Source organism: Arachis hypogaea, chromosome 18, assembly GCF_003086295.3.
Source record: "Arachis hypogaea cultivar Tifrunner chromosome 18, arahy.Tifrunner.gnm2.J5K5, whole genome shotgun sequence".
NCBI lineage: Eukaryota > Viridiplantae > Streptophyta > Magnoliopsida > Fabales > Fabaceae > Arachis > Arachis hypogaea.
The window spans coordinates 11,942,615-12,014,703 of NC_092053.1; the positions used below are offsets into that span (position 1 = coordinate 11,942,615).

The 72,089-nt window shown below is 35.2% G+C and overlaps 1 protein-coding gene and 2 long non-coding RNA genes across 4 annotated transcripts; all 3 read right to left on the reverse strand.

Moving 5' to 3' along the window:
- Positions 1 to 28,961: 28,961 nt before the first annotated feature.
- On the reverse strand, positions 28,962 to 29,835 carry LOC112772201 (glutaredoxin-C9). Its single transcript, XM_025817103.3, has one exon. The coding sequence runs from the start codon at positions 29,659 to 29,661 to the stop codon at positions 29,167 to 29,169; it is 495 nt and encodes a 164-aa protein (XP_025672888.1). The 5' UTR covers positions 29,662 to 29,835; the 3' UTR covers positions 28,962 to 29,166.
- Positions 29,836 to 30,953: 1,118 nt separating this feature from the next.
- Positions 30,954 to 39,435, reverse strand: LOC112773051 (uncharacterized). Its single transcript, XR_003187777.2, has 3 exons — positions 39,145 to 39,435; positions 37,868 to 38,350; positions 30,954 to 31,419 (listed from the first exon to the last, which is right to left on the reverse strand). It is a non-coding gene; the product is annotated as an uncharacterized lncRNA (long non-coding RNA).
- A 3,203-nt stretch (positions 39,436 to 42,638) lies between these two features.
- On the reverse strand, positions 42,639 to 49,098 carry LOC140181535 (uncharacterized). 2 transcript variants are annotated; one of them, XR_011876269.1, is made up of 4 exons: positions 48,924 to 49,098; positions 48,783 to 48,839; positions 48,640 to 48,699; positions 42,639 to 42,806 (listed from the first exon to the last, which is right to left on the reverse strand). It is a non-coding gene; the product is annotated as an uncharacterized lncRNA (long non-coding RNA). The 2 variants fall into 2 exon arrangements; XR_011876268.1 differs by lacking the exon at positions 42,639 to 42,806 and adding an exon at positions 46,199 to 46,727.
- Between the last annotated feature and the right edge of the window lie 22,991 nt (positions 49,099 to 72,089).

Below are 72,089 nucleotides of genomic sequence, written 5' to 3' on the forward strand. Positions count from 1 at the left end.
AAAAATGAGCCCAAAATCCACAAGCCTCATACGGTTATCCACTCCCAGTCTCAGATACTTGAACCCCAAATTTATTTCAATTAATTTCATTGAAACTTCCATCGTAAGCCAAAAGTCTTCTCTTGTCTCTCTTCTCTTTCACTTCGGTTACATCATCCTCAAGGAAGAAAGAAAGAAAAAAAAAGTGCAGTAGCTTTGGGAATTGAAGAACAAAAGGAGTATTTCCAAATCCAAGCAAGAAGAAAAGGACTACAACCAAGAAGCTAGTCTTGGTCAAAACACATAAAAAAGCATCTTTCCTCATTTGTACTACACCAAGGATTCAAGAAGAAATCAACAAAGTCTCAAGCACAAATCAAGCAACCATGGAGAAATCAAAGTCAAAACTAAAAAGCAGAAGATCCATGGTCCAAATCAAAATTTAGAGCCAAAGCAAAGCTCAATGGTCAAGATTAAAGAAGCTTGAAGAAAAAAGATGAGAGAGAATGGATTAGTTGCATGCAATAGATTTGAATTTCTCTCTCCTCACTAACGAAGCCGCTGCAAGCTCTGTGAAAGTGAAAAAGATAGTGTGAATCTTAAACTAAGTCTCAACCTTGGAAATTTCACTCTTCTATAATAAAAGTGAATGTCCAAGGATTGAAGGTAAGAGAGAAAGAACAAATCACAGAGTTTGGTTGTCATAGCTTCCTAAGCTTTTGAGTTCTTCTCCTTCATGGTTTTCATTTAGTATTTCTTTTTTCCTGTTTAATCTGTCTGAGTCTCATTGAAAAAGGCAAATATGGTGAGGTTTGTAAGAAAAAACCAATGAGAGGTAAAAGGCAGTGAGTTAAACTAGGAGAAAAAGCCATAAGATGTCACTGATTTTCTTTGTACATCTTTCTGTTTTGTGTCATGATCCTGTGGGGATTCTCTTGCAAGTTGGGTTAGCACTTTGCTGTTGAAAGCTAGATTGAGGTCTAGTCAAGTTCAGATTGGGTTAGAATTTGGATTTGTCCCAGATAGGATTGGGTAGATACTAGGAAAAACATTGGTATATGTAATGTGTTGAAAAGTTAGTGAAATTCCATCATAATTGTGATGAAGACTGGATGTAGGCTACATTGCACTAAGTAGCTAAATCAAGATACATCTGGGTGTTACTCCTTCTTCTCTACTTCACTTCTGTTTATGTTACTCAGGAGACAAAATGAAAATGTCTCTCAACTTGTTACGAGACAAAAGTAAAAATATCTCCTAAGTTTCTTTGAAAAAGCAAAAGTAATATTTAGCAGACAAAGAAGTTAAGATTCAACCCCCCTTCTCTTAGCCACTAATAACCATCAATTGGTTAGAACCTGGATTAGACTTGTCAAATGGGTTAAGATTGCTAAGAAGAGATGTTGATAGGATGTGTGATGCAGCTTTAAAAAATGGAAATATGATACATTTGTACTTTGAGCACCCTGTTGTAGAGAACCCACCTATCATTAATGAAGTAGAGATTTATGAGGACATTCATGATGAAAAGGTAGAAGTTATAGACGTGGATGATGCTGAGGTTGGGGTCTAGGGTGTTGAAAAGAATTTTACTGCTGAAAATGATGAGATTACTCAAGGACTTGAGACTGATGATGTAGCAGCTGAGGAGGAACAAAATGGTGTCCAAACCGAAAAGCTCCATCCTAATGAGGTCTACACTGATCAAAGACATAGTTCACCACTAAAAGAGCCTAATTTGAATTAACCTCAAGCTCTAAATTCTACTGTACATGAGACAGACAATACAAATGATGCTGCAACTATTGACAAAATCCAGAACGAACAAGGTAGTAACACACCAGCTAGGTGTGGGAGGAAGAGAGGTTGGAAGAAGCATGCAAGGCCCCCACCAAGTGGGATAGCAAGATCTGCAGAGGACAACCAAACCAAAAATGTTAGCCAACAAGTTAATAGGGCACCCGAAGGTAAAAATTCATGGTTAATTATACTTTATGGTCAATTGAGAAGTAGTTAATTCTGAATTATTGATTTTACTTTGATTTTTCAAATTTAGTTTGAGAAACAGTTAATTTTACTTTACTTTGATTTATTGAATTTAGTTTGAGAAGTAGTTAATTCTGATTTATTGATTTCACTTTGATTTCTTGAATTTAGTTTGAGAAGTAGTTAATTTTTATTGGAACATAACTTCAGCTTATGTTCATTAAAAGATGTAATCAATTAATAGTAAGTGTGATAATTATGTTAGTAAATTTATAAGTTGTTGTATATGTATTAGTTGTTTGGTTTTATTGAATCCGTAGGTGACGGGCAAGACAATGTTCAGGTTCAAGAGAATGTTGAGGTTGAAGACACTGTTGATGAAGGGAGGTCAAAACAACCAAGTAGAAGGAAAAATCATGCTCGGCCAAGACCTTCTGGGCAGAAGATAATTACTCCTAGTGACGATCGAGCTTTAATAATAGTATTAGGGATGTTCGCGGTGCGGTTTGGTTCGATTTTTTAGAGAAAAGTCATCCGATCTAATCGTTTAACTTAACTGCGGTTCGGTTTGGTTTGGTTCGGTTTGTTCGGTTTTTTCAATCGATTAAAAAAATGTCATACTATTTCACAAAGCCATAACAAATAAAAGTAAAACTACATCCACAAGAGTAAAAAAGGTCTTAATACAATGAAATTCAACGATAAAAGAAATTATAATACCACAACTAAAATTATTAAAAGTTTAATAGTCTATACAATAAAAGATAAAAATAAATTTTTAGCAAAAGACAATCATGTTTTGGTGTTCTCTCCTGCAAAACTGCAAAACATCTTTAAGCAAATCAACCTGAAATCAAAAGACAAATAATAATAATAATAATAATAATAATAATAATAATAATAATAATAATAATAATAATAATAATAATAATAATAATAATAATAATAATAATAATAATAATAATATAGCACCAGTGATTAACACAGATTGAGGAGATGCTATCTTTTACAATGGTACCTTTGTTAACAAGACAATTAATTTTAATAGTGATAATGCAGATGAAATAGAATGCAGAATAAATTTAAACTAATAATATCTCCTTTTAAATGCACCTTCAAATTTAGTTAGCACATTCAATCAGAAAAGGATTCAAGTGCTCAACATAAAAAATATCAAATTTAAGCAAGCTCATATAAAACTTTCTGTCCTTATATCAAGTTGGATGATTTAAAGTCTGGGTCTAAAGGGATATTTCTGATATAGGCTGCATGAGTTAGAATTAACTTTAGGTAACAAATCTTGCTTTATAATATGCATTTCTTGAATACTTCTGTTTCAATTTTTGTATTTTAATGTTTTAAGCTGAATTTTTTTGCATTATAGTTGAAAGTATAGTGATATACTGCTGATCTTAACGTGTCATAATCTACACTCATAATTAACATGATATATAATAAACAACCAAATAATTAAGGGCATGCACAAATAAAGAATCAAATATCTCATATACACATGTAAATCTTAACATTTACATTGACTTTTTAGCCCTGTATAAAACACACACACTTATGTAAAATGTTTTAAGAACCAGCCTGCAACAACATGACATGACCTAATTCATGGAAAGCTTGCTCATCACCAGGTTAAAAAATAGATATATTATTAGAAAAACTCTAACAATTACTACAATAAAATCTAACAACACATATAACTTGGAGTAGAATGCTATTCTCCACATAATCTATCCACGGTAAACAAATTTAGAAATTCATTAAACAACCAGCAACAATACTAACAAAAGTAATTCATACCGTACAAAATCAAAATCTTGTTCTTATTATTCAAATTTAGCTGACCATACTGATTTCAATCTAACCCAATAAAGATCCAGAAGCTCCAAAACATACTAAATCACTTCAAAAGTAATTCGGTAATTCAACACGCAACAAAACAGCAAAACAAAACACAATAGAGGCAGTTTCAGTAATTCAATAGCACAAAACAAACACCAGAAGCAGTTGAAGCAATTAGAGATGAAGTAATGAACAAGAAACATAACATCAATTCCAGTCAAGTTACATAGCTGACTCGGTGGCTCGGGCTCCATATCTGACTTGAAACAGTGCTCTGTGTCCGCTGGGTGAGTGGGTGGTGCTGGGTCCGACTTGCGAGGATGTTGCTGGGTGTCGGGTTCTCTGTGCTACTGGAGTACTGGGTGCGACTTGCGAGTTGCGAGGGAGGTCCTGGGCATCTAGGCGCTGGGATCTGGCTGTGTGCTGGGCTGCTCTATCCACGAGGAGGTCCTGGGAGCAGTGGAAGGGCGGCGCTGCGAGGAAGGTCGGCAACGCGGCGAGGTAGTGGGAGGAACGGTCCCTCACCGGCGCTGAGAGGTGCAGAGAGCGAGGCTGTTCTGAGACCTAGGGAGAGAGCGGCTAGGTTTTGTTCTTCGTTTGGGGGTGGGGCTTGGGGATTGCTTGGGGTAGGCTAGGTTACGTGCATTTGGGGGTGGGGTGCGCTTGGTTTTTTTAGGATTTTTTAATCTTTCCGGTTCGGTTTGGTTCAGTTGGGGTTTTCAATGTCAGAATCAAAAATCGAACCGAACCGCAACAAAAACAGCAAAACACATTTTTTTCGGTTTTTTCGATTTTTAGTTTGTTCGGTTTTCAATTTTTTCGGCTCGGTTGGTCAGTTTAGTTCAGTCCAGATTGGTTTTGAACACCCCTAAATAGTATTACCTGGTCATGATTCAAATACAGATGGGCATGGTGGGCAGGAAGAACAAGAATTTCAGTACGAGTATGAAGATTACCATAGTCTCCCTAATTCTGACAACGAGAAAGAAGTTCCAGTGTTTCCCAACGCAACCCTAATGCACCATACAATCAAGTAACATTGGAATTGGGGATGGAGTTCACAATAATGGAGGAGTTCAAAATAGCAGTGAGACAAATATAATGTTAAGATGGGTAGGAAAAATTTTTTTTATGGTAGCGCCACTGAGGTGCAGAGTAATTTGCTATCACAATGAATTTCCATGGGAGGTGTATTATGCACAAAGAAATTTTCTAAAGAGTTTTTAAATCAAAACTCTAATTGATGAACATACTTGTCCAAGGAGTAACAAGAGTAGATCAATAATATATAAGTGGGTTGCTTCAGAGTTAGTAAACAAGCTTGAATATGACATAGTGGTTGGGAAGCGAATGATGTATCGGGCCATAGAGAAGGCTAAGGATATCATTGAAGGGACGGAGAAGGAGCAATATTTTAAGCTACGTGCAGATTTGGGGGAGTTACTCAAAGCAAATCCTAGTTCAACATGCTAAATGAGCACACATGCACAACAAGAAGGGTTACCTAAATTTAGGAGACTATACATATACTTGGCAGCTTGGAAGAAGGGATTTAAGGCAGGTTGTAGGCCTTTTATATGTCTTGATGGACCCTTTCTGAAGGGATGTTTTGGGGGGCAATTGTTAACTACGGTGGGCCAAGACGCAAATAATCATTTGTTTCCAACAGCGTACAGAGTAGCTGATGCCGAGACAGGATAATTGAAAATGGTTTTTGGAGAATCTTCATGAAGACCTAGCTGATCATAACGAGTCGGCTAGAATTTCATGTCCGGCCAGCAAAAAGTGATGAATTAAGTAATATTATTATTTTTAATAGTGGTTGATAGTGTCTTTTTTAAATTAATTTTACTGCATCTTAGTTTATTAATGTTTAGTTGTGTTGTTGACCTGGTTCAGGAATTCATGCCAGCCCTAAAACAAGTGATGCCCGATACTCCTCATAGGCTCTGCACAATGCACATGTGGAGAAATTTGACTAAGCGATGGAAGGATAAGGAATGAAAGACACAATATGAAAATTTGCAAGGGCATTAACTAATCAAGAATTCAACAGAGCAATGACAAACATGAGGAGGATCAATCCAGCAGCATGGGATTATTTGAATAAGTTTGAGCAATCATCACGGTCAAGGTTTGGATTCTCTGATCGGTGCAAGGTAGACAACGTCACTAACAACAACTTGAGTCCTTTAACGCAACAATAGTTGGTATGAGAGGTAAAAGTATCCTAACTATGCTAGAAGATATGAGATATTATATCATGAGGGTGATCGCATTGCACAAGGATGATCTTCTCGCATACACAGGAAAGCTAGCTCTTATCCAACTGAGTAGGTTAGAGAATGAGAAAAAAGAAGGTAATTACTAGAAGGCACAATGGGTTAGAGATGATTATCATAATAATTTTGAGGTAAGAGATCTGAAAGTAGAGTTAGTGTCAACATTTATGAGAGAGAACTTGTAGCTGTAGAAAGTGGCAATTAACTGGACTCCCTTGTTGCCATGGAGTTGCTGCAATCCAGAAAAAGAATGAAAGATCAGAAGATTATGTGCATCACTGGCTGCTTATAGAATCCTATAACTGGGAATACCAATTTCACATCAACTCCGTTCCAAGTGAAGAATATTAGAAACAACATGAGGGGTATCCGGTGCTTCCTCCACCATACAAAAGATCCATAGGTAGACTAACTAAGAAATGAAAACGTGATAAGTCCGAGCGTGACAATGGCAACCAGTACAACACAAGGAGGAAGTATGGCCAAACCACTTGCAAGTGGTGCAATAAGGTAATTGTAATATTGTATACATCTTAGCTCATGTATGATTTTTACTAAACCCATGGATATTATTGTCTGTTGTAAATTATACTTGTAGGAAGGTCATAGTTCAAAAACATGTGAGGAGAAAAAGAAAGTCCAAGCTGGAAAGCTAAGCAGTGCATCAAAAGTAGGAGATACCGATTAACAATCAGATAGAGAGTAAGAGATGTTTTAGAAAGAAACTATGGAGACAGCAAAAAAAGAACAACAAACACAGGGTCACCCACACATTCAACTTGAGCAAGAGTTAAGCAAAAAACAAAAAAAGTACTATTTTTCTACACCATATATGTTGGTAAAGATACTCACTTGATCTGATGTTGTTGACTTTGTCCAGCAGCCTCAAAATGTAGAACCAAATGAAAATAATGATAAAATAGCATCATCAAATTCAACAGTTTCACCACCATCACCATCCAAATCTGATAGGACATTAGCTCTTTCAAAAAAAATCTGGCTCAAATGCTCCTACTGCTACAAAGGTTGATGCACCAAGAAATATAAGGAGAGGGACATGTGCTACTAGGACAAAAAATGCTATAGTAAGGCCTGTAGCAACTTTTTTAAGATATGCTCCAACAAGAGAAGATGTGCACATGCATCTATTAGGGCTGGTCCATTGAATGTTGTACTTTCAAGTACAATGGGTGTTGTAGTTAGGCTAAATGCACCATTTAGAACTCCATATGTCAGGCTTAATGTCAATGACCAAGGAGCTATTGATAATTCATAAATCAAAAGGCCATCTGTAGTTTTTCAAGAAACAATGAGTGCAGCAAGCCAAGCCACAACTACAAAGTTCATGAATTTTATGCCAACACTTGAATTTGCTAGGAATCTTGCTTCTAAACCAACATCTTCACAACCATTAAAAAATCAGAAGTCATGACCACTATTATCTTTTTTGTATCTATTTTGAACATATGATGTTTTGGTATTTTTAGGAGTTGCTTTTGTGTTTATCGAAAATTTAGGATGTTTTGGACATGTTGTTCTGGTTGAAAGAAGTATTTAACAAGTAGCAGTTGTTTTTTGATTAAAATATAGAATTGGTTATTGAGGGGTTAAAAACTCTTATAGCATGGATTTGTACATATTTGGTGTAATATTTATTCCGATAGATCAAAATAGTTTATTTTATTGATGTTAATGATATAGAACAAATTATTTTCTTGAATTTGTTAATGATATTATTGAAGAGGTAAATACCAAATTGGTACCTCAAAGATTCTGGCGCTGACAAAATGGTACCTGATTTTTGTTATTAACAAAATAGTCCCTAAAAGATTTTAAAATTTGACAAGTGTGTCCCCGAGCTCACCGGAGCAAATCTCCGGCAAACACAATGCTGACATGGCCATCGTATTTTGGTGACATGGCAAACCACCTCCCAAACCCTAAGCCCTCCCTCCCCAACACAGACTCTCCCTCCATCTCCCTCCCCATCGCAGCCCTCCCCTACCCAATGGAGCCCCCCTCCCCTCCATCCCCATCGCAGCCCCCCCAACACACTCCCCCCTTCCCTTTCTCTCCTATCGCAGCCCCCTTCCCTTTCCCTTTCCCTCTCCATCGCTGCCCTCTTCCCCCTCCCTCCCATCGCAGATCATATAAAGGCACAGATAGAAGCATGCGCAACAGAACACAATATTACAATTCAAATTATAATCTACCAATACCATTTGTATTTCTTTCCAAATGTATTACACTATTCCATCAATTATATTAAAAAAAGAAGAAAAAGAAAAAATCCACCTACAAACCTCCCAAATTTCTTACCAAGATGATCATGTAAAGCACTCTTATCAATCCCTTGGTGATGGTAACTCTTGCGAACAGTAAAAAACGTTCTGCACCAATAATCCCACCAAATTCACAATGACCAACACACCCACAATAACCGTGAAAAACTGCAGAAACGAGTTCTGTATATCAATTGTTATAATAAGCAAAACCAAGAAAATCACGAAGACAAAGTTACAGATGAACATCAAAAGCGTGACCCAGAGGTAAGTGATGAACAAACGCTTGAAGATTTTGGGGATTGCAGAGATGGTGGAGGAAAAGGAGACAACTTTGTTGGTATAGAGAGAAGCGACGGTAAAGACGGCGGCGGCGGTGGAGAGGAGAGAGAAGGTGAAGAGGAAGAAAAGGTAACAGATTTCTGGGATGTTCAGGAATTGTAGCTCCTCTAGTGCTAGATCCATTATTCCTTCTTCTTCTTCTTCTCAGATTCTCGTTCTGTTCTTCTCTGATCTGAGAGAATCGAAAGTTTTGGTTTGTAGTTACTTTGAAAGGATGGAATTTTGAGATATTAGATTGTTGTTCTTTTTATTGCAGAAATGAGATGAGATGAGATGAGATGATATGAGAGGGAAGGAGAGGGAAGGAAGTTGCGATAGGGAGGGAAAAGGAAAGGAAAAGGGGGCTACGATGAGGGAGGGGGAGGGATTAGGGTTTGGAATAATATTTTTAATTACAAATTCCAACTCAAAATAAACTTCTGTTGTTAACAAAAACCGTTGAACACATAAGCATCTTACTCACCGGAGCTATGGTCCGGCAAGCTCGAGGACACGCTTGGCAAATTTTTAAAATATTCAGGTATCATTTTGTCAATAACAATAATCAGGTACCAAAATTTCGGCGTTTGAATCTTTCGGGTACTGATTTGGTCATTACCTCTATTATTGAACATGTTATTTATCTAATTATATTACATTTTATATTAGTGCATTTTCAATAATAATTATACAACATGTTCTCATTCAAGCTTTGGAATTGTATTAATTTCTTCAGGCACATAATATACACTAAAAATTCCAAAACACTGCTAACCATACAACATGTGAATTTGACTCTAAATCTATAATTGCACTATTTCAATTCTTCAACTCTTAAACGAAACTTGGTATACACCATTCACTTTAACAGAGAAAGCAAGTTGATAATTATCTGAATTCCCACCCCAAGGACTATCATCAACAAAAGTATTTCAACTCTCTTCAACTTCTCCTTCGATTCTTTCTTTAGCATATGTAGCATCTTCAACACTAGCTCATCACATTCTAAAGAATCTCTTAATCTTTCCTTGCTTTAGCCTTTGAAATTTTTACCTGCAAGTCCCATGGGCCTGCTATTCCTATAACAATTCTCTCTATCAACGTATTCCTCTTATATTTCATCAACCCGCTGAAAATATTTATAGTGCATATTCTTGTTCTGCTGTGTAACAATAATGAAGAATAATGAGATGAAGAATCATGAAAAAATCCAAAAATGTTACTAAATTACCCAATAATAAATTCATACTCACCTTTCACATAGGCATCGAAAGAACTATCTTCCTACTGAGTTGGTCCTAGTATTCGACTTCAGTGTAACAAGATGAAGAGAGCAGAGGCATGTTCTGTCGTATGACTTGCTACTATATTCATCGCTCCCATCTTCTACCATTGACAATGTCCTTTGATTCATTCTGCCTCTACCCATGGAAGAACCACCCACATCTCTTTGATGAAATTCCAATTTGGAAATTAGGATTCTATATTAGGGTTTTCAATTTTATAAGTTTGGCCATGTCAGCATGTCACTGTCTATGTAAGAAATTTTCGTTTGCCACATCACTCTTTTCTGTTAACCTTGAACAGAGCAGTTAATATTTGTGCATTTTTGTCAAAATTTTAAAATTTTCAAGGTATTTTTGTTGATAATTAAAATTCAGGTATATTTTTGTCAGCGACAAAATAATTTGGGTGCATTTTTTTGGTGGTTTACCCAGTTTTTATTTAAATTATGGTGGAGACTACGTGCAGTTAACTTTTTGTGAAGTTAATAGATGAGAGTTGTCAAATGATAATTTAGTCAACCCTAATAAATTATTTAAGGACTCTAGGTTATTAACTTCACATGAAATTAACTGCACCTAAATTTTCACCTTAAATTATATATTAACTAAGCTTCTAAGTTCTAACTTGATATAGTTGATACAACTGTTTTTCTTTTCCCTGCGTATGTCACGGGTACGACATTCCATCCCATGACTTTAGGCTCCGTTTGGTTAGTGTCTCAAAATTCTGAGATAGAAACAGACAAATATATATATGGACATAGATATAAAGGATGGTTTAATATTAGATTTGTTTGATTGCAAAGACATTAATTAAGAAACACAAATATTATTTGCATAAAAAATTAATTTTGTCCCTCTTCTTTTCTTTTTTTTTTTCTTCTTCTTCGGCAACAAAAAATTATGTAAAGCAAACCAATATTATCTTCCTTCTCCTTGATTAACATAAAGCAATCAATCCAAAAAAAATATCAATAATCAAATCTAATTAAAAATTTAATATTATTTCTCATCAATGCAAGTTTTTATATTTTCTTCTTATAAAAATCAAATTGTATAATCAGTAGTTTTGAACCTCCAATTTTTTTCTTTGTAAAAACCCAAAAATTTAAATCCATATTTTTTTCTTATAAAAATTTGCATAATCAGTAACCTAGAATATCTCAAAATTTTTTTCTTTATAAAAAATAGAAAACTCAGAAACCTAAATTTTATACATCCAATAATTGAGAGAAAAATAGAAAGAGAGATACTGAAGGGAATAGGGGTCATGAGTTTCATCACGATGAGATTCTAATCTTTCTAATTGAAGTCGTCATGTATGAATAGGGAGGAGAAAGAGTTGGTGGCATAGCAGAAAACGAAGAGAAAGTAGTAACAGGAACTTTAAGTTGTTATCAACGTAACAAAGAAGTTATGGTGATAGAAGGAGTGGTATGCTTACAATGTTAAAGAAAAATGTAAAAGAAAATAGTTAATAAAGAAAGTAAAGACCAGGAGAAAAAAGAAGAATTAGGTTAAAATTAAGAAGGTTAATTTTAAAAATATAAAAAGAAGACAGAAAATTCTCATAAAAATTAATGTTTATATATATATATATATATTTTTGTATTTCAACTTTTTCTAAAAACATTAAATATATCTCTATTATATCTATTTGTGTGTAAGCATGTTTTTAAAAATTTATATCTTAATAATCAAACAATAAATATACGGAGGATACTCCCATAAAGACGCTAAAATCTCTTTTTGTAAAGACACTTATGTGTCGCATTATTATTGGACGTATTAATGAACTGATTATTTTTAAATTTCTTAACAAACTAGAATAAAATCGATTTTTTTATAACAATAGCAATAAACCTAATTGTTATCAGATCCGGTCGAACCGACCAATTTACATAACCTACTAGATCATGTTTTTTGTTTTTGTTTTTTTAAGCAAAAATCAGGGATATATTTATCTTTTTATCAAAAAATTTAAATATAATTCGATTTAAATTGTGTAAATCGATTAGATCAAATTGGATCTAATAATTATAATGTAAATAATTGAGTTTATTATTATTGTTATAATAAATCGATTTTGTTTAGGTTTATTAAAGAATAAATTATTAACCAATTTAATAAAAATATTTAATAATTTTTTTTTGAAATCAAACAGCTCAACACAATAGAAGTGGAGCGATCAACCAAGTTACATAAATTAAAAAAAAAACAAAAGGACCTACCAAATATAACAACACAAATCCGACCCCAGGTCATCTCCGGCATAGCCATCAACAACTAAAGGGATCCCCACCGCTCCACTCGTTAGTACTACTCGAAGACATGTTGATGATTTCTTCAACTCCTTTGCTTGTGTGCTGAAAAATTCGTCTATTTCTTTCCAACCATAAGTTCCAGACGATCGCGCAGAAGCACCTCAACCGGTGATTACGCTCTTCCATCCTCCTCGGTTCTTCTGTCCAACTAAGAAAGTGTTCTTTCATCGATCCTGGGTAAGACCACCGTTGGCCAAAAGCTGAAATCCAAGCACTCCACACCTGCCATGCAAATATGCATCCTAGAAACAAGTGATGTACATCCTCCACCCCGTTGTTACAGAGAACACAAGTAACATCTTCATGACTGATGATTCCAAACCGGCTCAACCTGTCCTTTGTATTCACTCTTCCTATCAGAGCAAACCAGACAAACAGCTCCACTCTAGGCGGGACCAGCCCCTTCCAAATAGTCCTGGTGAAGCTGTAACTGGTTACCTCCTCTGGGATCAATTCTTCCTGCATCACCTGCACAAATGAGTTAGTTGTAAAAATACCTCGCCTATCATATTTCCACACCACTATGTCCTCTCTGTTATGAATTAAGTTCACAGGTCTCAAAACCTCGTGTAATGCACTCAGTAGTTCCAACTCCCATTGGAAGAGCTCTCGCCTCCATTGGAAGTTCCAAATCCACTCAAGCCCATCCCAAAAACCACAGTCCCCTATAACGGATCCACACTGGTTTGAAACAGAGAAAAGCCTCGGGAATCGGTTCTTCAGAGATCCACCAAGCACCCATGTATCCTCCCAAAAACGTGTCCGACGCCCATCCCCAACCACCATGGACAGGCCTACAACCATCTTATCCCTTAAATGTTGGTTCAGGATGTGTAACTGGCAAATATCCTTCCATGGTCCTCCTCTAGTAGGCGGTTCTTGAGTCCACAGAGGCTCATTGGGGTTTAAATTATGACAAGAAGCTACGACTTTTTTCCACAAGGGGCAATCTTCCTTTGCAAATCGCCACCACCACTTGAACAGCAGCGCTGTGTTGCGAACCATAGCGTCCCCTACTCCCAGTCCACCTAGTTTCTTCGGCGCCTGCACCACCTCCCACCTTACTAATGCCATACCAGTCCTACCCTCTTCTGAGCTCCACAGGAATCTTCTCTGTAGTGAAATCAATTTCTCAGCCACCGCTTTCGACATCTTGAACAAGCTCAAATAGTATACTGGCAGACTGTTCAACACAGATTTGATAAGTACCAACTTCCCAGATTTGTTCAGCACCTTGGCCTTCCACAAGCTGAGTTTTTCCTCCACCTTGTCTATGATAGGCTTCCATGTCTTCACCAACCTCGGATTAGCTCCTAGAGATATTCCAAGGTATTTAACTGGAAGGGCATCCCCCTTACAACCCAGCAGGTTACACATACGCTCGACCCATTGCTCCTCACAATTAATTGGAATCAGGCTGGACTTATCAAAATTGATACTCAGGCCTGACATCAACTCGAAGAATCGCAGAAGCCTCTTGTAATTCCTTATAGTCTCCTCCTCTGGTGGGCAGAAGAGGATAGTGTCATCAGCAAACTGAAGGTGTGACAAAGGTATACTGTCTCTACCAACCAGCAGCGATGATATACGACCATTCCTCACTGCCTCACCTATCATTCGATGCAGCACATCCACCACTAATACAAACAAAAATGGAGACAGTGGGTCACCTTGTCTCAAACCTCTTTCCATGTTGAAAGGCTTAGATGGCGAGCCATTTATCAGCACCGACATAGACGCAGTGGCTACACACTCCATCACCCATGCTCTCCATTGTAAATCATGTTGCTTGTATGCGAAGTTTGTATTCATAGGTTTTGATGAATGACAAACCAACAAACGACATGAAAGACAAACCAACAAACAACTTGAATGAACAAGCATATTGAAAGATCAACCAACATTCAACGTTGAGGAATGAAGAGTTGAAAGCAACACAACAACAACAAAAAAACTCAAGTCCACAACATTTGAAGACAAGTATAGTGTCTTAGGACTTAGGTAACTTCTTGTTAAGAACCAATTGCTAAATCTCTCAACACACACTCACAAAATGTTTTGATGCACATCTTGCAATTCGATGCTAGCCAAATGGTTTAAAAACTTGTTTTCAAAGGTACAAAAGCATAGGAATTGACTCCAACAAGTTTGAGATCAATCCTAAGTAGTTTGAAGTGATTTTAAGCCATTCGTTAAGGTTTGCATCGATGCACACTCATCTTGCATCGATGCAAAGCATGCAACGACTTGTTGCATCGATGCAAAGATGTTTGCATCGATGCAACCTAGCTGAAAATTCAAATTTCAGCTTCAAAGACACATTTGCATCGATGCAAAGTGTTATGCATCGATGCAAATGATTCAAAAACATAAAAAACGGCTAGTTTTAACAAAACGGCTCCATCCCATTAACTCCCAAACGTTTCTAAGGTTTGGGAAGTCTATAAATAGATGGATTAAAGCCTTATTTCATACATGTGAGTATTTGCAAACTATCTTGTTCATATTCTTTCATTCTACACATTTTTAAAGTGTTATAATACACAATTTGAGAGAGCAATATCAATTGGTTCAATAGTGCTAAACTTGTAATCATACACTCTTCTAGAGAGTACTCATTTCATCTCAACAATTCTTTGAGAATTGTTTTCTTGTAACACTTTGTAAATTGGAGTGTGATCTCCAAGGTTGAGTCAAGAGTTATAAACACTATAGTCGGTGAGGATACCAAAGGAGTATACTAAGTACTCAAGGCAAATCTTAGAGAAGGAATCTCTAAGTGGAGTGGGTTAGTATACGAGTGGTGATCATATACCGTGAGGTGTTAGAAACTAAGGACTCGGATTGTAAAAGGTTTTGCGCGAGCACCTTGAAGCTTGGCAATAGTGGAACTTCTCAATAGCGATTGAGAAAGAAAGTGGACGTAGGACAAGGATTGTGCCGAACCACTCTAAATAGCGTTTGCATCTCTCCAAACTCATCTCTTCAATATTATTGTCTTTTACCTTTGAGCAAATAAATTGTGATCGAAAAGTAGCTTCGTAAGTACTTAAGGAATGGCTTAAGTCCGATTGGTGAAAAGCTTGATCAATTTATTTGAGTTGGTGTCTATTGGAAAGTAAAAGCTCCTTATAAATGCTTAGCAATTGAGTTAAGCTCTTGGAAAAATACTAGTACAATAACACTTTTGTATATTGTCTTTAACTTTCCCAAAAAGATTTATTGTTGTTGCAATACTCAATTCACCCCCCCCTCTTGAGTAATTGTGCATAGGTTCTACAAGTGGCATCAGAGCTTAACCCTTTGAAAGACTTAACCGTTTAAGGGAAAAGATCATGGCAAGCACAAGCTTTAACAACAACAACACTAGTGAAGGTAACTCAACCGCTAGACCTCCTCTTTTTAGCGGAACAAATTACTCTTATTGGAAAAATAAGATGAGAATTTGGATCCGTTCTCAAGATGTGAGAATTTGGAAAGTGATTGAGAATGGAAATCACATTCCAACAAAGCCAACAAGCGCTAAAGAAGGAGAAGTCTCCGTCTTAAAGCAAGTACCGAAAGGAGAAAGTGAATATAATGACGATGATTGGAAGAAAGTGGCAATGAATGATAAAGCCATCAACTTCATTCATTGTGCACTTAACGAGCATGATTATATGAAGATCTCTACATGTGAAACCGCTAAAGAGATTTGGGATAAACTCCAAATCACTTACGAAGGAACCGACCACGTTAAAGAATCAAAGGTATTTATGTTGGTTCATGAATGGGAAAATTTTAAAATGAAAGATGAAGAGAGCATTGAAGAAGCTCTTGAAAGACTCTCCAAGATCTTCAACAACCTAAGCATGCTTGGCACAAAATACAATGATAAACAAATTGTGACCAAGGTGCTTACAAGCCTTACACCAAAATGGAACTCCAAAGTGAACGCCATTGTGGAAGGAAGGCTCTATGATCAACTTACATTTGATCAACTACGAGGTAATCTTCTCACCTATGAGATGACTATGCTAAATAGACAAAAAGGTGAAGAAAGCAAGAAGAAAAGTCTCGCCCTTAAAACAACATCACTACAAGAAGAGAGTGATGATAATGAAGAAGAAGGAGATGAAGAATTTGCACTCTTATTAAAAAGATTCAATAAGTTTGCAATGAAGAAAAACTTCAAGAGCAAAACAAAGGTACCAAAATGCTATGAGTGTGGAGAAGTTGGACACATTAAACCCAATTGTCCAAAACTTCAAAAGGAGGACAAAAACAAGAAATTTAAGAAGAAGGAGAAAGCATACATATCATGGGAGAACGAGGATGAATCCGACTCCGATGACGACGAGGTTGCAAATCTTTGCTTAATGGCAAGCGAAGAAAAGGTTAGTAATGACAACTCCACTTCTTTTAATTTACAAGATGAATATGATGCCTTACTTGAGGTGTACACAAAACTTACCCAAGATTATTCTCTCCTAAAGAAAAAGAATATGGATCTTTTAAAACAAAATGAGATGTTGAAAAATGAGAATATCAATCTTGGAAAAGATAAGTGTAGCACAAGTAGTGATCCATACAAATCTTGTAAAATGCATGAAAATGAAATTACAAATCTTAAGAACACTTTAGCTAAGTTCAATGAATCTTCAAAGAACTTAGATAAAATGTTAAAAAATCAAAAGCATGTTCATAATAAGGAAGGTTTAGGTTTTGAAAAAGGAAAATTTAAAAATACTAAAACTCCTATTAGGCAACCGCAAGCCCAAAAGGCAAGCATGCCTAAAAGGAATGAAGCCTTTAAACATCCTCCTCAACATGCTTCATTTAGAAATTATAATCACAATGCATATAGATCAAAAGATGTTGCATTTAGGAAACAACCTAGGCAACCATTTAGAAACATGCATAGGATGCATAATCCAAATGTCATATGTCATTATTGCAATAAAGTAGGTCATATAGCACCCGTATGCTTTACTAGAATTAAACATATAAACTTTCGTAGTCAAGATACGAGATGGGCACCTTATGGGCATTATGCTCATACTAACCATCAAGGACCCAAATTCACTTGGGTACCTAAATCCCAATTTTAATTGTTTTGTAGGTACGTGTTGGAGCTAAGGATACAAATTGGTATGTTGATAGTGGATGCTCCAAACACATGACCGGCGATGAATCAAAGTTCACCGCAATAGAGCCTACAAACGGAGGAAATGTGATCTATGGAGACAACAACACCGGCAAAGTAATCGGCGTTGGAAAAGTTGGTAAAAATTCTTCTACCTCCATAGATAATGTTATACTTGTCAAAGGTCTTAAACATAATCTCATTAGTGTTAGCCAACTTTGTGACAAAGGAAACTTAGTTACCTTTGACTCAAAATGTTGTTTGATAAAAAGGCAAGACACTAATGAAATTGTGCTAATTGGACACCGTGTTGACAATGTATACATGATTAATATAGATGAAGTTTCCTCAAATGATGTGAAATGCCTTGTTAGTAAAAATGATGAAACTTGGTTATGGCATCGTAGAGTAGCTCATGCTAACATGGACCATCTTAGCAAGTTGGTCTCTAAAGAGTTAGTAATTGGCTTACCAAAGCTACGTTTTGAAAAAGACATCCTTTGCGACGCATGTCAAAAGGGAAAACAAGTAAAGGCCTCTTTTAAATCTAAAAACATTGTTTCGACAACAAGGCCATTACAACTTTTGCACATGGATTTATTTGGTCCTTCCAGGACTATGAGCTTTGGTGGCAATTACTATGCTTTAGTTATTGTTGATGATTACTCTCGATTTACATGGACCTTGTTCCTAGCAAACAAGAGTGATGCATTTCGAGCATTCAAAAGATTAGCCAAAGTTATTCAAAATGAAAAGAATTTGCATATATCATCTATTAGAAGTGATCATGGTGGAGAATTTGAAAACAATCTTTTTGAAACTTTTTGTGAAGAAAATGGCATTGAGCATAATTTTTCCTCTCCTAGAACACCACAACAAAATGGTGTGGTTGAAAGGAAACATCGCCATTTAGAAGAAATGGCGAGAACTATGCTCAATGAGGCTAATATTCCTAAGTACTTTTGGGCGGATGCGGTTAGTACCGCGTGTTATGTTATGAATAGGATTATCATTCGACCTATTCTTAAGAAAACACCGTACGAATTGTACAAAGGAAGAAAGCCAAATATTTCCCACCTTCACGTCTTTGGTTGTAAATGCTTTATTCTAAATAATGGAAAAGATAACTTAGGCAAATTTGATGCTAAGGCTGATGAAGGAATCTTCTTAGGCTACTCTTTAACTAGCAAAGCTTTTAGAGTATATAATAAACGCATCATGACTATGGAAGAAAGTATTCATGTCGCTTTTGATGAAACTAACCATTGTTGTGCTAGAAAAGATTTTGATGAAAATGTAGAAAACTTTGATTCACTAAATTTGAATGGTGAAGACAAAGAAAAAGATTTAAATGAAGCCTCTACAAGCTCAACAAAGGATAGTGTTCAAGTTGAAGAAAATGAACCATCACACGCACAAATAAATGCACTTCCAAAGGACTGGCGTACTTCAAAGGATCATCCTCTAGACAACGTCATTGGTAATGTTTCGAAAGGGGTAACAACTCGATCTACTTTTAGAAATTTATTTACATATAGTGCTTTTGTTTCTCAAATTGAACCATCTACCATTGAGTCCGCAATTGATGATGAACATTGGGCTATGGCAATGCAAGAGGAGCTTAACCAATTCAAACGAAATGACGTTTGGGAATTGGTGCCTAAACCAAGTAATCAAACAATTGTAGGAACAAAATGGGTTTTTAGAAATAAACTCGATGAAAATGGTACAATTGTTAGAAACAAAGCTAGATTGGTAGCTAAAGGTTATAATCAAGAGGAAGGCATTGATTATGACGAAACTTATGCTCCCGTAGCTAGATTAGAAGCTATTAGGATGTTACTTGCTTTTGCATCCTCTTATAACTTCAAACTTTATCAAATGGATGTTAAGAGTGCCTTTCTTAATGGTTTCATTCAAGAAGAAGTATATGTTGAACAACCTCCCGGTTTTGAGGATTATGAAAATCCTAATCATGTTTTTAAACTCAAGAAAGCTCTTTATGGTCTTAAACAAGCTCCAAGAGCTTGGTATGAACGTTTGAGCAAGTTTTTAATAGAAAAGGGTTTTAGAAGAGGGAAGGTTGATACAACTTTATTTATCATGATTGAAAACAAAAATATCCTTTTGGTACAAGTTTACGTCGATGACATAATATTTGGTTCAACTAACGAATCACTTTGCAAGTTTTTCTCAAACCTCATGCAAAGTGAATTTGAAATGTCCATGATGGGCGAACTCAACTTCTTCCTTGGTCTTCAAATCAAACAAGGAAAAGAAGGAACTTTCGTTAGCCAAACCAAATATTGCAAGGAATTGCTCAAAAGATTTGGAATGGACAATGCTAAGGCAATGGACACACCAATGAGCACTACTTGCTACCTTGACAAAGATGAACAAGGTAAAAACATAGATGTAAAGAAGTATAGAGGCATGATAGGATCATTACTTTATCTAACGGCAAGTAGGCCAGATATCATATTTAGTGTATGCATGTGTGCGAGATACCAAGCTAATCCTAAGGAATCTCACTTAAGTGCGGTGAAAAGGATTATGAAGTATCTCATAGGAACATTAAATGTTGGATTGTGGTATCCGAAAGGATCCACTTGTGATTTGATTGGTTATTCCGATTCCGATTTTGCCGGTTGCAAATTGGATAGGAAAAGCACTAGCGGCACTTGTCACTTGCTAGGAAACTCTCTTGTTTCATGGCATAGTAAGAAACAAGTAAGTGTCGCCTTGTCTACCGCCGAAGCCGAGTATGTAGCCGCCGGTAGTTGTTGCGCCCAAATTTTATGGATGAAACAACAACTTGTGGACTATGGACTCATGCTTGATCACATTCCTATCAAATGTGATAATACTAGTGCAATAAATTTAACCAAGAATCCGGTTCAACATTCAAGAACCAAGCATATTGAGATTAGACATCACTTCATAAGAGACCATGTTGAAAAGGGTGATGTGGTTATTGAATTTGTCGAAACTAGTAAACAACTAGCGGACATCTTCACTAAACCTTTATGTAAAGAAAGTTTTTTTAACATCCGAAATGAACTTGGTATCTTGGATTCTAATCTAATATGATTTGTTTGAATTCATTGTATTTATATTGCTATTTTATCTCTTACTAACTTAAGCATTGGAGATATCCAATTAGCCATTGTTTTGTAGGTTTATGAGTTGATCTTGAGGTAGATTGAAAAATTTGAAGATTATAAACAATGGAGGATCAACAAATTGAAGTTTATAATGGTTTAATTGATATTTCCTTCATAATTTGTTTAATGATTAATGCTTGTATGCTTATTTGGTGAATAACTCAAAATAGGATTGGTACCCCTATTTTAAGTTAATGTGCATGCTTTAATATATTTCACTTATTTAGGGGGAATTATGCATGCTTGTTTTATATATAAAAAGAGGATATCAAATTCTTTTTGAAAGGGGGAATATCTCATCCTTGAGATTAATAGAGAAATTGAACTTAAAAAAAAAAATTCATTGTTTTATGCATGCTTCTATGACACATTTCAAACTCCTTTCTTTTTGATAATGTCAAAAGGGGGAAGAGAAGTTTGAGGATATTTGAAATTTTGAACTCTTAAAAAAGAGAAGTTTGAGGATATTTGAAATTTTGAACTCTTGAAAAAGAAGAAGTTTGAGGATTTGAAAAGAAGAAATAAGTTTGCGAAACAATGATTTCAAAAAGACTTCCGCTAAGCAAAAACTTTGATATCTAAACCGTTTTCTTTGATAAACGCCCTTTAAGGGAACAAATGCACATATTTAGGGGAAACTCCTGCAAAAAATTTTTGTGAAGTCTTCTCCAAAGCTTTCTATAAAACAAAGTGCATTATTGTTGCTTTCAAAATCATTTATAAATGCATATCCTCAAAATTGGTTTGTCATTATCAAAAAGGGGGAAATTGTAAATCATGTTGCTTGTATGCGAAGTTTGTATTCATAGGTTTTGATGAATGACAAACCAACAAACGACATGAAAGACAAACCAACAAACAACTTGAATGAACAAGCATATTGAAAGATCAACCAACATTCAACGTTGAGGAATGAAGAGTTGAAAGCAACACAACAACAACAAAAAAACTCAAGTCCACAACATTTGAAGACAAGTATAGTGTCTTAGGACTTAGGTAACTTCTTGTTAAGAACCAATTGCTAAATCTCTCAACACACACTCACAAAATGTTTTGATGCACATCTTGCAATTCGATGCTAGCCAAATGGTTTAAAAACTTGTTTTCAAAGGTACAAAAGCATAGGAATTGACTCCAACAAGTTTGAGATCAATCCTAAGTAGTTTGAAGTGATTTTAAGCCATTCTTTAAGGTTTGCATCGATGCACACTCATCTTGCATCGATGCAAAGCATGCAACGACTTGTTGCATCGATGCAAAGATGTTTGCATCGATGCAACCTAGCTGAAAATTCAAATTTCAGCTTCAAAGACACATTTGCATCGATGCAAAGTGTTATGCATCGATGCAAATGATTCAAAAACATAAAAAACGGCTAGTTTTAACAAAACGGCTCCATCCCATTAACTCCCAAACGTTTCTAAGGTTTGGGAAGTCTATAAATAGATGGATTAAAGCCTTATTTCATACATGTGAGTATTTGCAAACTATCTTGTTCATATTCTTTCATTCTACACATTTTTAAAGTGTTATAATACACAATTTGAGAGAGCAATATCAATTGGTTCAATAGTGCTAAACTTGTAATCATACACTCTTCTAGAGAGTACTCATTTCATCTCAACAATTCTTTGAGAATTGTTTTCTTGTAACACTTTGTAAATTGGAGTGTGATCTCCAAGGTTGAGTCAAGAGTTATAAACACTATAGTCGGTGAGGATACCAAAGGAGTATACTAAGTACTCAAGGCAAATCTTAGAGAAGGAATCTCTAAGTGGAGTGGGTTAGTATACGAGTGGTGATCATATACCGTGAGGTGTTAGAAACTAAGGACTCGGATTGTAAAAGGTTTTGCGCGAGCACCTTGAAGCTTGGCAATAGTGGAACTTCTCAATAGCGATTGAGAAAGAAAGTGGACGTAGGACAAGGATTGTGCCGAACCACTCTAAATAGCGTTTGCATCTCTCCAAACTCATCTCTTCAATATTATTGTCTTTTACCTTTGAGCAAATAAATTGTGATCGAAAAGTAGCTTCGTAAGTACTTAAGGAATGGCTTAAGTCCGATTGGTGAAAAGCTTGATCAATTTATTTGAGTTGGTGTCTATTGGAAAGTAAAAGCTCCTTATAAATGCTTAGCAATTGAGTTAAGCTCTTGGAAAAATACTAGTACAATAACACTTTTGTATATTGTCTTTAACTTTCCCAAAAAGATTTATTGTTGTTGCAATACTCAATTCACCCCCCCCTCTTGAGTAATTGTGCATAGGTTCTACATCCATTTATGCCCAAATCCCATTTTCTGTAGCACAGTGTTCACAAAGCTCCACTTAACTCTGTCATAAGCCTTTTGGAAGTCAAGCTTAATTAGTGCAGCCTCCTTTTTCCTCAGTTTGAGCCAACTAACTGTTTCACACGCAATAAGCGCCCCGTCGTGAATTTTCCTTCCCTGTACAAACGCACTCTGGGTCTCTCCTACTAATGCTGGCATCACTGATCTCATCCTCCTAACTAGCACCTTCGAAATAACCTTATACACACACCCCACCATACTGATAGGTCGCAAATCTTTAATCTCCTTTGCACCCATGAACTTAGGTGCTAGCGCCACCCAAGTGATATTGGCATCCGCCGGTAACCTGGCCGTCTGGAAAAACCCCATCACTGCCGCCGTGAATTCAGAGCCAATCTCATCCCAGCATCTCTTGATGAAGTTCATGTTGTATCCGTCACACCCTGGCGCCTTGGAGGACTCACAGTCCCACACGGCCTCTCTGATCTCTTCGCCCGACGGTATCACTACTAGAGCCATAGCATCCTCCTCACCTATTTGAACCACCAGACCATCTCTGAACCCCATAGTAGGAGAGTCTTCCTGATGATATAGATCCTTATAAAACTGTCTGATAGCAACCTTTATTCTAGCCTGATTCCGAACCAGCCTGCCGTTGATAACCAGACTATCAATCCTATTGTTCCGCCTTCTTGCTGAAGCTATATTGTGGAAGTATCTTGTATTCCTGTCCATTTCATTCATGTGCCGAGATCGCGACATCTGCTTCCAGTGTACTTCTTTTCTCACATACCATCGCTCACAGCACTTAACCAACGCCTTTCTCCTAGCCTCCAGTGTTCCATCATATACTCCATTGCTAACCATATCATCAATCTTCTTGATCTCTTCCTCAAACTTTGTAATCTTCTTATCCATGTCACCAAAATTTGCCTTATGCCAGCTTCTCAGTGGTTCTGTCAGCGCCTTCAATTTATCTGTGAACTGTAGCTCTCCTAACCCTCTCCACTCCTCCTTCACCATCCTGAGAAAGCCTTCATGTGTAAACCATGAATCAAGACTCCGGAACGGCCTGGGTCCTCCACTATTAGCGGGCAATGATCTGACAGACCCCTTGGTCCACCTCGCAAATGTGCATCTGGAAACTCTTCTAACCACTCCAAGCTAACCAGGACTCTATCTATACGACTGCAAGAATGCCCGCGAAACCATGTAAACTTTCGATCGGTGAGCGGCAAATCCACTAAGTTCATGTCCTGAATCCAAGACTTAAAATCTTCCGCAGACCTTGTCAACCCGGTGTTGCCTCTCCGTTCCTCTATATGTACTATTTCATTAAAGTCTCCCATAAAACAGCACGGAACCTGACATACCCCGCTATATAGCTCAGCTCTTCCCATACCTGAACCTTCTCATCTCTATCATGTGCACCATAGACCAAGACAAACGCACAGTTGAAACTAGTTTTTAATATCACTCCTTCAACACACAACCACCTCTCTCCCTTATAACAGTTATTCAATTTGAACATCTCCTCATCCCAAATTAGCAATAGTCCACCAGACGCCCCTTCAGACCCTACATATTCCCAACCTGGACTACCTTGTCCCCATATTCTTGCAACGTCAAATTTCGTCACTATCTGCCTTTTAGTTTCAATCAACCCTAGCATTTGTAACCTATGTTTATTTCTTAGGTCCTTTACCATCCTCAACTTTCCATCTCCCCTTAACCCCCGAACATTCCATGAACTGAAAATCATTTTAAAATTGTTTTACACACCTGCTTTGCATGTTTGGGTCTGCACCGTCTCATTTTCGCTTTCTGCTTTGCCACCTTTTTTTTACGAGCTATTTCTTCGTTCTGCGCTTGTAGAATGGCCATGATGTCGTCTTCTTCATCATATAATATCGCTCCTGATTCGCGTGCCAGCTCCCAGGTCTTTCTATTTTCTACTAACTGCTCCTCCACATCAGTGTGTTGGTTGTCACTTTCTTCCGCATCAGTCCCCTTCCCCTCTTGGCCCGCTTCAGTTTCTGCAAAGGCTTCCTCAATCTGCCTGCCGGGCACCCTACCGGTTCGCGCACAGCACTTATGTGGCTTTTTTTCACTCCCGGTTTCACACCCTGGCCTGGCGCTATGTCTCCCGTGCCTCCCCTCAGCGTAATCAGCCAGCGTCGCTCCTCCCTGCCTGCAGCTCTCTCGAATTTTGTCGCATTGGTCTTCCTTTGCTGTCGGAAAATCTGGGATGCCACACCGACACCGGTCAACCGCCGCCGATGAGCCATCTTCCCCACCACCAACTCCACTTCCCGCGTCATCGTCAGCGTCAGTCCCAGGGCTTTGGAGTCGGACCGGTCCACCACGTAGCATCTGCCCCACCTGGTTCCCGCCGAGACGCCCCCTTCCGTGACCGTCCTCGTTGGTCGTCGCCTGCCTTCGATCGACCGGTGGGTCTCCATGGGCGCCGCAGCCTTCTCCCGTGCAGATCAGATCTGGAGGAATGCGACCCACATCCCCCAAAGGAGACCGACCCGCACCAGATTCCCTGGACCACTGACCCGCAGCTGCTTTCTCGTGGGCTTGGAGTCCTGGGCCCAGCTTTTCCTGCCTGCCCCCATGTTGTGTTAGGGCCCAAGTTTTTTCCACAAGTGAATTTTTTGGTGTTACATTTGTGGGCTCCCTTTCCAGCCCAATTAGGTCATCAGTCATTGTTTTTTCAGAATCCTCATCATATAGCATAACGGCTCCACCCCCCAAATCTTGCATACCATAATTATCCTTAGTTAATGCCAGATACGTTCCGATTTCCCCGAGATTATGCTGCACATAGTCATTATCCCATTCATTCAAAATTGTTTCTGTAATTACAATTCTGCCCTTGTCTTCTTCCTCATTCCGTGGTACCATCAACAACCGATCTTCATCCCGTATCTCTTCATGCAATGACCCTACATCAGAATTCTGCATGATATCTACGTCGACACTCCTGCTTTTGCTATCAGAATTCCTTTGCATACTTGTGTTTTCATCCTCAGATTTTTCGGTACACATTAAATCACACGCCTCATGTCCAGCCTCCTTCACCAGGACGTCAAAGCCTCCCATACCCACTGTGACGTGGACCCTTTCTTGGATGGCATCCATTACGCTCGTGTCAACCTGAACACGACCCACAGTGAAAGAGCTACATATTTCCGTTTCTTTGGCACATCTAACGACTTCTCCCCATAGGCCTCCTATCGTTCTAAAAGTGTTAACTGACCAAGCGTGCAGCGGAACCCCAAAGCATTCCAGCCACACTCTTCGAGTTTCACTATGTTCCGACTCCTCCCAGCGCCACACTCTATGGAATAACTGTAGGAGGCTATTCATGTTAAAATTGTAAGCATCGTCAGCGTTCCGTGTACTGTCAAAAGTCAAAAGTGCTTTGTATGCGCCCATCTCCTGCACCTGAACAACATTAGGCACATTCTTGGCGATCATTTCCTTTAAAGAGGCAAAGTTAATGGCTTTGGTCGTGCCTCCGACAATGCTCCTCTGCAACCATTCCAGATTCTTCGTTGCCACTGCTACTTTCACTTCCTTTGTCCGACCCCTTCCATACGGATCTTTGTCACTTTTCTGTTCCCGCGCCTCATTTTCAGGAGCCTCAGGATCAGTCTCAGTAACTTTTCTACGCGGCTGCCATGTAACGTTTTGTCGTTTGTCCCCCTCCACACGTCCATTACTTATTGTTACTGTTCCCGACATTCTTCGGTATTTTGCCTGCTCCACAAACAAAACCTTCCCTCTCAGTCTCTGATGATTCATTTCCGCAACAGCCTTCAAAGCCCCTCCTTTCTTTGTGTATCGCACGAACGCAATCATATATACTTTTCCACCTTTTTGTTTTCGTGATAAATATATATCATTGATTCGTCCCGTCCAGTTGAACAATTGGAATAATTCCCTCTTGGATATGTCCTGCGGTAGATTACTCACGAAGATGGAGAATGATTCATTCTCCAGCCGCCGATACTCTTCTCGATTCCAAACCCTTGGATCCTTGCAACGTTCCCTATGCCTACCCCTCTCTGTGTTTTCTAACCCTAAAAATATTTAATAATATCATAATACATATAAACATCTTAAAAAAAATAGACATTTGTAATGTTTTTATCGAAATGGACTCCTAAATATATATTAGTGTATTTATGTCTCTAATAGATATAGACCTGAAACAAACACCGACTTAGGGCCATTTCTATACAAATACAATTAATACGCTCATATAAAAATTCTATGAAATGTGGAAGGATCAAAATTATTTATTATAACTTAAAAAAAAAAAAGAAATTATTTCTTATAAAGGACGAATACGGAAGAAAGTTGTTGTTTATTAGTATCTGACAACTATGCCTTGGTTTTCCATTGTCGGCGACGCACATAGTTAAGTAAAATCTGGCACGCAACGCAACGGTACGCGCCACCAAGTTCATGAGTTCGTTGTACCCTAATTATCAGTGTTTTACTGATTTTTTTTTGTTTTCATTTTTTGTCTAATGTCTATTGTCTTAAAGTAAAATGTGGTGTATCTTTGTTTGGAACAGTCATTAATCCCTACAAAACTCCTAAAATATTAAAGTTATAGTTTTTTTTTTTTACATCAGATATATATCAAAATTGAATAAAAAATAAATAAGTGAAACAAGAATTTTAAGACAAGAATATATAAGTAAAATGTAAAATATAAAATTAATTAAAATGATACTGAAATAATGATGGTAGCTAGAAGGAATAACATTATTGAGAAAACCAACTTATATATTATTTAAAGTGTGATTTGGTAAAATTTTTTAATGAAATATTTGTGTAAATTCTTTATTTTACATTTGGTAAATTAAAAAAGTATGTTTAAAATGAGTACAATAATTTTATGCGTATTAGATATGCTATATTTATATAAACCATTAGATTTTATTAAATAAAAATCAGAGACTAATATAAAAAAAGCACATTGATAGATTCTAATAAATACAAAATATTTTAGTATATGAATAAATATCTTTTAATATACAATACTTTAAATGATAATATAATTTTTTTATTTTTAAATAAATAAATATAAAACCTATTAATACAAAAATATAAGTATTTTTTATTTATTAAATTAATTATTATACAATAAAATTTTTATAATATTAAAAAATTATATTAAAATGATATTTTAAATTTCAATATAAAACTATAAAATAATTAAATTTTATTTTATATTATTTGACAAATAATTAAATTATTATCTTCAAAAATTGTTAATTACTATCTACTTTTGTTAAAAATATTATTATATAATACAATTTGTTCTCAAATATTTGTGAAATTTAATTTTTTCTTTCATTTAATTTATGGACATATATATATATATATATATATATATATATATATATATATATATATATATATATATATATATATAACTAATTAATAAGCATTTATCTTTTTTTTTATTTATTAGAAATATAATTATTTATATATCTTTTTTTATCAATTAAAATTTTTTAAAAAAGTAATTTCATAACATGATATCAAAACTTTTATAATTAAAAAATATAAAATTTGATTTTGTTAAACAAAAAAAATTAGCATAAGAGAAATTAAAAAATATATATACAAAAAATACAAACAAACTAAAAAAAAATATTCATTTGAGATAACTTATAGAAATATAATTATACAATTATTTGTGGCTCCTCTTACTAATTTAAATTTTTAGAAATAATAATTTCATAATATGATCAATTTAAATTGTGTTAATTATCAATTTAGTATTTAAGAGATCCAAGCATTGAACAAAAAACCTTGCAAATTAAATATATTATTGACAAAAAATTTTTTTGATTAATTTTAAAATTTGTCAAAAGTGATGTTAAGTTTAAATCTTTTGGATACCAATTTTATTGTTAACAGATCATTTTATCAAAACATAATCGAAGAATAATGTTAGTGTCTCTCTGAAATCTGATTCTATAACCGTGGATAATACGGTAGCAAATAGCTAGCAATGGGTAAGCTATTTAACGCAGCTTTTATATCATAGAATTTTTCTTCTTTTTTTTCTTTTGTTAAATGACAACAATATATACATGGGAGTTAATTTACGTTATCAAAATAAGCAAATTGAAAGCTTCACGTTGTGATGATTTCAATCAATTACAGTTTGCAAAATAAAAGTAGCGAAATAAATTAAGCAGCAGCGAAAAAAATACTAAGAATGATGAGGCCATAATGATCATAGCCATAGGGCCCCAGCTTGTTTGAGAATGGGAACCAATTCACCAGAAATATGAGTGGCCATGATACGATCCAACCCTCCGAACAACTTTCCACCTATAAACACAGCTGGAAACTGAACCTTGTTGTTATCGCCGTCGCCAACACCACCGCCGATTGCTTCGAGTTCTCTTGCCACGCCTTCTTCGTCTTTCTCTTCCACCTCGTAAACCGCCGGGTTGACGCCGAGCCCCAAAAGCAAGCGCTTCACCACATGGCTCATGCAGCATCCCCGCCTCCCGAATACTATCACCGCATTTTCTGACACCATGTCATGAACCATCTTCTCGGAATCTTTACTAGCGAGATCTTTTTTGGGAGAGAAGAGAAAAGAGAGGGTATTATTTTTGTTATTATTGTCGTTGTTGTTATCAATGGGTTGGGAATGGATGATATTTAATGGCTGTGGGGTGAAGTGGGTAGTCCATGACCTGTATGGAATTGCTTGATGCATGACGAAATTGATAATATGGGCTTTAAATTTGGATGATGAGTACACAAATTAAATGTGATGAGAAGAAGCAAGCAGATATGAATGTGTATGTATGTGGTTATGAAGTGGGTAGGTTTTGGTTATGGTTATGGTTTTATGGTACTTATATGGCTATGCTTTATGGAATTGAATAATTTGGTTACAAGGGTATATATATATGAGGTATTGTAAAGGGTGATGATGAACATGATTTTGAAAGGGTCATGGTTCACTATTACGTCAACGGCCAAATTAGGCATAAATTATTTATTTTAATATTAATTAACGCGGTGGTATTTGGTCATATACTTCATACTTGTTGTGGCTGACGTTTTAGATTGTGTCACTCGCTCGCTTCCCACAGCTTTGCATTTTCTGTACGAATTGATTTGGACGGCGCCCAACTTGTTTTTCTACTCTTTATTTTTTATTTAATAATTTAATTTTAATATATTATTAATGTGTAAAATAATTTTATATGTATATTTAATTATATAATATTATATCAATAAAAATAATTTTTTTATATTAATTATATAAATAATCATAAAAATAGATATAATTATATAATTATATAAAATATTCTATATTATAAATATATTAAAATTAAATTTTTATAAAAAATATTAATTATCATTTAATTTTTAATTTTTAGTCAATTTTTTTAAAGATTAATTATTATATAATTAATTTAAATATTTATTTTTATGTATCAATTGTTTAAAAAAATTTATTTTTTATTTTTTATTTTTTTTAAAATTAAATAAAAATAATATTTAAAAAATATTTAATTACACTGATTTTTTATTTAATACAACAAAAGTGGATAAAAATACAAGCTTTTTTAAATTATTTTTCCAATTCTACGATTCTATCCATTTGCTGCCCAATCTTAGAGGGCCAAACCAAACAGATATTTGTCTACGTCATTTTCTTATTTACGATGCACATGGTGGAGTTACACTTCCCCACATATATTCTAGTTTTTTTTTTTTTTTTTTTTCTATAGCATTTATATGCATGCTTTGTGGTGTACAATCAACGAACGTTTGCTCTTCTGCTAATCTTTTTGGCGTTCTAGAACTAGCATTTTCAATATCAAAATTTGCTGAAATAAAACGTGGTGTAATTTTCGGGTAAGATTTTATAAATTCATAGTGGATATATCAACAATAAAAGATTGATTTGAAATTGAAAAGTACCTTGAAATATATTTTTGAATAATATAATAAAGTTCATATTTGATATATTGATAAAAGTTATAATATTGATGAGAAGTAAATCTTAATTTTTTATTTTAAGAAGGAAATCGTTTTCAAATTGAAAAGTAGAGACAGACAATAGATAACTCCTATGCTACATTGCTATCTAACAATTTTTTGTGATGCATATAATTTTGGCACTTTAACTAACAAATCTAACTTTGTTGGTGAATTAAAAGGAAGAGTACAAAATTGTGTTCATAAGAGAGCCATAACCCCAACGGCAATAACATTAGTGAGGTGCAGTGCAAGTGACACACGCCGAAGCGTTGACGGAGGAGCAACATATGACGTCATCCTATGTCAGATACGATGCCGCCACGTGGCAAGATAAAACCGCATGTAATTCGTGACGTCAGCCGTTTGGATGTTGGAACCAACCAACTAGGGCGCTGTCATGTTGTGCCACGTAAGCAGTCAAGCTTTCCGAGTGATTTCCGTCATGGCTGCGTTGGAATTTGGAGCACACTAGTCCCACCTAATAGGCGGTAAATTCAGTTATAATTATCAATGGGATTTTTCTAGAGAATTAATTTGGGATATAATCAATTATAATTAATTAATTAAAAAAATGTTAATAAAATAAATAAATGAAATAATTGTTCACTATTTTTATTTTTTAAAATTTTAAAATTAAAAACAAAAAAAATTAATTAAGTTAATTTATGCTATAATTAATTCTTTTAATTTTTTTTATCAAAACCATTAATCATTTAAATAATATTATATTATTGAACTATTGGTTCAACTATTAATTTATTTATGGAAACATATGTTTTAAATATAGTTTTATAATTATTAATAATGTAATTGTCGTGAAAAACAATTTAAATTCAGTTAAAACATTATATGTATAATTATTAAAAATATTGAAGATAAAGTGTCCGATTAAAAATATTGAGCATTCATATTCTTCCAAGATTAGATATCATCACCAATCGAATTCGGTTCCTTTCGTTACGAAAGCAAATACGCTGTACATACCCCATTAAAGTAATCAAGGTTCAAAGAGTAGTTATTTTCCTTTCTTACTCTGGACTAGGTTAAACCTATAAGATATAAAATGCATAACATGAAGTCCATATGGCGTATAGTATAATATAACATGATTATCAAATTAAAATTTAATACGTCAAGCATGACATGGTGTAACTATATCTAATTGCCGATATTATACTAACACTGTCAGCTTAAAAAACAAGAAGAGAACAAGTGAAATTTCGTTTTCTATATGAGGTATGAGATGATGAGTATGCAATGAACGAAACAAAACAAAAAGCGGCATCTAGTTTTATAATTGTATAGTTTTGCTGATCATATTCCTATTTGAACCGATTATGTATCAGCTAAAATTATCATGTAGCATGTGGGTGGAACCCATCGTCGGTAGAGAAGTGTTCTTAATTGGTGACAATGACATGGAAAGCTTATTCTCAATCCTCAACGTTTATTCCATGAATCTATGGTTATAAAAAATTACAATGACATATTCAATTTTATTGATCATTATTTATATTAGATTTTATCAAAATTGAACATGAATATGCAATCATTCCAAGTCTTATAATTAGTAGAACTATTATCTCAAAAAGTAATCATAACTAAAATGATTTGGGGGAAAAAATAAAAAAATTATAATAGCTCTTGTTTATATAGATTTAGAAATCTGTATTGCTTAAATTTTAACTCATTTACTCTTTAAATCCAATAATGTGTTTTGTTAAAAATTATCCAAATAAAAGTTGGATTTAACTAGTATATATCTCTAATTAAGCGCAAATATTAAGATGATTAATTGAAAACGTTTTTATAGAAAATGTGTGAAAAGTGAGCTCAAAGAAGTGTTTCTTTGTATGTTCTCATAGACTTGAGAGAGAGATGAACAAAAAAAGAAGAAAAAATTTGGTAAAGGTGATTTTCATTGAATGAATGAACTTCAAGAAATTTACAAGCTATAATATCTATTTGTATAATGTACAATTATTAGAAATAACTAATTACAACTGTGATTCTATAATTACAAATTTACCCTCTAATAATATTAAGTTTGTTACAATCAGAGAATTAACTATGAATGTGCAATTAATAACTAATAGCAATAAATAATAGAATTAATTATGTTATATCCTTCCGCAAGTTAGGAATGAAAAAGAATGAAAAAAGATCAATGATGACTAGTCATGTGATATCCTTCCATAATCTAAGAATGCCATGAACATTTGTCAGTCCCAACTTGAGATAGAATTTGGAGAAAGATTCAAGGGGCAATGGTTTAGTGAGAACATTCGCAAGTTGTTCTTCACTCTTAATGGGCAATAATCTGGTCAGTCTCATTTGAACTTTTTTTTCGTATAATATGACAATCAACTTCAATGTGCTTAGTCCTTTTATGAAAGATAGGATTAGCAGTCAAGTGAAGGGCAGATTGATTATCACAGTAGAGATTTATAGATTTTGTAAGAGGCAATTTTAATTCAGTGAATAAATTAAATATAACCATTGGGCTTCACAAGTTGCAGAAGCAAGAGCTCTATATTCAACTTCAGTGGACGATTTTGCTACCGTTGCTTATTTCTTACTCTTTCATGAGATGAGTGCTGATCCATAGAAAAAATAATATCCAGAGACTAATCTTCTGGAATCACTGCAAGACGCCCAATCAGAGTTGGTGAATCCAACCACATTGTTGTCTGAATGAGAAGGAAATAGGAGACTAGTTGCTGGACAGCCCTTGAGATACTTCAAAATTCTGATGGCAGCACTCATATGATTCTTCCTGGGCTGATCAAGGTACTGACTTAATTTTTTCTCAATAAAACAAATATCTAGTCTTGTGTTGGTTAGGTATAAAAGCCTTCAAATTAATTTTCTGTATTCAACATAATCAGCTAAATCATCAGCATTGTCTTTGCACAGTTGGTAGTATAGTCCATAAAAGTTGAGCTTGGTTTACAATCAATCAATCCGTGATCTTTCAACATGTCTAACACATATTTTTTTTGGTAAATAACAATCCCTTTAGAAGATCTAGCTACCTTCATACCAAGGAAATACTTTAAATCTCCCAAATTCTTGATTTTGAACTTGCTATCAAGAATGTGCTTGATCTTATTGATTTCTGCCAACTTGTCCCCTGTCAAGACTAGATCATCTACATATACCAAGATGATGGCAATACCATCATTGTTATACTTTGTAAATAGAGAGTGATCAAGTCTTGATTGAGTGAAACCTGCCTCATGAAGAACTGAACTCAGTTTGGTGTGCCATTGCCAACTAGCTTGTTTTAAGTCATACAATGATTTCTTTAGTTTGCAAACCAAGCCGTTACCATTTACCTCAAGACCGGGGGACAATGTCATGTACATTTTCTCATCTAAATCTCCATGTAAGAAGGCTGTGTTTACATCAAGTTGTTTGAAAAATCAGTCTTTTGCAGCAGCAAGTGATAGAACCACCCTTAATGTAGTCATCTTGACAACTGGACTAAATGTGTCAAGATAATCTACTCCGACAACTTGGGTGAATTCTTTGGCAACAAGCCTGACCTTGTGCCTTTCAATTGTGCCATCAAAATAAAATTTGTTGCGGAACCCGTTTACAACCAATTCGAAACTTTCCTGCTGGCAAATAAGTGAGTTCCAAAGTTTGGTTCTGCTTAAGTGCATCTAGCTCAGCTTTAATAGCACTTCTCCAGCACTGTTGAGTTACAGTATCCATGTAGTGTTTTGGCTCAAGTGTATTTGTGATGTCTAGAGAGAGGTGTTTAAAACTGTCACTCAAATTAAAAAGAGGCACATGTAATGGATATCTGGGATGAGTAACTAGAGCAGCAACTAAGTTTATGCAATGATAATCTGCTAAATATGCAGGTGCATGCCTGATTCGAGTGGATCTTCTAAGGAATGGGTTAGAAATTTTTACTGTGACATTAGCATTATCTTGAGTGTTTGAGAAAGATGCAGATGAAGATGTATGATAATTATCATTATTTTGAGTGTTTGAGGAAGATGCAGATGGAGATGCATGAGTGATATCATGAGATGAAATGCTAAAGTCAGAATTATTTATTTCAAGTCCTAATTATAGAGGATTTTCAGGTGGATCTATGCTATCAGTTCTAAAATGTATATAATTCTCAACAGGAGGTGCAGATATATGAGTGATATGTTGATAATTTGGTGATGAATGATTGCTGTAATTAAACAAATTTCTAGATTTATGAGAATTTTTTTGTGTGATTTGAGTTCTTGTCAATGAAAGGGAAATGATTTTCATAGAAAATAACATTTCTTGAAAGAAATATTTTTCTCGATGGAAATTCTAATAAAAGATAGCCTTTAGTTCTTGCTTGATAACCCAGAAAACAGCATTTCGAAGTTATAGCATCTAGTTTAGTTCTTTTTGAAGTTAGAGTACTTGCATAGGCAAGACAACCAAAGATTTTCAGATGTGAAATATCAGGTAATTTTGAATGAAGAACTTCATATAGAGAAGAATTTTTGAGAATAACACTAGAAAAACGGTTGATGAGGTGTACTGCATACTTAACAGCATAGCTCCAAGAACACTTTGGAATGTTTAAATAAAACATAATGCTGCGGTTAATTTATAATATGTGTTAATGTTTTCGTTCTATAATTTCATTTTGTTGAGGTGTCTTAACACGAGGTTTGATGTTCAATTCCATTAGAATTGTAAAAAGAAAGCATCTTAAATTCTGGTCCATTATCTGATCTGATAGCCTTAACAGATTTTTCAAATTGGGTTTTAACCAATTAAACGAAAGATTTAATCAAGTTTGATGTTTCAGCCTTATGTTTCATTAGAAAAATTCATGTGAATCTACTTTTATCATCAACAACCATTAAAAAATATTTATGGCCATTAGTAGATGGAGTTCCCAAAGGCCCCCAAATATCCATATGAAGCAAATCAAAACAATTGGTTGCCTTACTAGAATATAAAGGAAATGGAAGCTTCTTTTGTTTGCCAAAATGACAAGTATCACAAGGGATTTTATTAAAATTCAAATCATAATCTGTAAGATTGTATTTTTGTTTTATTACAGCAAGCCTATCCTCTGGTATATGACCTAATCTAGTATGCTAAATGTGCGTAAAATCTGTGCTATTAATGAATAGTGTATCTCACACAAGTTAATCCAACCTACAGCATAAGTGTTACAATGTTTCCATTGTCTAAACAGAGGATCAGATTCAAGTGAATTTTTAATCATTCTATCAACAAAGTCAAATTTGTTTTTAGATTGTAGAGCTAAAGTCAATGTTCTACACCAGTCACCATAATTTGAGCCATTGATAACTATAGGAGTTATAGGAATACTAGGATTTTCAGACGGATGAATGAAGTAAGTACTTGTCTGATCAATGCTTGGGTTTGAGGTTCCATTGTTGCGTCCAAGCTGAGCTGAGATTTGGTTGAGAAGAGCAACTACGCTACTAGAAATTAGTATTTTTCGAACGAATTTTGAGACGAATTTGAGATAAATTTCAAATAAATTAGAGACAAAATTTTTTTTCCAAAAAAAATTGAGACAAATTTTTTTCGTCCCAAAAATCCTTGTTGCTAATTTACATTTTGTTTGAAATTTCGTCTAAAATTTTTTTCAGACAATTTTGTGACGAATTTCGAATAAGCATTTATTTGCTAGATTTCTAAATATTATGATGTATTTTAGACGAATTTTAGATAGATTAGCCAACATAAAGACAATGTATTTCAAACAAATTTCAAACAAAAAATATACTTCATTTCAGACAAATTTCTAACGATTTTAGTCAAATATAACAGATTTTTTCGAACAAATTTTAGACAAATCAAATATTTTTTCGATTAAATTTTAGACAAATTTAATTTAATATAATTTACATATTTCAAAAAAATCTCATACAAATTAAAAAATTATTTTTCGCACAAAATTTTTACAAATTTTATTTAATATTTCAAACAATTTTCATACAAAATAATTTGCTATTTAATATATAAATATTTTAAAAAATAAATTGTATACAATTTGCTTTCTATATTAAGACCATTATAATAAATAAATTTTTCATATTACATCATTCAAATTATAAACATATAATAAAATCATAAAAAAATTAATTACAATAAAAGACTTAAAAAATTATTGTTAAAATACTTTTATCCATAAATGTAATCAAACTAAAATAAGAAAAAAATAATTAAACTAAAACAAAGAAAGTCCTTAAAAAGGTCACAAATTATGAATAAATTAAAGAGGAGTGTTAGGGGGCAGCAGATTTTGTGAATTGTAGCCATCAATAGTGTATTTATGGTGTAAGATTTCATCTAATGGTGGAGAATCACTCATTTTCCTTTTGCTGGCTAAGTGCTAGCCAGATTTTAATAAATCTGCTGGCCCCCTAGACTTTCCCTAAATTAAAATGTATTAACTAATTCACCTAAAAATTTCTTAATCTAAATAAGAAAAAACATATATTTCAGATATCAATCACTCATGTTATCGTTCTCATCGTCACTAAAGCCTGTCCCAAGCTCATCTTCCACAGGAACAAACAAGATTGAAAGAAGTGGGAAAGTCAATTTTTCATATAAAGCATGAGTGTCTTTTCAACAGAACTAATTCTTTTCTATTGAACTTTTAGCTTACCTCTTTGATCTTTTGACGTTTACTCAGCATCATTCAACTTAACTTTTTACTCTTTATTAATCATTTCTTTTTCTTTTGCCTTTTTTTTCCACATGTGAAGTTCTTGCTCAACATTTAGATCGTCTTTTTGGATGTCTCTAAACAATCTTTGGAATTTATTTTTAAAAAAAATCTAAATCAAAAGAACTTAAATCAAAAACAACTTTTTATGAAAAAAGCACAGCTCATAATAAGAATAAATACTAAAATTAAATTATTTTTATCTTACCATTTTGCGTGCATGTTCACTCATAGATATAGAACCTCTAGTGTGTATGGAACTTTCATTCTGCGTGCATATTCACCCAAAAAATTAAACTACAATTTGATTTAAAATCTTATTATTTCAAATCATCTATTGATTACATGAAAATTAAGCATTCAGAAAATATAATGCTAGCTAATGATAAAAATTTGTAATCCGTGATAGTACAGATTTCATAGATTATACTAATTTATACACATATATTCATGTATATATATAAGTCTTATTGTATACATACTTTTAGAAGAAATGAAAGTGGTCCATTTTTAAAATCTGTAAGGTAAAAAATGATATGTATATATGCATGGTTTAACATTATTGACTACCAGAGCTTAATTTCTCAACAAAATTACAATAAATGATGAATAATTGCAATATAGTAAAAATATATCAATGCTTGATCTAGCAGATATATCTAACTATGCTGAAGAAACTGCAAAGCATATCCTGCAATTGTTAAAATAAATTAACAAAATAAATATTCATAAAATAGAATTATACGAAGATAGTGTATGTCTTGAAAAAAGAAACAAAGCAAACAAATGCATAAATTGATTATTTAAACATAGTACCTTATGATTCATTATTGCGAAATGTCAAACCACATTAACAGCACAAAATACAAACTAAAGTTGCAACTTACATGGCTATGAAAAACAACTCTAGAAAGAATACAAGAGTTAGTTGCCTGAATTAGTTTTCTAACTGCCAAACAGAGTCCATCTACTATAGCATGAAGAAGCTTATTGCATAAATTATTTTCTTAAATATATTAAAGATATTTAAGGCATTTTTTCTTGACTATTCAGTTAGGGATCAAGCCATAACCAAAATAACATTCTGTCACTAAAGCTAAGGTTCATGAGCATTATACTCCTAACCTATTCCAAATTCAGCAAAATTCCTTGAACCATAACAAATCATTAAAGAACCCAAACAGTTCCAGTCATTCGTTCCAAAATCAAATTGAACAATCAGGTAAAAGAAGACAAATGCTCAATCGGATTTAAATTGCTTTAAACAACAACTACAAAGTTTGAAATTAAATCTAGCAAGCGGAAACAACAGCAGCCACACACGAATTCTACTTGAAAAGCCAAAGCTTATTCAATCACGCCATTTTGTTTTTGGAACTTAGAGTTAAACTATAAAATTCAAGAATCTAACACAATGTTCAAGAATTCGAAATACGATGCATAGAGAGCAAGAACATTCGGTGGGGAGAGAGAGAGAGAGAGAACTTAGCGTAATTGCAGAGCTCTTTGAGGAGGAGATAGCAGAGAACGATGAAGTCTGAACCAACGAACCTGCGAGCGCAAAGCACGAGAGAGGGTGGAGGTCGCCTGAGTTGCGAGGTCGGAGACTGGCTAGAGTGCGACCCAGAAGATCGATGGCAGCCACAGGTAGGAGAGCAGTGTGAGTGAGTGAGGGCCGGCTCTCTGTGAACTGTGAGGCAGGGCATTTTTGAGGAGGAGATAAAAACTGAAACCAAAAAGGCGGTTTTGAAATTGAATTTGGCTTTTAAAATTTGGCTTTTTAGCACCTAGTAAAGATTTGGTTTTGAAACAACTACATATAAAATTTTAAAATTAAACTATATCTAATTTTTATTAATAAATTAAAAAAATAAAATTATAATATTGGTACCTAAAAAATAAGTTTTAGGATATTAATATCTAAAAAATAAATATTTAATAAAATCAAATCTAAAATTTAATTTTAAATTATTTAAATTAAGTTGTATTTTTAAATCTTTATTATATAATAATTTTAAAAAATAAATATTTAATAAAATCAAATTTAATATTAATGTTAGCTAAATATATTTATAATTGTTTAAACAAACATTTTATATATATATATAAAAGCATAAACGTTCTTTTTGGTGATATATGTGATAGGTTTCAATTAAGCTATAAGATCACAAGTAAAATTTTTTCCAAATTCTTCAAGGTATTTATATAATTTTTACATGTGTGACGCAATCATTTAATCAATAAATAAATTAGTATATGAAGTTATACTAACATATATATAAAATCTTACTATATGGATTGCAATAGATTTTTCTTTTGAACAAACAAAAATCACATTATTATTCACATTGTTTAACTGCTAATTTTGTTTTTCTGTCCAGCTTATTCATTAAGATCCACTTGCTAACGAAAGAATAGATAAAGTAATATTAAGAGACACAATTTTGTTTAAATAAAGTAGAATAGAAATAAAAAAACAAAACGAGTGAATTTTTGCAGATAAATTGTCTATAAACAAATTAATTAAAAACAATTAGAATAAAGACTTGTTTTTTTTGGGAATAATGTTAGATTAAATTTATGAGATGCATATGATAGAGTTATGAACAACCGATTCTTCAATTAAATCATAGACAAATTTAAAATATAAACAATATTTTTATACTAAATATTATAATTTCTCAATAAACATATGAAACCCGTTTGAAAATTGATGGACTTTCATACAAAATTTATAAATGATGTTATTTTTGTCCTAAATTTGTGGAAAAATTTTTTGGCTACTTCAAAAGGTTAGCTATAGTAAAAATATTTAAGACTAATTATAGACAAATTTGAGATAGAATTAACATTTTTCAAAATGCGTCCCAAATCCGTCTGAAGTTATTGTGCATATTCAGATGGAATACGAACAAATTATAGTTTTTGTCTAAAATGTGTTGCTAAATCTGTATGAAAATTTTGGCGCCATAAGAAAAAATTGGCGCCAAAATTTGGGACAAATTTTAGGCAAATTTAGAACAGAACCTCTCCTAAAAGTTGTTCAACATTTGTCTTAAATTTGTCCGAAATTAAAAAGTCATTCAGACGGAATAAATTCCGTCTGAAATTTTTGTCTGAAAAAGTCCTATTTCTAGTATATATATATATATATATATATATATATATATATATATATATATATATATATATATATATATATATATATATATATATATATATATATATATATATATATATACAGATTCGGCACTAAAAGCGCCTGGGTTCATTCTCGATTCTGAGTTGTTAGCATCCATGTTTCAGGATTCGCAGTGAGAGCCAATCTACGAGCGACCCAATAAAATTTAAAAATCACGTCCTCGATCTTCGATCTTCGAACACTCTCGTCACACACCACCTTGATCCACGCTCACCGCACCATGTGAAAAGTGAGCTCAGAGAGGTGTTTCTTCATGTGGCCTCATAGAACTGAGAGAAAGATGAACAAGAGAAGAAGAAGGAATTTGGTAAAGGTGATTTTCATTGAATGAATGAACCTCAAGAAATTTACAAGGTATAGTACCTATTTGTACAATGTACAATTATTTTTGTTCTCACTTATAACAAACTCTATCAGAAATAACCAACTACAGTTGTGATCCTATAATTACAAATCTACCCTCTAACAATATCAAGTTTATTACAATCAAAATTAACTGTGAATGTTCAATTAATAACTAATAGCAATTAATAGTAGAATTAGTTATGTGATAAAATGTTAAAAGTTTACGATTTCAATTTTTGTATTTATTAAAAAATATAAATTTTTATTAATAGTGTTTATGATGTTACTTGAAACTAAGGTGAAAATGGACCTGGACATGAGGTCCAAATGCTATTGGATGAGAGTTCTTATTTATTTTTCAGGACAATAATAGGAATATTTGCAAGAAATTTTGACGTCTAAGTTAGCAAGAGTTTAAACAGATTTTATAGAGTATTTAAGTATTTACAGAGTTGTAGATGTGACTATTCTTTCTTTGGAGATGACTTTAAATGATTATAGATGGTTATTCCCTTATAGAGTAGAAAATTACTCCTATATGTTGGGTTGGTTATCATCTTAATGATGATAACCGGAATAATAGGGAAAACATTTGGCTTGCTTCCCAAGTCAAGTCGAATACGAATTATAGAGACCATATCTAAACTAGTCCGACCCATGTGGAGAGGCTACATGGATTGAGTTCGACATTATTAGGCCGACTTTGTACGACCCAATTTCAAAGGTAGCTTGTCTTGTTAGTGAAAGTCTAATAATATTGAACCCAATTCATGTGGTCTCTTCCATATTATGGAGCGGATTGACTTTATGTGCTTAATTTTAAAAGTTGTTTGTCTGCTAGTAAAAACGTGAACTGGACTTATGTTTAACAAGCTAAGTTCAAGTATGAACTGACCGTAATATTAATAAAAATACTTGTCAACTAAATCAATTTGAGTTGATCGAGTGATTAATTCATTTGTATGTTTAAATAAATGTTAGAGTTTAAATTTTGTTTTGTACATACAACAATTTATTAGCTAAGTTTAGTTTTTTAGATAAAATTTAAATTCATAGTAAATTAATCTTTGATCTGTTAAATTAAAAAATATCTTGAGTAAAAAAAAAACTTGTTAACTAAAATCCATTAAAATTTAATACAGTATAACAATTCCTTTGAGTCTTTACTTTTTCTGGGGAGACTAATAAATAACTAAATTTATTCCATTGTTGCAGAGTGAAAAGGATAATATCAAGAGTAGGGGTGTAATCAGTTCGGTTTGGTTCGGTTTTGAACCGAAAACCAACCGAACCGACCTGTTTGGTTGTGAAGTAATAGCAACCATTTGGTTTGCTGCTTTCTGGACAACCAAACCGAACCAAACGCGGTTTAGTTCGGTCGGTTTTTTCAATTTTTTAAAACCTAAACATCAGAATTTCAATCACCATAAAATGAAGTTTAAAATCCTCGATAAACTAAAATAACAAGAGTATATCACATTCAAATTCAATACAATTTCAACTTGTCCCAACGGTTAAACATAAAAACTTGTACCACGGACTTAACATTTTCACCTCCAACTTCAGGCGTCGGTTCATTGGGCTGTTCATTGCTTGTTGACTGCATATATATAAACATAACAATGAACAAAAAATACAGCAATTTATTGAAAAATTAGCATTCAAACTCAACAACAGCACCAAAAATAGTTTCCAACAACAAAATCAGCATTCAAACTTGTTCAAAAATATTATTTCCAGCATTTAACAACAACAAATTGTGAAGCATACTATAAGTTTATGAAACAACAACAAATTAATCCAACAACATACTAAATTTATCCAGCAAATTAATCCAACAAATTAATCCAGCAACACACTAAATTAATCCAATATAAATAAATTCAGCAGCAAGAATATCTAATAACTTGCAATAAATTGTGAAAAAACCAAAGATCAGGGAGACAAAACCAGTCTTGAAGATTAATCAAAGAGAAAATGCAATTATGATTCAAGTGGCCGGACAGTGGCTAAAGTAGGAAAAAACCTTTGTAAGCGCCAAATTTTTTTATTTTGGTTATATGAGTTAATATTCGAAATTGGAATCTTAATTGATATAATATAAAGAACTAAAAATTTAATAAATTAAATCAAGTGGATTTATAATTAAAATTGTGATAAGAAGTATATATATACAAAGAGGCAAGTGAAGTCAAGTCAAGTCAACGATGATATATATTGGTAGCTAGCTTCTTCAATTTGTTGTTGTTACTTCGTTGATTCCTCTTCTCATTATCAGAGCTTTTAATGAAAATATGGACAAATAAGAATGGTAGTTGAAAACTTTAAATCTAAAACATATATAGTATCGTATGGTTGTGATTGTGTGGATCATATCGGTCATACAAACAGCAACAGCAACAAATTTTCGATCATCCCAGCAACAAGAACATCTAATACGTAATAACTTGCAACAAATTGTGAAAAAACCAAGTTATAAACCTCAAAAGACGACATTGTGAGTTGCAGGAGAAGGCTCGGACCAAGGGTTTGCTCGCCAACGAAGAGGAACTACTCGGCGACGGAGACTGCTGCTCGGCGATGGGGACTGCTGCTCGACGACGGGGAAGAACGGCTCAGACGAAGATCGACGACGGCGAGACGATGGCGTGAAGACAGCGGCGCTCTCAGCTCTCTGCAATGCCTGTGATGGAGATCGACGACGTCCTTCACGGCGACTAGACGACGACGCTCTCAGCTCTCTGGCTCTCTTGTTCTCTCAAGCTCTCATTCTCTTAGAGTCTCAGGTATAGAGGAGAAAGATGGAAGTCAGTTTACTGATGCATTGTTTTGTGGGGTCGTGGCTGTGTTGAGTAAAGTTAGGGATTGGGAGGTTTGCATATTAGGTTAAAAGGTAAACTTGTAAAAACAAGCATTTCTTAACCAATATTTCGGTTCGGTTTTTATTGAGCCAACCAAAAATCGAACCGAACCGATAAGTTTAATTCGATAAAACCAAAAAAATCGATTTTCTCGATTTTTTATTCGATTGTTATCAATTTCGGTTCGGTTTTACAGTAAATTTCGGTCTGATTTGGTAACTTACACCCCAAATCAAGAGTATCCTTCAGATAAGAAATTACTCTAAAATTATCGATAGTAAATATGCTGGTGCATGCGTTAACGGGAGACAATATTATAGTCCCTGAAAAATGCATTAGAAAAAGTCCAAAAGATATGTGAATGAATAATTAATGAAAAATGATAAGAAATTATTATAATTTATTATTTTTTATTAATATTTTATTATTAATTAATTTTTTAGTTTAATCATTTAAAAATATATTTTATTTTATATTTTTAAATATTAATAATTAACTAATAAAAAAATAATAAATTTTGATAATTTTTTAATATTTTTCGTAATTAATATCATATCACTATTGTGCATGAAGAGCTATGTGAACTAAAACCACGGATGAGGAGCCACGGAGTCCGCGAAATTGCCGATGGTATTCAGAAGAAGAATCCTAAACAATTATTATAACTTACCATCCATGCTCCATACAATTATTTCATGGGCTAAGCTTGCAGCTTAAAATAGCCGCCATACAGTTATTGAAAAAATGACAAGGAAATTCGAATGACGGCACATACCACATATTGTAAACAGTGGCCTTTTTTCGCATTTAATTTTTCGCCAAAACGACGACGCTTGCAAATTTCATAGCCAATAAAAATACACAAATTACTATATTTTCAGGAATCAAACGTAAAATGGTGAGTTTTAGCATGCGCCTGTCCAGTTCAGGCGCTCACGATGCCAATAATTTTTTGTCGTGTTGGAGGTTTGATTATTTGCCATGTATATATCCAATTGACGTTGATGGAAAAGGACGTGTTGTTTTTTACCTGCACAAAATTAGAACCGGTTTATAATATTTGCAAAGGTTATCATTGTGTCTTAGGTGAGAACATAATATATGTGTTTGTGGGAGGTCAGTATTAAATATTTGCTTTCATTTGGTTTGGGTCATGAATACACAGTGTAGTAATTGGGCTGTGTTTGTTTTTAAATTTGTAAAGGTGTGATATTGATTTTTGTGTATAATTATAAAATGGTGATAGTATATGTTGATTTTGGACTTGTCCCAAGAAAAACGTTGACTTTGAAAAAAAATACTAACTTAATTTAAATCAATCCAAAACTCAAGAAATAAGTGTGCCTATAAATTGTTAGTTTTGAAAAAAAATAATTGTTACAAGTTATGAAGTTAATTTATAGAATTTAACGTTATAGTTAGTAATTGAAGTATGTTTATGAAATGGAAATTATTGTTTATAATATTGGAATGAATTATTGATTAGGTGGCTATAAAATAAAAAAAAAGGAAAAGTTGACACATTGACAATTATTTTTACATTTTATTTGTCTAAAATCTAGTTTATTATATATATATATATATATATATATATATTATATACATTAATTTTGGATCAATTAATTTATTTAACTTAAATAAATAAGATAGTATTACCTTATTAAGAATTGTCCTCACAAAAAGATATTTAAATAATCGGTATGTTAGTCGTTTCCATATAGAATACACAATTATACCATATAAAGTAGAATGATTTACTTCAATGTATAATGTAAAACCCCATATAATGTATACTATACAACTCCATTAAAAAATTCAAACAGAACAACTGCTTAAATTAGCTATTGATCATCACCATTAGCTAATGAACTGCTTACCTTTGTTTATGTAACGACCCAATTTTCAATATGTCTAGATCATACCGGAAACTGAGCACTACCAATTTATCTTCCTAATTATTATCTATTATTTATCATATGAGCCTGATTCGTTGTTAAAAGCGTAGTTAATTTGCGAGGTGTATTTCTTTTTTTGAAAACGTTTGGATTAATAGACGGAATCACTCATAATCAATTCACAAGTAATAACAGATAAAACAGTTATAAACAACCACACATAAATACATCACGAGTAGCTAGCAACATTCAGTTATCCAGCCTTTATTAGACTATAGATTTTTAGTTAGAACACCCCTAGATATAGCTAGATAATAATTATATACATATCCATACATACAACATCCCAGGTCCTGACCTGTTCAAGAGGTCTCTAAGCTGGCACCTAGGCTAGCCTAGATTCTATACTCACCTAGTCCCTCTAAACTACTACAGCGAGGGAAAGTACGTTCTAAGTCTTCACAACTCAAGTCAGGTGGAACGTCATCAAAAGATATAACATCATCTGCTACTCCTCTGCACGATCAGACTTTTCCACAGGACGTCTCTCTGGTACCTCATGAAGTAACCACACAACAGGAATCTCGTACACAGGATTTAGGTTAAAGTGCGCATACGAACGGGGTGCAGACGTTGGCTGGTCTCACAATATATACATATAAACAGAGAATGATATTCACCCTAGACTCAGAAGACTATCTAGAGCAGAATCCTCTTCTTGCGAACGGTCATCAACGAACTATGGTAAGGTACTCTTACTTCCATCTGAAGGGGGAAGGGAGAGAGAAGGGGGTAAGAACTGGGGAGTTCTTAGTAGGGTCGGGGTTATTAGTTACGTTCATTTATTTGGGGTCGATTTGTAGACGAATAACATAATATAGCGAAACAGTAAATAGAAGATAAAGATAGAAAGAGAAAGTAGAGACAACAGAAAGCAGAACACAAACAAAAGAATACAAGAAAATAAAACACTGAAATAGCATACAAGCAGACAAACATAAAGAAGTAGATCACACACAGAAAGGAATGCAACAGAGAATGATGCGCAGACAAGAATGATTCATGTCTAGCCCTAGCGCAGGCCATGAGCTCATGTGTCGGTTGGCTGCCTGCAATCCCGACATTTATCCGGTCACAAGTGATCCCGATTTCCCGGATACGATTTTCCGTTCCTAAATAAATGCGCATATAATAATAGCCGCTCATTTGAGATAGCCTCTGCTTACTGCAGGAAAATATATATATACTCTACTCTGCTCTGGAGAAGCGGAAAATGGCTGTAGGTAACTTAGTTTCCCTACAGAGGCTCTGGGTTGCATCAAGCAACTAATATATATATGAATATAGCTCTGGGTTGCATCAAGCAACTAATATATATATATATATATATATATATATATATATATATATATATATATATATATATATATATATATATATATATATATATATATATATATATATATATATATCTTTATTATATTATTCTTCTCTTTATATCTCTTTACTCTGTTCTGGTTTCTCTTTTCTCTGTATTTCTTTACTCTGTTTTAATTACTCTATTCTCTGTATCTCTTTTCTCTTCTCTGATTACTCTTTTCATCTGTATCTATATTATTCTTTTTCTCTTTATCTCTTTACTTTACTCTGGTTACTCTGTTTTCTGTGTTTCTCTACTCTGCTCTGATTTCTCTGCTTAACGTATGTATTTAAAGCTTATGTAAATTTCGTTATGAATAGTTAGCCTGTCCCAAGTATAGGTTCATTAAGTCTATACTGAAACAGTTTAACTTTTCATATTATACCTAACCCTAGTCGCAACTCAAGTACTAACTAAGTTGCCCTAGTTCGTTCACTAGTCTCTGTCTGTTTTTCTGTCGTTAAAATTTTACGGACTTTTTTTTTGTTTTTATCTTTTCTTAAACTTTTTATCTTTTATTTATCTTTGCCTCACTAACATGTTATTAGCACTCCCTAAGTGTTTTATGAAGGTAATTATGAGATTCTGCACTTAAAGTTGTCTTTCTAAAGCTTTTACAGAAAACTGCCTTTTCCGCATTATTTTATTATTTTTATTAAAATATTATTTTTAATTAAATATTATTATTTATTATTTTATCATTAAATTTTCGAAAATTACCTTATCTTTACCTTTAACCTTTAAAATTCACTTTTTACCACCCGTAACTTTTAATATTTCTACTTTAATCACCCTAACTTTCAGAAATTACCAAATAACCCCTCAAACACCAAAATATTTAATTCCTTGGCCTTTCTAAGATCTAAAAGGTTATCTTCAATGTTCTTCACCACACTCAAAGTGTTCTTCATGTTCTTCATATATTCTTCAAATTCTTTCTCTGTTTTTACCCGTTTTTCAGTCTTTTCAACAACCGATTTTTACCAAAATTCAAAATAAATTCCCAGACACTAAAACCCCATCTTTTCTACATAATTTTAACACAAATTAAACCCCAATTTAGGGCCTAGGGTTTCGTTTTCCAGCAGCCACAAGAACACACATTCATAGCTTGAATTTCATCAAATTTCATCAAATTTTCACCAAAATTTCAACAAGAATTACTCATACAAACAATCAATTTCAAGCACAGCCAAACCATATAATAATCACACAACTCAAACACAATCAATCAAGATTAAATTTGTCAAACCCTACCTTGATTTGCTGCTCCAAATCCAGTTACTCTTTGAAGTGTTCTTAAAGCACTTTTTCCTCCTAAAACACATCAAGAACAACTTTAAAACTCTAAACCATCAACTAAACGAACTTCAGAAGCATCTTAGGAAGGTTATCCTCACCTTAAAGGTGCAGGAAATCAAAGATCTTTGGCCCACAAGTCAAGCTAAGCAAGAGATCTAAGGAAGAACATCAAGAAAACACTTGTTTAAGCATGTTTCCTTGAAAACCGAATTGAAAGGGGAAAGGAACAGCCATCTCACCTTATTTCCATCCTTGATAAGTTACATGGTTATGTAGAGGAAGAAGAGAGGATCATTTTGGTGAAAACGGAATTTTGATTTGAGTTTTAGTTCAGAAGAAATCAAGCTTTGAAGATTAAATGTTCATGAAAGTTTCTCTCTTTTCTCTCTTGTTATTTTCGGCCAAAATGATGAAATGAAACAGCCTTGGAGGTCTTGGGGGGTGTAAGGTGAGTTGTGATTGGTTGGCTTGGAGGTGGATTAAAATAATATTAAAATATCTCTGGTGTACAACTACTAAAACTAGGTGTAACGGAACACTCGTAAAAACATCTCTAAAAATTATTTTCTGAGCTACTAGCATAAATGACACTAGTAACATATTTATTATGAGAATATAACATGTATAATGAGGACTTAGCATTGCTAAATTCATCAGAGAGTGCTGGTGCTAAGCTGCACCAGTAAACTGTAAATCTGGTTAAACCGATTTTCTATTTTTAACAAAAACAGACCAGGTAACCTTATAATATCATTCAAGAATTTTCTAATACTAATATAATGATAATATTATACTATTATCTCTCTCCTCTCATGAATCGAGTCCGGTTCGTCAAACAGAGACTATTTACGAAAATCAGAATCAAAACTGGCAACCGATACGGTTCAAAAACTAGGTTCTTCGCGATTGCATTATCGAGCTTGCCTCAGAGAAGGTTCTAGCTTAAGGATGACATAATGATAATAAGCATGAGATGCTTGATGATATAACAGAGGTGTTCCCTTTACTGATCTTTCGGAGAAATCCGTACTTTCAGAAAAGATCTCATGTACTCGAAAATCAGGGTTGTTACATTCTACCCTCCTAAAAGAAAATTTTGCCCTCAAAATTTCAGTTACCTAGGAATAGATGCGGGTAATTAGCTTTCATCTTATCTTCCAGTTCCCAAGTGTGCTCTTCTTCTCCTCTTGGTTCCCAAGCTACTTTGACTAAGCGAACAACTTTGCCTCTTAGCTGCTTATCACTTCTTTCTATTATCTGAACTGGTGATACTTGATATGTCAAATCATTTCGTAACTGTACTGTCTCTAGTTGTAAAACGTGACTCTTATCGGGAATATATTTCTTAAGTTGCGAGACATGAAGAACATCATGAAGGTTTGATAAATAAGGAGGAAGGACTATTTGATAAGCTACTAGATCGACTCTTTTAAGTATTTGGAAAGGTCCTATATATCGAGGGTTAAGCTTTTTAGTCTTAAGGGCTCTACCTATTCCAGTAATCGAAGTTACTTCTAGAAAGACACGGTTTACGTCACTAAACTCTAAGGGTCTACGTCTATTATTGGCATAGCTCTTTTAACAGCTTTGTGCTGTCTGGATCTTCTAACAAATCTCCTTTATCTTCTCAGTAGTTTCTTACACTAAGTTTGGACCTAAGACACTAGCTTCTCCATCGTCATTCCAACACAATGGTGTCCGACATCTTCTTTCGTAGAGAGCTTCATATGGTGCCATCCCGTTACTTTATTGGCAACTGTTGTTGTAGACAAATTCGACCAACAACAAATACTTATCCCAGCTGCTTTGGTTGTCTATCATACATGATCGTAACATGTCTTCTAATGTGTGGATTGTCTGCTCTGTTTGTCCGTCTATCTGAGGATGGTATGCTATACTCGTATGCAATTCTGTTTCCAACGCTTTCTGAAAAGCTCCCCAGAATCTGGAAGTAAACATCGGATCTCTATCTGAAACAATTAACGAAGGTATCCCGTGCAATCGTACGATTTCTTGAATATATATCCGTGCTAGCCTTTCTAAAGTATAGTCAACTCGAATCGAAAAGAAGCACGCCGACTTTGGCAACCTGTCCACAATCACCCAAATGGCATTACGTCCTGTTGAGGTTCTTGGCAATCTCGTGATAAAATTCATAGTGGTCTGCTCCCATTTCCATTGTGGTATTTCTAAGGGTTGCAGGGTTCCTGACAGCTTCAGATGTTCCACCTTCACCTTCTGGCAGGTTAAACATTTTGAGACATAATCAGCTACTTCTTTCTTTAAGCCCGACCACCAGAACATTTGTTTCAAATCTCGATACATCTTTGTCACTCCAGGATGCATAGAAAGTCTACTTTGGTGAGCTTCAGCAAGAATCTTTTGTTGCAATTCTCCAGAGTTAGGTACACAAATTCTGTTCTTGTACCTCTATAGGCCACTACGATCCTATCTCACAGCTTCTTCAGCTCTGCAAGCAATGGTGACATCCAGTGTGGTGCTATGGAAATCTGTCTGGTTCCAGGTACTAGATCAATGTTGAATTTTATCTCTCGCTGAGGAGGAAACTCAGGTATGTCGTCCAAGAAAACATCAGGAAATTCCTTCACCATTCGGATTCGTTCTAAGCTTAATTCACTATCATTCGAGCTAGCCGCTAACAGAACGTACCCCTCACAATCACTTCCGCCTAAGGTAACTCTTACAGAATTCAGATATAAGGTGTGGGATAGAAATGGTTTAGTACATAAACTATCAGATGGAATAACAACAGTTCTTTTAAAATAATCAAGGAAAACATGATACTTAGATAACCAATTTAATCCTAAAATAACTTCTAAACCACATAGAGGCAAACAGATTAGATCGTGTATAAAAGTTCTGTTCCTAATAGCGAATGGTACTTGCAGGCATACTAAACTGGTCAAAGCATTTTGGGATGCAGATGTATGGACAATCAAGTAAAAATTCAATTTAAAGAAATATAATCCTAACTCGTGAGCAATAGTTAGAGAAATAAAGAATGCGATGCACCTGAATCATACAGTACAGTTAGAAATCGATTCTTGACATAACACTGACCTTGAATGAGGGCATCCGATTGCACAACATCGTCAATAGTGATAGCAAACACTCGTCCTTGTTGTTGGGTTCTAACTGGATTTCGAGTAAATCCCTTCGGACAATCCTTGGCAATGTGTCCAAGTTCTCCACAAGTATAGCAGTTAGGTGATCCAAACTGGCAAGACCTGTTACTATACTCTTTTCTGCATTGCTTACATGCAGGGTTTATGTAAGCCTGACGGGCTCATTTACCATTGCCTTGCCTTACTTTACCTTGAGCGATAAATCCAAACTTTATAGTATTTCCAGCGGACTCATCTACCATTCTTTTTCGACAGTCTCTTGCCCGATGTCCTTCCTTATTACAGTAGTAACATAAACCTATTCTGAACCGGCAAAGCCTACTACCATGATGCTTTCCACAAGTTGGGCATACTACACCAGTTTGAGCTTGGTGAGGTTGACTCTCATGTCCTTGTTTAATGTCACGGTTATTGTCACTACCATTATTGCGAGTTAGAAGGCTGACATCTCGGTGGTTTCCATTCCAACGCTGGAATTGACCAATGGCTTTAAAGTTGCGACCCTTATGGGCTAAATTTTGAACAAAATCTCTTTGTGAATCCTCCCTACGACTTGCTCGAGCTATCGCCACCTTCTTTGAACATTCTTCCACTAGTTTACTTTTATTCACTAGTTCAGCAAAATTTTGTATCTCTAGCGAAACAACAGAATTCATCAGTTTTTCTTGGAGTCCTCCTTCAAACTTTAAACACTTCCATTCCTCAAAGTCTTCTGGGTTTCCTTGACAAATCTTGGAGAAATGGCACAAGTCATCGAACTTACGGGCATACTCAGCAATAGTCATATCCCCTTGTTTCAACTGCATAAGCTCTATCTCCTTAGCATCTCGTGCTGCTCCCGGAAAATACTTTTTATAAAATTCGTCCCTAAAGATATCCTAAGGAATGTCATTTTCATTCTGTTGTAGCAGTCGCTGTATCCCCTGCCACCAGTACTCAGCTTCTCCCTCGAGCATATAAGTAGCAAACTCCATGTGTTGTCCTTCCGGAACATGCTGCGCTCTCAGTGATCGTTCAATACCTCGAAACCAGTTATCAGCGTCAGTCGCAACAAGTGTACCCTTGAACTTAGGCGGATTAACCTTCAGAAAGGTCGCAAGGGTCATAGGTCTTTCAGGATGCCCTAAGTTGTTCTCATCATTCCCATTATCTTCTCCGTATTCATTCTCGTTCCTATTTCTCACTCCGAGACGTTCAATAGCCCTAGTCGCTGCTACAGCAGCTTCACGCTCTACTTCAGCCACGTTGTTCATGGTAGCCATAAACGTTTCCTGTTCCCTCTCGTAGTTAACATTAGGAATTCCTTCCCGTACGCCTCGTTTCCGTGAACCCATTGTAGTCCTGTTCACACCAAACAATCATTGTTAAGGTGATCAGTCTTAACACTTCAAGTCAAGTGTGAACATTCCCAAAATGAAAACACAGAAACAAGCATGCAACATATATCACTGGGATATCCTATACGCATGAGACACACAACAGAGTATGCAATGAAGCATAGTCAGTCCATTCCCCAGGCTCTACTGGGAACGAACTGCTCTGATACCAAATTGTAACGACCCAATTTTCAATATGTCTAGATCATATCGAAAACTGAGCGCTACCAATTTGTCTTCCTAATTATTATCTATTATTTATCATATGAGCCTGATTCGTTGTTAAAAAAGCATAGTTAATTTGCGAGGTGTATTTCTTTTTTTTGAAAACGTTTGGATTAATAGAAAGAATCACTCATAATCAATTCACAAGTAATAACAGATAAAACAGTTATAAACAACCACACATAAATACATCACGAGTAACTAGCAACATTCAGTTATCCAGCCTTTATTAGAGTATAAACCTTTAGTTAGAACACCCCTAGATATAGCTAGATAATAATTATATACATATATATATATACATACAACATCCCAGGTCCTGACCTGTTCAAGAGGTCTCTAAGCTGGCACTTAGGCTAGCCTAGATTCTATACTCACCTAGTCCCTCTAAACTACTACAGCGAGGGAAAGTACGTTCTAAGTCTTCACAACTCAAGTCAGGTGGAACGCCATCAAAAGATAGAACATCATCTGCTACTCCTCTGCACGATCAGACTTTTCCACAGGACGTCTCTCTGGTACCTCATGAAGTAACCACACAACAAAAATCTCATACACAGGATTTAGGTTAAAGTGCGCATACAAGCGGGGTGCAGACGTTGGCTGGTCTCACAGTATATACATATAAACAGAGAATGATATTCACCCTAGACTCAGAAGACTATCTAGAGCAGAATCATCTTCTTGCGAACGGTCATCAGCGAACTATGGTAAGGTACTCTTACTTCCATCTGAAGGGGGAAGGGAGAGAGAAGGGGTAAGAACTGGGGAGTTCTTAGTAGGGCTGGGGTTATTAGTTACGTTCATTTATTTGGGGTCGATTAGTAGACGAATAACATAATATAGCGAAACAGTAAACAGAAGATAAAGATAGAAAGAGAAAGTAGAGACAACAAAAAGCAGAACACAAACAAAAGAATACAAGAAAATAAAACACAGAAATAACATACAAGCAGACAAACATAAAGAAGTAGATCACACACAGAAAAGAATGCAACAGAGAATGATGCGCAGACAAGAATGATGCATGTCTAGCCCTAGCGCAGGCCATGAGCTCATGTGTCGGTTGGCTGCCCGCAATCCCGACATTTATCCAGTCACGAGTAATCCCGATTTCCCGGATATGATTTTCCGTTCCTAAATAAATGCGCATATAATAATAGCCGCTCATTTGAGACAGCCTCTGCTTACTGTAGGAATATATATATATATATACTCTGCTCTGCTCTGGGGAAGCGAAAAATTGCTGTAGGTAACTTAGTTTCCCTATTTAAATATACATTTAAATGAAATATGCATTAAATATTCTAAACTAAATATTAAATATAATAATATATAAATAAGATTATTTAGTAAGATAAATATAGTAAGATAAATATGAAATATAAAAATAGATACCGATAGAAAATTCTGTTATATCAATCATTTCAACGATCAACTTCTCCCATAATGATATCCATATCCTTTTACCCCGATTTCCATATTTATTCACCGAAATCCCATATAACCCATATATATCTGACAAGTAGCACTATATGTCAACCCAAGATGTATCTTCCTCTCCAGGACTTCGAAAGGAAACTTTTGGAACACCAATAGGCATAAAATGGAAAACAAAAATGAAGTAATATATGTAACTTTGATGTGGAAACGTAAAGGTTTATTGTAGGAATTCCATTCAAATATTCCATTCAAAATATTTTTTCTTCTTATAAAATACATTAAATGTTTGTTGTCTACATCAGTCCATCCAATAAAACTGAAAATTTAGAATAATATTCTATATATCTATTATATAAATAGATTAGGCTATAGTAATAGTCAATCCAAAAATTCCTATCCCGAGCACACGCAATGGAGCCGTAGGCAGTCAATCAATAAACGTCGACTATAACCCCTAGCCTTCCAAGCTAGCGATGCGGGTTCATTTTGCAAGTTCGTTATTACGTGTAGTTCCTACAAAGGATCGGACTAATGATGTATAATTAAGCAACTAATATATATTGAATATAGCTCTGGGTTGCATCAAGCAACTAATATATATAAATATAGCTCTGGGTTGCATCAAGCAACTAATATATATATAAATATAGCTCTGGGTTGCATCAAGTAACTAATATATATATATATCTTTATTATATTATTCTTCTCTTTATATCTCTTTACTCTGTTCTGGTTTCTCTTTTCTATGTATCTCTTTTCTCTTCTCTGATTACTCTTTTCATCTGTATCTATATTACTCTTTTTCTCTTTATCTCTTTACTTTACTCTGGTTACTCTGTTTTCTGTGTTTCTCTACTCTGCTCTGATTTCTCTGCTTAACGTATGTATTTAAAGCTTATGTAAATTTCGGTATGAATAGTTAGCCTGTCCCAAGTATAGGTTCATTAAGTCTATACTGAAACAGTTTAACTTTTCATATTATACCTAACTCTAGTCGCAACTCAAGTACTAACCAAGTTGCCCTAGTTCGTTCACTAGTCTCTGTCTGTTTTTCTGTCGTTAAAATTTTACGGACTTTGTTTTTGGTTTTTATCTTTTCTTTAACTTTTTATCTTTTATTTATCTTTGCCTCACTAACATGTTATTACCACCCCCTAAGTGTTTTATGAAGGTAATTATGAGATTCTGCACTTAAAGTTGTCTTTCTAAAACTTTTTCAGAAAACTGCCTTTTCCGCATTATTTTATTATTATTTATTATTTTATCATTAAATTTTTGAAAATTACCTTATCTTTACCTTTAGCCTTTAAAATTCACTTTTTACCACCCGTAACTTTTAATATTTCTACTTTAACCACCCTAACTTTCAGAAATTACCAAATAACCCCTCAAACACCAAAATATTTACTTTCTTGCCCTTTCTAAGATCTAAAAGGTGTTCTTCAATGTTCTTCACCACACTCAAAGTGTTCTTCATGTTCTTCATATATTCTTCAAATTCTTTCTCTATTTTTACCCGTTTTTCAGTCTTTTCAGCAACCGATTTTTACCAAAATTCAAAATAAATTCTCAGCCACTAAAACCCCATATTTTCTATATGATTTTAACACAAATTGAACCCCAATTTAGAGCCTAGGGTTTCGTTTTCCAGCAGCCACAAGAACACACATTCATAGCTTGAATTTCATCAAATTTCATCAAATTTTCACCAAAATTTCAACAAGAATTACTCACACAAACAATCAATTTAGAGCACAGACAAACCATATAATAATCACACAACTCAAACACAATCAATCAAGATTAAATTCGTCAAACCCTACCTTGATTTGCTGCTCCAAATCCGGTTACTCTTTGAAGTGTTCTTAAAGCACTTTTTCCTCCTAAAACACATCAAGAACAACTTTAAAACTCTAAACCATCAACTAAACGAACTTCAGAAGCATCTTAGGAAGGTTATCATCACCTTAAACGTGCAGGAAATCAAAGATCTTTGGCCCACAAGTCAAGCTAAGCAAGAGATCTAAGGAAGAACATCAAGAAAACACTTGTTTAAGCATGTTTCCTTGAAAACCGAATTGAAAGGGGAAAGGAACAGCCATCTCACCTTATTTCCATCCTTGATAAGTTACATGGTTATGTAGAAGAAGAAGAGAGGATCATTTTGGTGAAATCGGAGTTTTGATTTGAGTTTTAGTTCAGAAGAAATCAAGCTTTGAAGATTAAATGTTCATGAAAGTTTCTCTCTTTTCTCTCTTGTTATTTTCGGCCAAAATGATGAAATGAAACAGCCTTGGAGGTCTTGGGGGTGTAAGGTGAGTTGTGATTGGTCGGCTTGGAGGTGGATTAAAATAATATTAAAATATCTCTGGTATACAACTACTAAAACTAGGTGTATCGGAACACTCGTAAAAACATCTCTAAAAATTATTTTCTAAGCTACTAGCATAAATGACACTAGTAACATATTTATTATGAGAATAGAACATGTATAATAAGGCCTTAGCATTGCTAAATTCATCAGAGAGTGCTGGTGCTAAGCTGCACCAGTAAACCGTAAACCCGGTTAAACCGATTTTCTGTTTTTAACAAAAACAGACCAGGTAACCTTATAATATCATTCAAGCATTTTCTAATACTAATATAATGATAATATTATACTATTATCTCTCTCCTCTCATGAATCGAGTCCGGTTCGTCAAACAGAGACTATTTACGAAAATCAGAATCAAAACTGCCAACCGATACGGTTCAAAAACTAGGTTCTTCGCGATTGCATTATCGAGCTTGCCTCAGAGGAGGTTCTAGCTTAAGGATGACATAATGATAATGAGCATTGAGATGCTTGATGATATAACAGAGGTGTTCCCTTTACTGATCTTCCGGAGAAATCTGTACTTTCAGAAAAGATCTCATGTACTCGAAAATCAGAGTTGTTACAGTTTAGCTCATACTTTTCTTTTTAATTTTCATTTTCAACTCAAACATAAACTAATTACCAAAACAAAAATTACTAATATCTAATAACAATTCATAACAAGTCAAAGGTAAAATGATTTAATTTGTACAAATAAAAAATATTTTTAGTTATTAAACAAAAAAAATTTCTGCATAATAATTTATAATTATTAGCTCAAATAAAATATTTCTAATTTTTTTATAAGAAAATGGATACTAACTTTTCGAACAGTTTTGCTTGCAAAATGAAAATTGCATTTCAAAATAAAAGAATTTTAGAGTTTTTTCATGCTTCATTTACAGAAAGAGCAACTTTTCTCAAACTTTTTTTTATATTAAATTTTTTTAGACTTTTAATTCATAAGATGGAATTCATCCTTTCATGAATGTGGATTTTTTAATCTAAGTTTTAAGTTTTTTTTTTCATAATTTAACAAGCATTGAAGCAAAGTTTTGACCCATTCTTTTATAGGTGTTATTTACTTGTCTGGATTTTTTATAGGCCTATTAACATAAAAAAAAAAAAGAAATAAATAAAAATATATTAAGCATTGAAGACTACTATATAATATGTCTTCTTAACTAGGGTTAAAATGAAATTTTGAAAAAAACCTACTAACAAAGCAGCAACTTGTGTCAGAGAGAATAGGCTAATATTGCGCCTCATTGTGATAGGCATTTCCTAAAACTCACCAAAATCGAACAGGTTGGTGATCAAACACTGAAACCAGAGTAGATAACTGAAACGGGGAAATGTGAATCTGAAGACCAAGTAGAAATGAAAAGTAATGTCCGCCCGTCATCAAAAAAAGAAAGCGTGCTAATAATCAGGGACGGATCCAAGCACAATGAGGGGGGGCACTTGTCCCTACGGTGTTTTTAATTTTTGTTTTAAAAAATATTGTTATATATAATATTCCTCCATTTTAAATTTTAAATGACACAACTACAAATAAAATAAATTTAATTAGCTAAAGTTTTAAATTTATTTTTTTATTTTTTTATCATTTTAACTATTATTTAATCTAATCAAATTTAATTATTGTACCGTCACTTCTTTATTCTCTTAAACCCTCTTTTTATTTTTATATTTTCAAACCTGCTTTTTTTATTCATTGTCTAATGGTCATCTTCTCTTCATCAAAAAATAAATTTTAAATTCTCCAATTTTTTTATATAGCTCTCCATGACTCTATGTATCTTTCAATCTTATTATTTCTCTTTTTGATATTTTCAATTGCAATTTTTAATTCAAACAATTATAGTTTAGGTATTAATCTAATATTTTATTTTTTTCGTGACTTTATATATTTTATTTTATTCTCGATTTATTCATCCTTATTACTTATTTTTTTATCTTTTGTTCTATTATATGTATCTATGTTGCATTTATAAAATGAACTGATTAATTTACTAATTTAGAATATATTTTTTATTTTTAAAAATAATAAAAAAAATATTTTAATTACAATATATAATTAAACAGATACATAAAATCTTTTATCTAACATTATATCAAAATTAAATTAAAAAATATATAACAAATTTAATTATTTTAAAAAAAAAAATTGTAAGTTATATTTTTATTATTTTATATAAACATATTTTTTATATAAAGATTTAATTTTTTTAGTATTTATATATAATTCTAATTTCAAATTATAAATACTAATGTATCATTAGGCGCTAATATGCCAGTAAATTCAGTCTTTTATTATTAAATGTGTATAAAAAGACTAGTTAGGATAATAAGTTATCTATAATTTAATTAAAATATTTTAATTTTAAATTTTAGAAATAAAAAAAATATTTTTTTATAAATTATATGTAATGAATAGTATTTTAAGAATAAAAGTGTTCACTAACTCTTTTTAATTTTTATATCTCCATATAATTAATAATATTTTAACAAAACTTATTTAATATATATATTTTTGTCCCCACTCCTAAAATTTCCTGAGTCCGTCACTAGTGCTAATCATAATATTTATTTGGAAATCCAGCGATTTTAGTGGGAAACAAACACAGAATGAGAAAAAAAATCGAATTGTAGTCGTCAAGCTCTTTGCTGAAAAAGTTATAAATTTAACGATAATAATTTTTATTTTTTATTTTACTAATATTTTTGTTTTACATGCCTTTTTCAACAAATTTTTTTTAGTCAAGTGAATTGGACCGCCTCTAATCTTAGACATTACACCCATATATCACATATCTATACAACACACTCACACATACTGCATGAATATACATTATAAATTCTTAAATAATATCCAATCTTAGTTAAAACTTGAACCCAATACAACTTGCAAGAAGTATACAGATATCTGTGTTAGGCCTATGCTACTTTCAACAATCTTGAAGAGGAGGATGGAAACTAAAAAGAATGGTTTGTGGGTGTTTTTATTTATAGTTGATTCACTTGATTGTCTGGGAGGGATATGATATACCATTTGAACCAAGCCTTCAACTACGATTTTTTTTTTTTTTTTTTTTAACACACTCACACTATACACTCACTCACACAACAGAATTTCTGGGCCTATTGTTTTGCAGGCCGTAACAGGCTCACAGTCCAATGAAAAGTTCAGGAAGATATTTATATACCTTTTGTATATGGCCCAGTTAAAAACCTTTTGTAAGATTCATGAGCAAAAGAAAAAAAAACCATTGGTAAAGCGAAATGTTGTCATGTATTCTATTTTAGTGTGATGATCGGTGCAATTATATGGAATCAACGTATTTTTGAAATTTTTAAATAAAAAATATTAGGATATAACTAAAATATATTGGATAAAAATATACATATTTTATTAATATTTAAATAATAAAAAAATTATTCCTATGTTAAAGCAGTATCACAAAATATAATAATCATTCAACATATTAATTAATATTATAACATAAAATTTAGAGCACACGATAAATTTATAAACATATAATAAAATAATAGATTAAACTTACTGCATACAATATGTTACGATGGGTAATCGGAGATTAGTGAGCTGGACTTGTTGGTTGGTTGGCCCAATTGTCAGAGGATGGTAGTTTCCGAGCAGGTTCACACGCTGGAGGCCCCTTCCGAATTGTGTATGTGAACGAATGGGAGTGGTACCTACAAAGACACTCCGATGCCTAAGTCAGCAAGGGTGTAAGCAGGTCTAGAGAGTATTGGGACTTAGAGATACCTGAGAGGTGTCAGTATATTTATAGTGGGGAGCCAATAACCACCGTTGGAATAGTTCCACCTTCTAAGATGAGTAACCGTCCCTTTATCTTAGGGAGGTTAAGATATGACTCCTGAAAGTGGGTTGAGAGATTTTAGGGGCAGTTATTTTAGTATTATCTGCCAGCTAATCCTCGTTCCCGACTTCCTTAGAGCAAGTCGTGGTAGGAACCGACTCCTAAGGGGAAAGTCGGTGTAAAGTGAGGGCCAATTCCTTGGTTTGGACATTTCTTTTAAACCTGGGCCTTATCGTTGGGCCAGGGTATGAATAGTGCCCCTACTCGAGCCCAATCTCTTTCAGGAGTTGGGTTCGAGTATTCTAACTCGGGATTGTAACCGACCTGCAGAGGAACCGACGTGATTTTCGGAACCGACGTGATTTTTGAATTTCTCCACAGTCGCGTCTAATCAAGCGTCGCGTCCGTTTAGGAGTTCGCGTATCCACACGTGGGGATCAGTTGCATTGGTAACGGTTCACCCATTAATGACTACCTCCGTTTTTACCATTATGCCCCTAGCGTGTTTATAAATACTTTCCCTCTCTTTCGTTGTTTCGTTTATGAAAACTTCATATTCGCATACTCTTGTTCTGGAGAAAGCTTCGTTCTCGTCTTTGGTCGACTGTTGCTGTTCCTATTGCTTCAGAAGTAAAGGTTAGTTCTTCTTTTCTCCTCTTTTACAAATGCTTTCATTTGCATGTTTTTGTTTTGGAGGAGTGTTGACAGTAGTTTTAGCAATTCTGCTGGTTTTGGAAACTTCTGCTTCAGACCCTCAGAGATTTCATTTTGATTTCTTTCCTTTTTTCTTTGTAGGATTCGTTGCCCCCTTTCCTTAAAAAAGATGTCTACCTTAGAGTCTCTTTCATCATGGGTTGACGGTACGGATCTTGGGGAAGAACCTTGGGTGGATACTGACTATATCACCGATCTCCGCATACGTCATAGGCTTTGTACTTCTGATGAGGATGAGCCGAAATATGAACTGGTTGCCCCGGGTCCGGAAGACCGGGTTTGTTTTGGGAGGACTTCTGAGGCAGCCCCTCATTTTTTCTATATGTATGAGAGCCTGATTACCCGTTTAAGCGTTTTTCTTCCTTTTTCCGACTTTGAGATAGCCGTTTTATGTCATTGCCGTGTTGCTCCTACCCAACTTTACCCTAATTCTTGGGGTTTTCTGAAAATTTATCAATTTATCAGCCATGCATTAGACTTTCCGACTTCCTTGAAGATTTTCTTTTTCCTCTTCCATATGACTAAGCCCTTCAGTGGGCAAAATAACAAACAGCAGTTGGTGTCTTTTCGGGCTATACAAGGCCAGAGAATTTTTACTCTTTTTGACGAATCCTTCCATGATTTTAAAAACTTCTTTTTTAAAGTGCAATCTGTAGAGGGTCACCACCCCTTTTTCCTGGACCAAGATTTTTCTCCTCGCTTTCCCCTGTACTGGCTAGAGGCCTTTCCTTGTGAAAATATAGTTTGGATGATTTGGATGAGGTAGAGGCGGCCATTGTGGGGTTCCTCCGAGAAGTATGGGGGAGAGCCCCTTACCTGGATACAAAAAGGTTCCTCCAAGGGTCTCCGACCTTTGTCCAGGCTCAACTAGGTAGCTTTTTTATTTGTTTCTCATATTTTTCGACCTGATGGTCATCAGGGTTGTTTTCTCGGACTTGTTTTACTGACTTTGGCTTCCTAATTGCTTTTACAGAGATGGTGAAGAAGAATTTCAGGAAATCTTATCAGAGAGTTCAGGAGGCCAAGGCGAGGTCTCGCGCCAGAGTCGGCGGCGCCAGGGCAGCTGGTCCTTCTCTTCCTTCCCCTCCCCCCTTCTCACAACTTGGGGACCCCACCCAACCTATTGTCATCTCTTCCTCAGCCTCTTCTCTGCCGTCCCCTCCTCCCCGATCTTCCCCTGAGCCAGAAAAGAAGAAGCACAAGACTTTAGAGTCTAGCTCTTCTTTTCAAGGTGAGGCCAAGGTGGATGCGCCTCAGTTTGTTCGGAAGCATATCTATCCTCATACTCGTATAAGTATGGATGATGCTTCTGTTAATATTATGGCTCCGGAGAGTATCAGGGCGGCAAGGGTGTGCACGAAGTTTCTGGATATTTTTGAGAAGACTCCCTTTAGCTCTTTGGGTTCATCCCTGAGGGTTGAAGAGTTTGAGGGGAGGATTCTCTTTTATCAAGAGGGGGAGAATATGCTGAGGGAGGAGGTCGCCAATTGAAGGAAGAGAGGGATGGCCAGGGAGAGGAAGTTGCAGGCCCAGTGTTCCATGGCGGAGGGCCTGAAGGAGAAGGCGCAGCAAAGTTATACGAGTTTGTTCGAGGACCTCGTGGAGGTGAGGAAGAATTTGATGAGATCTCGGGATGCCTATGCGGAGTTGGAGGACTCCATTGCTGATGGGGCTGAAGAAGCGTGGAGGATTTTCAAAGAACAGGTCGGGGTCCTTGCTCCCGACCTGGATCTCTCTCCTTTGGACCCGGATAAGATTGTGGTCGACGGGGCTATCGTTTCTCCTCCCCGACCTATTTTCGAGTCCAAGCTGAAGACTCAGGGGCAGAGGGTAATGGAGTCCCCTTCCCGGCCAAAAGATGTCCCAAGTTCTCCAAAGGCTCCCGGAACTCCCACTCTGTCCCCCATGGATATGGCTCCGACCTCTCTTCCTGGTTCTGATGGCGCTCCGACTACTCTCCCTGACTCTGGTGGTGCTCCGACTACTCTTCCCGGCTCTGGTGGTGACATCCTTCCTAACTAAAAGTTTATTATGGCTATATGGGGGTCCGGCCTGTGGGCCCCCGTTTTTAAACATTTTTTTTCTTTTTATGTTTGTGATGACATTTTGCTGGCCTTTTATGGCCGTAAACAAAATACCCCTTTTTTTTGGATAAGGGTTTATGTTATCTCTCTTTGTTGGTTGTGCGCATGCCTTTCTGTTTTAGGTTTTGAAAAATCCTTTTTTGATCCTTCCTTTTAAAAGAAACCTTTTTCTTGGCTGACTGTCCTTTTCTCGAAGACTTGGGACAGCCTTTGCCTTGGTGTTTTCAATAGGTTTTCTCATCTCTTTTTGGTATTCCTTATACCCAATTTTTGATTTATTGAGTTCTTATGACTTAGGTTATTTTTGCGATGCATTTCTTTGTTTCTCGATTTTTCCGACTTGTAAGTCAGATGATTTCCGAGTTTATCACAATCTACTTTTATAACCTCTTTACACCGACTTGTACCTCGTCATTTTATCCTGACGACCATCTAGGTCGGTTAATGGGATTTTCACGCTTTGTCAAGCTTAAGTCAGCGCGTTTCGTAGAAAGAAAGAAAAGCGAGAAGGAATTTATAAGAGATATTGTAAAAAGATCTTTATTTATTTGCAAAGGTACTTTACTGCTACTAAGGGTTTTTGACTATTTATGGCCCCTTAGCCTCTACTGTGATGCCTCGTTAAAAATCTCCCTTCAGGAAAAACCCTTTTCTTTTGGAAAAAAACCGTGAAGTTGGAAAAAGAGTACATCAGGGAGTAAAGTTCATTTTTAACTGTAGTATCTTTTCATATTACAAGCATGCAACGACCTAGGTAGCTCGGTGCCGTTCAAGTCGGTTACTTTATAATAACCATTTCCTAGGACTTCACTAATTTTGTATGGTCCCCTCCAATTAGCAGCGAGCTTTCCCTCCCCAGATTTATTGACTCCAATGTCGTTCCTGATTAAGATTAAGTCATTTGGGGCGAAGCTCCTTCGAATGACTTTTTGTTGTACTTGGTAGTCATCCTTTGCTTTAATGCTGCTTCTCTTATCTGGGCTTGTTCTCGGATTCCAGGGAGTAGTTCAAGTTCTTCTCTGTGCCCTCGTATGCTCCCGATCTCATCGTAGAGGATTACCCTTGGACTTTGCTCATTAATTTCTACTGGTATCATGGCTTCCACGCCATAGGCAAGTCGGAAGGGTGTTTCCCCTGTGGCAGAATGGGGTGTTGTCCGATAGGCCCATAATACTTGGGGGAGCTCTTCAGCCCAAGCTCTCTTTGCATCTTGTAATCTTTTCTTCAATCCTGCCAGTATGACTTTATTCGCTGTCTCGCCTTGTCCATTTGCTTGTGAATATTCTACCGAGGTGAATTGGTGTTTAATCTTCATACTGGCTACCCGGCTTTTGAAGGTTGATTCAGTGAACTGAATTCCATTATCTGTGGTGATGGAGTGAGGTACTCCCTGGTGATGATATTTTTGTAGAGGAACCTCCAACTTCTTTGTGCGGTGATGGTGGCTAAGGGTTCTGCTTCTATCCACTTTTTGAAGTAGTCTATTCCCACTATTAAGTATTTTACTTGTCTTGGGGCTTGGGAAAAAGGTCCTAATAGGTCTATTCCCCATTTTGCAAAAGGCCATGGAGAAGTTATACTGATGAGCTCTTCGGGGGGAGCCACGTGGAAATTTGCGTGCATTTGGCATGGATGGCACTTCTTCACAAATTATGTGGCATCCTTCTGCAAGGTCGGCCAGTAGAACCCAGCTCGGATTACCTTTTTGGCTAGTGACCTGGCTCCGAGATGGTTTCCGCAGATCCCATTATGAACCTCCTCTAGCACTTCAGCGGTCCTTGAGGTCGGAATGCACTTCAGCAATGGTGTTGATATTCCTCTTTTATAGAGGATATTTTTCACCAGAGTGTAGTATTGTGCTTCCTTCCAGATTTTCTTGGCCTCTTTTTCCTCTTTAAGGAGGATGTCGAATTTTAAGTATTCAACTAGGGGATTCATCCACCCGAGGTTCAACCCGGTGACTTCAAGGACATCTTGTTTGGCCTCTGTTTTAACTACAGAGGGTTCTTGTAGAGTTTCTTGGATCAAGCTTCTATTGTTCCCTCCTGGTTTGGTACTTGCTAACTTGGAGAGGGCGTCTGCTCTGTTGTTGAGGTCCCGAGTTATATGCCTAACCTCGGTTTCTGCAAAGCGCCCAAGATGTTCCAAGGTTTTTTCCAAGTATCTCCTCATATTCGGATCTTTGGCTTGATACTCTCCATTTATTTGGGAGGTTACTACTTGAGAGTTGCTAAATATCATCACTTTTGTTGCACCGACTTCTTTTGCCAACTTCAACCCCGCGATCAGGGCTTCGTATTCTGCCTGATTATTGGAGGCTGGGAATTCAAATTTGAGGGAAACCTCTATTTGTGTTCCCCCTTCATTAACTAATATTATGCCTGCCCCACTTCCTGTCTTGTTTGAGGATCCATCTACGTATAGTTCCCATGTAGTTGGCTTTTTCTCCTGATCTCCCGCATACTCTGCTATGAAGTCGGTGAGGCACTGGGCTTTAATTGCCGTCCGGGTTTCGTACTTTAAGTCGAACTCAGAGAGCTCTATTGCCCACTGAACCATTCTCCCCGCAACATCCGTCTTTTGGAGGATTTGCTTCATGGGTTGGTTCGTTCGAACTCTTATTGTGTGAGCCTGGAAGTAAGGCCGTAACCTTCGTGAGGCTATTACTAGGGAGTAAGCGAACTTCTCTAGTTTGTGGTACCTTAGTTCAGGGCCTTGTAGAACTTTGCTGGTGAAGTATACAGGATGCTACCCGACCTCATCTTCTCGTATCAAGGCTGATGCTACAGCTTTGTCTGCTACGGACAAATATAGGACAAGCTCTTCCCCAATTAGAGGTCGGATTGGGGGTTGGCTCAAGAACCTTTTGAACTCCTGGAATGCTTCTTCACACTCTGGAGTCCATTCGAACCGGCATCCTTTTCGTAGTAGAGAGAATAGTGGAAGGGATCTTAATGCTGATCCTGCCAAGAACCTGGAGAGGGCTGCAAGTCGGCCATTCAATTGTTGGACCTCTCTTAAGCAAGTTGGAATTTTCATTTCTAGGATGGCTTTGCACTTGTCGGGATTGGCTTCGATTCCTCTTTGGGTTAGCATAAACCCTAGAAATTTTCTAGCTTCTACCGTGAAGGTGCATTTTGCTGGATTTAGCCTCATCCCATGTGACCTTATGGTGTTGAAAACTTGCGAGAGGTCTGTCAGGAGGTCGGTTTCTTCCCTGATTTTCTCTAGCATGTCGTCTACGTAGACTTCCATTAAGTTCCCGAGGTGGGGAGCGAACACCTTGTTCATCAGCCTTTGGTATATGGCCCCTATATTTTTTAATCCAAAAGGCATGGCCACGTAGCAATAATTCGCTCTAGGCGTGATGAATGATGTCTTTTCTTGGTCCAGCTTGTACATCGGGATTTGGTTGTATCCCGAGTAGACATCCATAAACGACAAGTATTGATACCCCGAGCTGGAGTCTACTAGAGTGTCAATGCTTGGAAGTGGGTATGGGTATTTAGGACACGCCTTATTCAGGTCGGTATAGTCAACACACATCCTCCACTTGCCGTTTTATTTTTTGACTAGCACTATGTTTGCTAGCCATGTTGGATATTTAACCTCTCTGATGAAGCTGGCTTCCAAGAGCGCTTGTACCTGCTCCTCCACCGCTTGAGCTCGTTCTGGGCCGAGCTTACGCCTTCGCTGCTGTACATGTCGTGACCCGGGATATACTGAGAGCCTGTGGGACATGAGCTCGGGGTCTATTCCTGGCATGTCGGAGGCCTTCCAGGCAAAAAGGTCGGAATTATCTCGTAGGAGCTTTGTCAATTTCTGCTTTAGGTTTTTCTCTAGGCTGGCTCCTATGTTGGTATTTTTTCCTTCCTCCTCGCCGACCTGTATTTCTTCAGTTTTTCCCCCTGGTTTCGGCTGCAGCTCTTCTTTGGCTCTTGCTCCGCCGAGCTCTATGGTGTGAACTTTCCTGCCCTTTCCTCTCAGGTTAAGGCTTTCATTGTAGCATTTTCTTGCCAATCTCTGGTCTCCCCGTATTATTGCTATCCCCGCATATATTGGGAATTTCATGCAAAGGTGAGGGGTGAACACCACCGCTCCGAGCTGATTTAGGGTAGCTCTGCCAATCAAGGCATTATATGCTGACCCGACGTCAATGACTATGAAGTCTATGCTCAAAGTTTTGGATTTCTCCCCCCTTCCAAAGGTAGTGTGGAGGGGTAGGAATCCTAGTGGTTTTATTGGCGTATCGCCCAAACCGTACAAGGTATCAGGGTAAGCCCTGAACTCCTTTTCATCCAACCCTAGTTTGTCGAACACGGGCTTGAAAATGATGTCTGCTGAACTCCCTTGGTCTACTAGAGTTCTGTGGAGATGGACATTTGTCAGGATCATGGTTATCACCATTGGATCATCGTGTCCAAGGATTACTCCGTGCCCATCCTCCTTTGTAAATGAGATAGTTGAGAGGTCGGGTGCTTCGCTCCCGACTTGGTAAACTCGCTTGAGGTGTCTCTTGCGAGATGACTTGGTGAGTCCCCCTCCTGCAAATCCCCTCGAGATCATATGTATGTGTCTCTCTGGGGTTTGTGGTGGTGGGTCTCTTCTATCCCTGTCATCTCGTTTTCTTTTCCCATGATTGTCCGACCTTTCCATGAGATATCTGTCAAGTCGGCCTTCCCTGGCCAACTTTTCTATCACATTTTTGAGGTCGTAGCAATCATTTGTTGAGTGACCATACATCTTATGGTATTCACAGTAGTCGCTGCGGCTTCCTCCCTTTTTATTTTTGATGGGCCTAGGAGGTGGCAGTCTTTTGGTATTGCAGATTTCTCTGTATACATCCACCAAGGAAACTTTTAGAGGAGTATAAGAGTGATATCTCCTCGTCCTGTCGAGACCGACCTCTTCTTTTTTCTTGGGCTCCCTTTCTTTCTCTTTTATCGAATGGGGGTGCCCAGGTTGCCAACTTGGCTCTCGTAATCTGGCATTCTCCTCCATGTTGATATACTTTTCTGCTCTCTCTTGTACATTGCTCAAGGAGGTGAGGTGCCTTTTTGATATGGAATGGGAGAAGGGACCTTCTCTAAGTCCATTTACTAGCCCCATGACGATTGCCTCTGTGGGCAGGTCTTGAATCTCCAAGCATGCTTTGTTGAACCTTTCCATGTAGTCTCGTAAAGGTTCTCCAACCTCCTGCTTTACTCCCAGGAGGCTTTGTGCGTGCTTTACTTTATCCTTCTGGATGGAGAACCTCATTAAGAACTTCTGCGAGATGTCCTCAAAACTGGTGACCGACCTTGGAGGGAGGCTGTCGAACCACTTCATCGCTGCCTTTGACAGGGTGGTCGGGAAGGCTTTGCAACGAGTAGCATCGGAAGCATCAGCCAGATACATCCAACTTTTGAAGTTGCTTAAATGATGCTTCGAGTCTGTGGTTCCATCATAGAGGTTCATATTAGGACTTTTGAAGTTCCTTGGAACTTTTGCCCTCATTATATCCTCACTGAACGGATCCTCTCCTCCCGGGGCAACTCTTCTCGGTCGTCGCGGGAGCTCTGACTTCTAAGGGAGGATTCTAGTTTTAAGAGTTTTTCCTCTAACTATTTTCGTTGTTCTATTTCTTCCCTTAGTTTTCTCTCCACTTCCTTTTGTCGTTCTAGCTCCTGTTCCAGCTGTTCCAAACGACCTTGGTGGCCGTGGACCAGTCCCATTAGCTTAGTTGCATGGGGTGGTCCTTCCTTTCATGACTCGCGTCCTTCCGAGGAGTTCACCTTTGAATTTTTCAGCCCCGAAGTGTCTTCTCTGTGTTGGTCGTTTGTCTCCTAGTGATGGGTCAGGTCCGCGTCATTATTTTCGGCGTCCAGATTTTTTTGCTCTGAGTCGGACGCCGTATGACCATCTTCTGGTGAATTGTCTGCCATTATGGGTTGATCTCTTGGGTCCCCGGCAACGGCGCCAATGTTACGATGGGTAACCAGAGATTAATGGACTGGACTTGTTGGTTGGCCCAATCGTCAGAGGATGGTAGTCTCCGAGCAGGTTCACACGCTGGAGGCCCCTTACGATTTGTGTATGTGAACGAATAGGGGTGGTACCTGCAAAGACACTCCGATGCCTAAGTCAGCAAGGGTGTAAGCAGGTCTAGAGAGTATTGGGACTTAGAGATACCTGAGGGGTGTCAGTGTATTTATAGTGGGGAGCCAATAACCACCGTTGGAGTAGTTCACCTTCTAAGGTGAGTAACCGTTCCTTTATCTTAGGGAGGTTAAGATATGACTCCTGAAAGTGGGTTGAGAGATTTTAGGGGTAGTTATTTTAGTATTATCTGCCACCTAATCCTTGTTCCCGACTTCCTTAGAGCAAATCGTGGTAGGAACCGACTCCTAAGAGAAAAGTCAGTGTAAAGTGAGGGCCAATTTCTTGGTTTGGGCCTTTCTTTTAAACCTGGGCCTTATCATTGGGTCAGGGTATGAACACAATATATATATACATATAGATATAATTAAATAAATTTATTAAGAATAAGTATGAAAAATTTTAGATAAAAAATAAGAATTTAAAGAATCATAATTTAATAAAAATAGATTTATAAAATTATAAATAAAGTGAAAATTAAAAAGCACACGATTAACTTTAAATATATTATTGTTTAATCATAACAATTTTTATACTATATGCACTATATTGGATTGGTTATTGTTTTTTATTCTACCAAACTTTATTCAGTAGGTTAACTGAATAAGCTTTTTTAAATATAATAAATGGTGTATATACTATATTAACACCAAGTATTAATGATTAATTTTTTTTCATTTTATGTTGAATAAGTGAACTCCAAATAACTATACAAATTGAGTGTCTTGCACTAATGAAAAGTCAGCAACAAATCCCTTATTCACAAATTAAGCAATTTTTCAAAATAACCAAATACCACTTTTCATTTTCTGAAGTTTATGCAATTTAAAGCAGTAAATTATATATTACATTAATAATCAGATAACAAAAAAATTATCACTATGTTAAAGTAGAATTATAGAATATAACAATCATTCAGTATGTTAATTAATATTGTAACGTAAAACTTAAAACAAGCGATAAAAATAACAATTTTTAAATGCTTTTATTTAATGAACAGAAAAGAAATATATGATTTTTTTAATATTTACACTTAAATTTTTTCAATTTGTAAAAACAATATAATCTCGAACAAAACATATTAACTAAACTTGATTCTTGATTATTTTTAGACAGCGATTAATACAATTGCGAAAGAATGAAAGACTTAACTTTAATAATTATATCATACTCTTATAGTTGAATTTATTAAAAAAAATCGCATTAGGTGTATAACAATGATTCATAAAATTATATTTTTAGAAACCATCATAGTGATAGTGATAAAAAACTACCATAATGAGTGGTTTTTAGAGGTCAGTACGAAGTTTTGCAAAAACTAAGACAACAAATATTTATATTTATACCAAAGACTTTTTCAACCATTTCATTTACCCAAAAACTGATAAAAAGAAGCAGTTTTCAATCCTTAATAATTTTGCCAAAGAATAACAACCATTGTCTACATGAAGTCAACATATTTTTTAATCAGGAACAAATAATCACACAGAAAAATGCCTTAAGCATTCTAGTTTGTATATATTTTTATTTTTTTAGTTCATGCAATATATATTCTTTCATGTTGAATCTCTTAACCACAATGACTGTTTAAATCTGTTGATAGTATAGATAAAAAGAACATAACAGAAAGTAAAATAAATGTGGCCAAGCTTGTAATTGTGTTTCCTTAGTAAGAACTCAAATTAATCTTTAGTTTTATAAAAAATCTGGAAATTTTGGATACTGCATAATATTTCAGTTTATATTTATTTTTTATTTTAAATACTTGTATTTTAAATTTCTTAGTAAAATATTTATTTAAGTTTATGTTTACTTTTTCTTCATCCATAATAGGTACAGCATGTGTCATATATGAATAATTTAGTTATGTAATCTATATATTACATTTTTCAGATGATTTAAAAGAATTTTGTGAGAAAAGATTGGGAAAAGAACTTAGCTATTATAGTGATGAAGCTACCAAACAATAAGAAACAAGAAGAACGTTGGAGTCGAAGGAAAAAAAGATGAAATTTGGAAAAGTTGTGAAGTTATGTCACTTTGAGGATGAGTTTTTATTAACATTTGAGTAGGAAAAA

Coding starts and splice junctions, on each gene's coding strand:
- LOC112772201 (XM_025817103.3), bottom strand. CDS start 29,661: ATGCATCAAGCAATTCCATACAGGTCATGGACTACCCACTTCACCCCA.